This window comes from Gymnogyps californianus, unplaced genomic scaffold, assembly GCF_018139145.2.
Source record: "Gymnogyps californianus isolate 813 unplaced genomic scaffold, ASM1813914v2 HiC_scaffold_33, whole genome shotgun sequence".
Lineage (NCBI taxonomy): Eukaryota > Metazoa > Chordata > Aves > Accipitriformes > Cathartidae > Gymnogyps > Gymnogyps californianus.
The window spans coordinates 1,041,837-1,113,925 of NW_026114213.1; the positions used below are offsets into that span (position 1 = coordinate 1,041,837).

At 43.8% G+C, this 72,089-nt stretch overlaps 1 protein-coding gene across 1 annotated transcript; it reads left to right on the forward strand.

The window, feature by feature from the left end:
* Positions 1-12,999: 12,999 nt before the first annotated feature.
* Positions 13,000-49,001, forward strand: LOC127028487 (creatine kinase S-type, mitochondrial). Its single transcript, XM_050914229.1, has 9 exons — positions 13,000-13,151; positions 15,560-15,758; positions 17,131-17,226; positions 18,699-18,920; positions 32,099-32,184; positions 38,206-38,329; positions 40,899-41,033; positions 41,375-41,500; positions 48,782-49,001. Exons 1-9 carry the CDS (start codon positions 13,000-13,002, stop codon positions 48,899-48,901), a joined length of 1,260 nt encoding a protein of 419 aa, XP_050770186.1. The 3' UTR covers positions 48,902-49,001.
* The last annotated feature ends 23,088 nt before the right edge of the window (positions 49,002-72,089 follow it).

The following is a 72,089-nucleotide window of genomic DNA, read 5'->3' on the forward strand; positions in this document are numbered from 1 at the left end:
TGATGGTACAAATTTATTGTTAGTGCAGATTGACATGTTCTGTGGGAAAAAAACCTACCAACTGTTCATGATTTGTGGTCAGATTTGACAAATAGTTTTGATTAGAATTGTCGTGGTTTAACCCCAGCCGACAGCTAAGCACCACGCAGCCGCTTGCTCACTGCCCCCCCACCCCCGGGATGGGGGAGAGAATCAGGAAAAAAAACTCGTGAGTTGAGATAAAGACAGTTTAATAGGACAGAAAGGAATGAAAAACAATGATAATGATAATAATAATAATATGACAATAGCAATACTAAAAGAATTAAACTATACAAAGCAAGTGGTGCACAATGCAATTGCTCACCACTCGTTGACCGATGCCCAGTTAGTTCCCGAGCCGCGATCCCCCCTCCCAGTTAACTCCCCCCAGTTTATATACTGGGCATGATGTTATATGGTATGGAATAGCTCTTTGGCCAGTTTGGGTCAGCTGTCCTGGCTGTGTCCCCTCCCAGCTTCTTGTGCCCCTCCAGCCTTCTTGCTGGCTGGGCACGAGAAGCTGAAAAATCCTTGACTTAGTATAAACACTACTTAGCAACAACTAAAAACATCGGTGTGTTATCAACATTCTTTTCCTACTAAATCCAAAACACAGCACTATACCAGCTACTAGGAAGAAAATTAACTCTGTCCTAGCCGAAACCAGGACAGTATCCACCCCTTATTCTATACCATCTACATCATGTCCAGGTCCCACACTTCCCAATGCATTTTCAATTAATCACCACCACTTTTGCTGCCTTTTAATACATATACACACAGATATCATTCCCTTAATGTATAAGCCTTTAAAATGTCCATTTAAAATGTTCGTTGAGTTAATTCAGTCCATGACTTTGGACTCCATCTGTCATAACAGTCTGTCTGGGCAGGAGGGATGGTGTGAAGTCCGCTCAGTCGGCAGAGCAGGATCCGGCTTTGGTGCAGTGCAGCGGGCAGATGACATTGGGCGCAGCAGGAGGATGGTGTGTAATGTTGGATTGTTGCATGCTGCAGTCAGTCCTGGTTCCATCACTACTGCACTTCGCTTGGTTTTATCAAAATTCATTCTTTATTAATCTAGATAATTCATACTGTAATACTGTTGATATAGCATATAACAACTATAGTAATGATGACATACAATGGCAGGGTTATATAGCAATTAACATAATACAATTTAATTCACTGGCTATTCTCACCTAAAATCAAATCCTCTTGAGGCACACATCGGACTTCCCCGTCCTTCCGCATCACCCACCAAGTGCACCCAGGTCCTTGAGCAAAAGCAATCCCACGAATGGGTTTGCCTTTGCCTGAGGCAGGAGTAACCCAGACTGTCTTCCCTAGCATATTTTTTATGTGCACTACAGGGACCTTATCCCCTTCTACAGTACGTAAAAGTTCTGATTGGGCAGGGCCAGCCCGATTGGCAGATCCTCTAGTGTTGACTAACCAGGTGGCCTTTGCTAAATGTGTATCCCAATGTTTAAAGGTCCCACCACCCATTGCTTTCAATGTAGTCTTTAACAGTCCATTGTATCGCTCGATTTTCCCAGAGGCTGGTGCATGATAGGGGATGTGATACACCCACTCAATGCCGTGCTCTTTGGCCCAGGTGTCTATGAGATTGTTTCTGAAATGTGTCCCGTTGTCTGACTCAATTCTTTCTGGGGTACCATGTCGCCATAAGATTTGCTTCTCAAGGCCCAGGATAGTGTTCCAGGCGGTGGCGTGGGGCACGGGATATGTTTCCAGCCAACCGGTGGTTGCTTCCACCATTGTAAGCCCATGGCGCTTGCCTTGGCGGGTTTGTGGGAGTGTGATATAGTCAATCTGCCAGGCCTCTCCATATTTGTATTTCAGCCATCGTCCCCCATACCAAAGAGGCTTTAACCGCTTGGCTTGCTTAATTGCAGCGCATGTTTCACATTCATGGATGACCTGTGCGATAGTGTCCATGGTCAAATCCACCCCTCGATCACGAGCCCATCTATATGTTGCATCTCTTCCCTGATGACCTGAAGTGTCATGGGCCCACCGAGCTAAAAATAATTCACCCTTATGTTGCCAATCCAAATCCACCTGAGCTACTTCAATCCTAGCAGCCTTGTCTACCTCTGGATTGTTTTGATGTTCTTCAGTGGCCCAACTCTTAGGTACGTGGGCATCTACATGACGTACTTTCACAACCAAGTTCTCTAGCCGGGCAGCAATATCTTGCCACAATGGGGCAGCCCAGATGGGTTTACCTCTGCGTTGCCAGTTACTCTGCTTCCATTGCTGCAACCACCCCCACAGAGCATTTGCCACCATCCATGAATCGGTATAGAGATAAAGTATTGGCCATTTTTCTCGTTCAGCCATGTCTAAAGCCAGCTGGATGGCTTTCACCTCTGCAAACTGACTCGATTCACCTTCTCCTTCTACAGTTTCTGCAACTTGTCGTATAGGACTCCATACAGCCGCCTTCCACCTCCGATGCTTTCCTACAATGCGACAGGACCCATCAGTGAACAGGGCATATTGCCTCTCCTTTTCTGGCAGTTTATTCTACAGTGGGGCCTCTTCAGCACGCGTTACCTCCTCCTCTGGCGATATTCCAAAATCTTTGCCTTCTGGCCAGTCTGTGATCACTTCCAGAATTCCTGGGTGACTAAGGTTTCCTATTCGACTTCGTTGTGTGATCAGTGCAACCCACTTACTCCACGTAGCATCAGTTGCATGATGTGTAGAAGGGACCTTCCCTTTGAACATCCAGCCTAGCACTGGCAGTCGGGGTGCCAACAGGAGCTGTGTTTCAGTACCAACCACTTCTGAAGCAGCTCGAACTCCTTCATATGCTGCTAATATCTCCTTTTTCAGTTGGAGTATAGTGGGCCTCAGATCCTCGATATCCCCAACTCCAGAACCCTAGAGGTCGACCTCGGGTCTCCCCAGGTGCTTTCTGCCAGAGGCTCCAGGTAGGGCCATTCTCCCCGGCTGCGGTGTAGAGCACATTTTTAATATCTGGTCCTGCCCGGACTGGCCCAAGGGCTACTGCATGAACTATCTCCCGTTTAATCTGTTCAAAGGCTTGTTGTTGTTCAGGGCCCCATTTAAAATCATTCTTCTTCCGGGTCACTTGATAGAGAGGGCTTACAATCAGACTATAATTTGGAATGTGCATTCTCCAAAAACCTACAACACCTAAGAAAGCTTGTGTTTCCTGTTTACTAGTCGGTGGAGACATAGCTGCTATTTTGTTGATCACATCCATTGGGATGTGACGACGTCCATCTTGCCATTTTATTCCTAAAAACTGAATCTCCTGTGCGGGTCCCTTCACCTTACTCTGTTTTATGGCAAAACCGGCTTTCAGAAGGATTTGGATTATTTTCTCCCCTTTCCCAAAAACTTCTTCTGCTGTGTTGCCCCATACGATGATGTCATCAATGTACTGCAGGTGTTCTGGAGCTCCACCTTTTTCTAGTGCATTCTGGATTAGTCCATGGCAAATGGTGGGGCTGTGTTTCCACCCCTGGGGCAGTCGATTCCAGGTGTACTGGACGCCCCTCCAAGTGAAAGCAAACTGTGGCCGGCACTCTGCTGCCAAAGGGATTGAGAAAAATGCATTAGCAATATCAATTGTGGCGTACCACTTGGCTGCCTTTGACTCCAGTTCATATTGAAGTTCTAGCATGTCTGGTACAGCAGCACTCAGCGGTGGCGTGACTTCATTCAGGCCACGATAGTCTACTGTTAGTCTCCATTCTCCATTAGACTTTCGCACTGGCCATATGGGGCTGTTAAAGGGTGAGCGAGTCCTGCTGATCACTCCTTGGCTCTCCAGTCGATGAATCAGCGTATGGATGGGAATCAGGGAGTCTCGGTTGGTGCGATATTGCCGCCGGTGCACCCTTGTGGTAGCGATCGGCACCTGTTGTTCTTCAACCCTCAGCAACCCCACAACCGAAGGGTCCTCAGAGAGACCAGGTAAGGTGGACAACTGTTCAATTCCCTCTGTCTCCAAGGCAGCTATACCAAAGGCCCACCGATACCCCTTTGGATCTTTAAAATACCCTCTCCTGAGATAGTCTATGCCAAGGATGCATGGGGCCTCTGGGCCAGTCACAATGGGGTGTTTCTGCCACTCATTCCCAGTTAGGCTCACTTCAGCCTCCAATAGAGTTAGCTGTTGAGATCCCCCTGTCACACCAGATATACAGATGGGTTCTGCCCCTTTATAACTTGATGGCATTAGAGTACACTGTGCACCGGTATCCACTAGAGCCTTATACTCCTGTGGGTCTGATGTGCCAGGCCATCGAATCCACACAGTCCAATAAACCCGGTTGTCCCTTTCCTCCACCTGGCTGGAGGCAGGGCCCCTCTAATCCTGGTCAGAGTATTTGTTACTCACTTCTTGTAAAAATGACTTAGAGGTCCCTTCAAGAGGGTCAGAAGCCCTTCTACTTTGTCTGGCAACCGGAGCGGCATCTTTCCTGGAAGAATCCCCTCTTCTGGTTGTTTTTCCTTTCAATTCACGTACCCGTGCATCTAGGACTGAGGTAGGTTTTCTATCCCACTTCCTCATGTCCTCTCCGTGGTCACGCAGGTAAAACCACAGGGTACCCCGTGGTGTATACCTCCTATATTCTCTCTCTTGATCAGAGGAATGCTCACTCCTAATAGCTGAGATATTGGTCTGTACAGGTGGGGAGTAGGACTTTTCGATCAGTTCAATCAGTTTTTCGGACTTCTCGGACAATTTTTCCACAGCCGAGACACAGGCTCGTAGGGATGAAGAGAGATTTTCTTCATATTGCCGGAGTTGGCGAGCCATTTCATCCACTGTCGGTGCCTCTTCGTCTTTCCAAGTTAGTACTGACAATGGGTTGGCATACGATGATGGTGCGCTCCGTACAAACTTCCGCCACATGGGTCGTGTGCATTGAACTTCATCTGGATCTTTGGGTAATTGTAAACTGTCCGGGTCATGATAAATCATCTCTAGCACGGCTAATTCCCTCAGGTACTGAATACCTCTTTCCATGGTACTCCACTTGCCTGGTTGACATATAACATCTTCCTTGAAGGGGTACCTTTCCTTCACACTTGACAGGAGTCGCCTCCAGAGGCTGAGGGCTTGTGTCCCTTTTCCACTCGCCTTATCAATGCCACCTTCCCTAGCAAGTGATCCTAGCTGCTTGGCTTCCTTACCCTCTAATTCCAGGCTACTAGCCCCATTGTCCCAGCATCGGAGCAGCCAGGTGATAATGTGCTCACCTGGACGACGGCTGAAATCTTTTCGCATATCCCGCAGCTCACTCAGGGATAGAGATCGGGTGATTACTTCTGGTTCTGCCTCTTCCTCCTGTTCTCGTGATGACCCTGGTTCACCTTCATCCTTCGCTAAACGAGCTGATTTTTTTGTATATTTCTTCTTCTGTATAGGGGCGACTGATACTGGCACAGATTGGTTCTCTGGTTCAGCCGCAGCGCCTGTCGCAGGGCTTGGAATAGCCGCAGCGCCTGTCGCAGGGGTCGGAGTAGCCGCAGTGTCTGTCGCAGGGGTCGGAGTAGCCGCAGCGCCTGTCGCAGGGGTCGGAGTAGCCGCAGTGTCTGTTGTCGGGGCTGGAGTAGCCGCCTTGCCTGTCACTAGGGTTGCAGTAGCTGCAGTGTCTGTTGCAGGGGTTGGAGTAGCTGCAGTATCTGTCGGTCTGTTTTCCCTCCCTTCCCCCTGAGGGTGCTGCATAGTATTGAGCAGTGTTTGGTAGATACTAGCCAGGGCCCAGCACAGTGCGATAAGTTGTGCCTCTTTGGAATCGCCACAGCATTTTCCTTTCAGATAATCTATCATTTTATCAGGGTCCTGTAGTTGTTCAGGAGTGAAGTTCCAAACCATTGGAGGTGAGAAGTTCTCTAGATACCTGCCCATTTTCTCCCACATGCCATGCCACCCATGGTTATTAAGCCTCGGGGCAGATTTCCGAAAGGTATTCTTAAACAGTTGTTTAACCTTAAACAAGGCCTGGAACACATTCAGGAGACATAACAATAGGAACATGCTGGTTTGAACATCCCAAGGATATTCAAAATTCTCAAGAGCCACTGTAATTTGCCTGGAGGAGAAGGGGAAGGTGAAGAAATGTGTCTCCCCCGTGGCTTGGCTCTCCGATGAGAAAAGGTACAAGGTGTAATTATTAATAGTTTCTGATAGACGGCTCCCGAAGTACGGAGGTGATGGCAATGCTGAGTACAAATACCAGATTAATTCCACAACCAGCAATTCTATCGTATCATAAGCCAGTGTTACAAAGTACAACACCATGATAACTCTGGCCCAGTTCCCACGGGTGATAAACAGCACAACAGGGAGCATATACTGCAAGTAAGGTATTACATAACGCACCTTTAAGAACAAGTGCACCAACTTTGAGAGCAAATACATCAACATTGTGACCAGCAACTATTGAACTAATATAATGTATGTTTATAACAAATTTGTTCTAACACATTCCAGTCAGATTTGTCGTTATCTCAACCCGTGGTGCCCCACGTTGGGCGCCAAAAAGGACTGTCGTGGTTTAACCCCAGCCGACAGCTAAGCACCACGCAGCCGCTCGCTCACTGCCCCCCCACCCCTGGGATGGGGGAGAGAATCAGGAAAAAAAAACTCGTGAGTTGAGATAAAGACAGTTTAATAGGACAGAAAGGAATGAAAAACAATGATAATGATAATAATAATAATATGACAATAGCAATACTAAAAGAATTAAACTATACAAAGCAAGTGGTGCACAATGCAATTGCTCACCACTCGTTGACCGATGCCCAGTTAGTTCCCGAGCCGCGATCCCCCCTCCCAGTTAACTCCCCCCAGTTTATATACTGGGCATGATGTCATATGGTATGGAATAGCTCTTTGGCCAGTTTGGGTCAGCTGTCCTGATGGTGTCCCCTCCCAGCTTCTTGTGCCCCTCCAGCCTTCTTGCTGGCTGGGCACGAGAAGCTGAAAAATCCTTGACTTAGTATAAACACTACTTAGCAACAACTAAAAACATCGGTGTGTTATCAACATTCTTTTCCTACTAAATCCAAAACACAGCACTATACCAGCTACTAGGAAGAAAATTAACTCTGTCCTAGCCGAAACCAGGACAGATTTTAGGTGGAGAAACATTCAGTTTAGACACTTTCAGAATGAATCTTTTTGAAGTTTTGTTTTGATACAATATGTTGTTTAGAAATCAATCTATTTTTTAAAGGAGAAAAAAATGTGAAAAACAAAACAGTCTTGTTTCCTGTTAAATAATGTGTCTTGTTCATTACCTACCCTATTTATTTAAAAGTTCTTTGTTTTGGTTGCTGAGCTAAAAATGTCATGTTTTTGTGCAAATCTACTTTCTGATTGTATGTGGACTACCTGTGTAATGCATAACATGGGCTTAGTTTGTGCTGCAGTATTATATGCATTTAGATTCAGAACTATAGCCCATCCTTGTGGCAAGAGGTGTTAATTAAATTAGGAGTTTCACCATTTTGATAGAAACATAACAGACTCCATTCCACAGATGTCCAGATGATATTTTTCTTCCCATAAAAAAAATCTGCCATGTTCTCCTAGACCCTTTGCATTTGACAGTTTTAAGAATGATTGTTCCTAAAATTGTTATGCCAAGCTCCAGTCAGAAGTTCCTACCTACCTAAGGTGCAAGATCAAGCCAGCTACCATCTTCCAATTCCTGCAGGTGTCAACTGCATGATGCTATGATTGATGCTTGTCAGATCACTTTCTTAGCAGTCACCTTTTTTGCAGGAGCAATTTAGTTTAAAAAGCTGAGGCACTTACTGGTAAAGACAGAAACTGAACTTCTGCTCACAGAACTATAAAGTTTAGGGAAGTAAATGTTAGGATGAGGACTGCTGGGTTTAAGTTCTAACAAGAGACCTTTAGTTAGATATTATTTTTTTTTTTACAAAAAGGAGCCCATCTTACTCTGAATTATTTTTAAGGTAGTTAACCTACACAGGCTGTGGAATCTCCAGTGTTGGAAGCTTTAAAGAGATCTTAGACAAGGATCTGTCAGGTAAAGTAGAGCCTGCCTTTCAATAAGGAAAGCCTTTTCTGTGATTCAAGAAGGCAAAGTATCCTGGGGACAGGGCATGCAACCAGAATGGAAGAGAACATTGCCAAAAAGAAATATACTTGGGTTATGGGCCTTTTTTTTAAATTCAAAAAGGAAAATAATTTTATGTGTATAAAATCTGCCTTTGATCAGATGTCCAAAATGTTGTTCCCAAAGTTACAGATCCATTTAATGCATCAAACCCTCAACGGGCAAGAAAACTGCTAATGCTGCCTGAATAAGGGAGGAAGGGAACAAGAAAACTGTCACTACTGAGAGTATCTGCCTTAGGGGTTAAAGCTTTGCATTGAACATCTAGACAAACATAAGCATAAAGAAGAGCAAGGATGGGGTCTTCATACTCATTCTGCAGAAGAAGTAAGGTACAACCAAGTGGTATAACTTCTCTGTATTTCCTAGATCAGCTATGGCACAAAGCCTCCACTGTTTGAGTTACAGAAAAAGTCTCTTTGCTTTTTTAAACTAGCTCCTTTTCTCTCAGGTTCATCCATTTCTTTTTCCAGGTGGTTTATTTTACTTTCTTTTCACAGACTGTGATTTCCGTGACTACAATATACCTCAGGTACACAGTGTAGTTCAACATAAAAGTTGAGGATGCCAGCTATCCACAGCGGATATTGTTTGCACATCAAATTCTGTGAAAGAATTGCTCTCTGCTCTGCTGCTCTCGGGATCAGGTGCTCTCTTATCTAATAAATGTCACAAGGACAAAATGAAAGACACAAGAACAGAAGCACTGAATCATCAGCTATAGAGCCTTTAGCTTTTAACAACTTGAGTGAGCACAGTTTGTCCCCCAAAGAAATTAGAGAGCAACTTCTAGCATACTTCACACTCACAGAACTCCTGTGTAGTTGTCAGCTCCTCAAGAACAGATTAATTCCAAGTACATAGCTAAGAACACACTGTGATTAGCTTCCAGTCACAGACCATAACATCATACTGAAATGTATAGTGATTTTCTTGTTGGAATGTTGCTTCTATCTGTTGTGCATACTTAATCATTGGAAAAGGCTCCAAGGTAGAAAAATATGCAGTCAGTCAATCATTAGCTGCTGTTACAAAGCATAGGACTTTCACGTCACATCTCATTAATATAAGGAATGGAGGTTATGTAAAAACAGCTATCAGCAAAGTGTATCCTTGCCAGCAGATACATGACATAACTAAATATAATGGCCTAAGGCTGCTAACTACCTGTTATGCTGTGGTACATTCTGTGGTCAACATGTACAATGCTCTGGTTATTTCTAAAGCATTATAATTATACTATTGTGCCTCACGTGGCTTTCTAAACATATATTGCACACAATTCCTCTACTTTAATCAGATATACGGACCAGATTTGTCCCTTCAAGTGACACAGGATTCAGAAGCTACCAAGAATCCAAGCTGGTGGAGACTGATGAGTGCCTGGGGTGGTTGAAGTCATAATGTCATCATCTGCAAGAGGATTTTGACAAATCTGGTTTTCAGGACAGGATTTTGACTGTCAGCCAATTCCCTTCAGTAACAATAGAATCTGTGAAACAGAACTATAAATACATAGAGCTGTTATGAAAATACATCCACTGTTTCTGAGACACTTAGGTATGATAATGATAGTTTTCCACAGATTATTCATAAGCAAATATTTCCAAAGTGTAGGATGGGGATGCTGTATTGTGAAAAAGCAAAAAAGAACCATCTTCTAAATAAGGAGTAAAGGAAAGGAGTACAAAACCTCTATCACAAACCTGATACTTGGTTTTGGTTTACAGTCAAACATTGTCCCATTGCATTTTGGGAGGAAAAAATCCTGTTGCCAGTCCTGCAACTCTCACTTACCTAAACTAATTCATTAATGGAGTGGAACCATTCCCATAAGGTAAGATAAGGCTATATTGCTGAGCCAAGAAGAAATGATCTGCCTCCTGTCCCATTCATGTATCAATACATATTTCATTATATTCTAGTGCTGTGCAACTAATTCTCAAGGATTTGGAGTAGCTGAGGAAGTCAGAATGTATTCCTAATGAAAAAAATTGCCCTCTCCGTGTGGTCTCTCCCTATTTCTGTTTTAGGGAAATTCTTTCAATGAAAGAATATTGAAACTTCTTTCAATCAGTCAACACTTTTCTCTGAACAGAAAGTTAGACAGATGTATATTGCATATTGAGGGCATGGAGGAGACAGTTAACAATAACAAAATTCAGGTATAAAATTATTTAAACAAGATATAGGATATGAAACAAATGACTCAAATTTGAAACACATCTCCTGTGTTTCTCATCTCACATATCACGTGACTAAAGTACAAAGTAGATAGTGCTTTGCAAGTCAAATTCTGATTCTGAGGAAGAAAAAAATGCATTCTCTTTTGAGGAAGAAAAAATATGCATTCTCTTCTTCAGTCTTTCATAGAACTCAGAGATCTCCTGTACTCTAGACATAATCCCAAAACCATAGCTGCACTCTGAACATACTGCTGGGAATAATTAATAGAGCACACAAATTCCTGGGAAGTATTTTAAGCCTGGATAATCTTGCTGGTGTTACTGTCTCTCTCTGGGCCACTGTTCAGGAATCATTTCCTATGCACAAAGAGACTGCAAGCATGATATATATGACTCAAAATTACAGAGCAATTATATATTGGCCAACACACATAAAAGATAGCTAGCCTAGTAGATATGTGGAAGGGGGTTGAGGACTTCCTCACGTGCTATTGTCCTAAGACACGTTTCTTCATTATAGTGATATTTGCTAAGGATGAAATATTAAAAATAAGGTTCCTGTGTTTTGTAAAGCCCAACATATTTATTTCTTCTCTGTTGTAGAGGCTTTTTCAGTCCTACTGACTCTTCTCTTTTATTCAGGAGTCCCACAGGCCTCTTCACTTTAGAGGCCAAATCCTTTCCCAGACTTCATCCCTGTCCCTCACAGAGTAGCTGCTGTTAGAAGGGAAGGGGCAGAGTATACATTGCCTTCTGTCCCTGACCTTGGCCTGATTGGCTGGCAGAGAGCAGAGCCTCCATGCCTCTACACTGCAAATCTGGAAAGAGCCTGGATTGTCTTCCCAGAGCAATATTGCACACAATGACTTCCTCTCTCCAAACACCTAGCTCTTTTCTTCCCTAGCTCTCTGAAAATCCATACTACAGGAATTTTATAGGAACATGTCATGAGGCAGGCTCTACACATTTTCATCTTTAAAAGAGCCCCCTCTCCCCCACTCTGCTCCTCACACTAAGAACATTCTTGAATTGCAGCAAGGCCTCTAAATTTGGTATCCATTATGTTAATTCTTATTTTAAAGTTTTGTGTAGTACATGTGGTATAAATGCAAAGGAGATTCTCTCTTTGTCTTGAAGAAGGAAAGGTCTTCATTTCTTGAGAGACAAACATAATCCTAGTTTGGTACCTCAAGGCTGAGCCAGAAACTGCTACTTATAATGTGCCTCTGCTAAGTGACCCCTTGTGGCTTGAAGAAGTCATTTTACTTTGCTTTCTTTAGCCATATTTGTTGTTCTGAAAGATGCTTGTATACTTCCATAGTATCCTAAATGTCAAGAATAACAGTACTGATCCAGACCAGGGGTCTTCATAACCCAGCACTCTGTCCAACAATGGCCATAAGTTGATGCTCAGAGAAGAGAGCAGAACAAACATGTGATACTCCTTGATACTCTCACAGCTTTCAGCTATTTTCAGATCAGGGAATTTTGCTAGCCTGTTTTCATTTGTCTGCTTAAAGCCCACAATGAATCTCTTCCATGTACTTGTCCAGTCTCCTATTGAACCCATGTAAATGTCCTGCATCTACATCATCCTTTGACAAGGAGTTCCATAGGTCTATGACAGATTGTGTAAAGATTCACCTACCTTTGTTTGTTTTGAATGTTGCTCCCACTAGTTGCATTTGATGAACTATATTCTTATATTGGAAAAGGCAGTGAAGAGTTGATCTCTATCCACATTTCCCATGCCACTCAGGATTTTTAGGTCCCTACCATATCCCTCCTCCAAACTGTCTCTTTTTCAGGCTGATGAGTTCTGGCCTACTTCAACTTTATTCATATGGAAAAAAAGCACAAAGTATTTAACGGGTCAGGCTAGCATGGAAAAGGCACATGAGTTTCTGTAGGTGATAGCACTGAAAGGAATGACCTACCTAATGCCACATCCTGCCACATTTGACTTTTCTGACTGGACAGCCACTTACAGCAGAGTCACCTGGAAGCATTTTCAATAAAAATATAGAACTCACACTTCCGACTTTGCAGGATGCCTTATCCCACCCCATGCCACAAATCCCTGCAATCTACAGGCAGCATTATATAATTGATTATACCATGAAATACTCAAAACCTCCGACTCAAAACCTCCACAAGATTTCAACCTCCTTTCCTATTACCCCTTTCACCAAAATACCAAAATACTCCTTTCACTTTAAATATTTTTGTCTGCTGTTTCTTACTCTGATATTGTACCTTTTTGGTCAGTGGAAAGATGTCTCTGTGTAATGCATTGTTACTATGAAGCAAGCTAAAGCATTCAATTATGGCCCTAAATCATTAAAACAATTAAAATATTCTGGGTGTTGGGTTTAGAATTGTGCGCTCAATACAGCACTAAAAATCAATTGATTTCCAAGTCTACCAAAGGTACATATATAGAAATACAGTAAATACTAACCATTTTTCTTAACACACTGTTTCAATGCAAACCAATAATAAAAATTAATTGCTTCTTTTATTGGACTACAGTTAAAAGTGAGGGTTTATTTTTCATTTGCATTGTATGAGGTCTTATGGGTTGATTTTAGGTTGTCTTCTCTTCTAGAAATTGCATCCTTCCAAGACGAATGGCTAGCACATTCTGTCGTCTCCTGGCTGGTCGTGCAACTGCTGCACTCTTTGCAGCAGCAGGCACAGGGGTCCTAACCACTGGGTACCTCCTCAATAAGCAAAATGTCAAGGCTGCTGTTCAAGAAAAACGAAAACTCTTCCCTCCAAGGTAAGCACTTTGGGTTAAGTAGTCAGCTGAGCATAGGACCCAGTTAACTGGGCTAGGCATAGTGTTTAACTCTTTGAGGGAGGAAGATCCTCATTAAAGCTGCAGAGTACCTACTCCCTCATGCAAACACACCATCTATGTGTCTGCATATGGGCTGTTGACTGACAACCTAAAACCCAGCATCCTTTATTAATAACCCCAGTTTTAGATAGCACTGACAATAGCCTTCAAGACCAGAAAATAGGGATGTGAGATCATATCAACACACTCACAAAAACATTGCCAAACAATGACAAGCCTGAAAAATGGTTCCATTTTTAGGCAAAGCACCAAATTAGTCCTTATTTTATCTCATCAGCTCTTGAATGCTTTCAGCGCCTATTGGACTGGCTGATTGTATAGATTCTACTATTAGGAACCATGAAAATATTTTAATTATGCAAGTAGTAAAGAAATCTCTTATGTAACTACTGTACTTGAAATATTCCTAATTCTGTTTAAAAACTAGTTGGTTGATGATTAGAAACTAACTACAGATATGTAAGTTGACTTTGCTGGCCATATTTGTGAAAAAACAAAACAAAACACCAAAAAAAAAGGACCAGGCTTTGACAGACTTTTTTTTTACGTGGCAAATAATCTTAGTTCAAATAAATTCTTATAAAAATAATGGGGTTGTGCATAAAGCAAAGTTATCAAAACAAGGTAAATGTGATGACTCACTTGCAAAAATGCTTTACTAAAGCATAATGTCTTCATTTTCTCTGGTTTATTATACTGTACAGCTTTTTGTAAATAAAACCATTAAAACAACCCCAAATATTGTAAGAGAGTTAGATTCCCAGCTGATATAGATCAGACAGTTCCACTGATGTCCACAAAGCTGCAAGAACATCTCAGTTCAGAATGAGAGCTCTTATCCAGTTAAACATAATTAATTTCCTACTTGAACAAAACAATGTTAGAGCTCGTTTAATTCTGAATAAGAGTGTCTCAGCAGAGATTTAATAGGGTTTAATACACTTTCAAAGATCATTGGGATTCATTTTTCTGGTTGCTCCAAGTAACAGAAAGCTGCTATTGTCTGTTAGTGTAGTTGCCCACCAGTGCAGTGTGGAGTACTTTGCGTGACTTCAATATTCCTCCCTTCCTAAATTTCAGTGCAATGTATTGTGGTGGGTTATCCTTGGCTGGCTGCCAGATGCCCACCCAGCCACTCTCTTACTCCCCCTCCTCAGCAAGACAGGGGGAGAAAATAAGATGAAAAACCTCATGGGTTGAGATAAGGACAGGGAGATCACTCACCAATTACTGTCACGGGCAAAACAGACTCGACTTGGGGAAGATTAATTTATTGCCAATTACTTGTAACAGAGTAGGATAGTGAGAAATAAAAACAAAACTAAAATCACCTGTCCCCCACACCCCCCTTCTTCCCAGGCTCAACTTCACTCCTAACTCTTCTATCTCCTGCCCCCCAAGCGGCACAGGGGGGATGGGGAATGGGGGTTGTGGTCAGCTCATAACACTTCGTCTCTGCCACTCCTTCTTCCTCACACTGTTCCCCTGCTCCAGCATGGGGTCCCTCCCATGGGATACAGTCCTTCACAAACTTCTCCAATGTGGATCCTTCCCAAGAACCCAAGAACAAGCTGCAGTTCTTCAAGAACTGCTCCAGTGTGGGTCCTTTCCATGGGGTACAGTCCTTCAGGAAAAGACTGTTCCTGCATGGGTCCTCCACAGGCCACAGTTCCTGCCAGAAAACCTGCTCCTGTGTGGGCTCCTCTCCATGGGCTGCAGTTCCTGACAGGAACCTGCTCTAGCATGGGCTCGCCATGGGCTGCAGCTTCCTTCAGGTCACATCCACCTCCTCTGGCATGGGGTCCTCCACAGGCTGCAGGGGGACAACCTGCCTCACCATGGTCTTCACCATGGGCTGCAGGGGAATCTCTGCTCCGGCACCTGGAGCACCTCCTCCCCCTCCTTCTTCACTGACCTTGGTGTCTGTAGGATTGTTTCTCTCACATTTTTTCTCACTTCTCTCTCTCACAACTGCTATGCAGTTTTTTTTACCCTTTCTTAAATTTGTTATCACAGAGGTGCCACCAGCTTCACTGATTGGCTCAGCTTTGGCCAGCGGTGGGTCCATTTTGGAGTCGGCTGGAACTGGCTCTGTCCGACATGGGGGCAGCCCCTGATCTCTTCTCACAGAAGCCACTCCTGCAGCCCCCCCCGCTACGAAAACCTTGCCGCATAAACCTAATACATGTATAAACCAAGAACTAATTATATTTTTCAGCTGTGCTATGTACTCCATATCTCCTGATCGCTTAAGTAGTTTCTTAAACTAGCAAGGATTACTGTTTAAAGATATCACATTAAGTGCTTGTGATTTTTTTTCTCTTCAGTGCAGACTATCCTGATCTCCGCAAACATAACAACTGCATGGCTGAATGCCTCACACCAGCAATTTATGCTAGGCTAAGGGACAAGATGACTCCCAATGGCTACACCCTAGACCAGTGTATCCAAACCGGGGTTGACAATCCTGGCCATCCTTTCATTAAAACTGTGGGCATGGTTGCAGGTGATGAAGAATCCTATGAGGTAAAATATTTTCACAATGCTATCATATTTGGTTCAGTTTGTATGGTATAGTTCACAAGAACTCATTACATGAACACATTCTTAGTAGAATATGCACTCCTAAGAGAAATTGTATCCCAGAGAATATATAAGGGGCAGGTCATGTGCATAAAGACAGTATTTTCCCTACTCGTTATGAGGATTTGAATGCTATTCTGCATTAGGAAATGCAGTGAATATGAGGCATTGCTAAAGGAGCCCTCTCTACTGCAGTCAAAGTTAATAAAATATGGCTGCTTGGGAGCAATACTCTATTTGCCTCCAACAGCTGCTCTCTTTCCTACTACTAAACATAGTTTATGGAAAAACAAGAGACACATCAAAATAAAGGTAATATGGAAATTACATTGTAAAACAGTTGAGGCAGAACTGAAAAGAAAATGGCTTCTGTGAAGTGCCGGGCATCTTTAAGCCATAGCTATTGGACCATGACAAAAGCCAAAGATAGTATTAGGATAGGCAGGTATCTATTATTATACAATCTCTTAATAGTATCCCAAATGCTAGGCTGCTCAGGATGGAAGAAGACATCTGGTATTCTGGAACTACCAACTTCTGTGATTTGTTTTACTTATTTAGAGATGGTGACTGCCTTGAAAAGCTCTGCCAGAGTTATTGCTGCACAACAGAATGAAGGTGTGATTGTGATGTGTTGACATACCTGTGCCAAATGGCTCTAACTAGCACCAGTATCCAATGGCAGTGAAGACATAGGTATTCTCATATGACCTAAGGACAGGACACAAGCTGCCTGGGGACTGAATGTGTATTTTAGTTGCTAAAAAATCCTGAAATCTAATCTGGTTGCCACCACATCCAGTACCTATCATCTGTGGTAACTAGAATAAGCTTGTAACTAAAGTAAGGTACAATTGTAAGGTAAAGGTGCAATTTTTGTTGTGAAGATGAGCAACCACTACAGAGCACTGTTTAGGTCAAAATGACTGAAATCCACCACCAACAATCTCCCAATTTATTGTTAGGAGACAGAGGGTGAAATTCCATGTTCTGCTTCTAAGAGGTACAGCAGAAACTCAGAGCAACTGAGAAACTCATGGCAAACTACTGGCAGTTACCCCCTGCTACATAAAAGAGAAATCTATTGAAAATAGATCAGATTTTGAGAGATGATAATTTTTTCAGAGACCAATTTTCAAAGATACAACCCACATATGACCCTTCCCTTCATATTTACCCGTCAGCACTTGCAAAGTCCCCTTTATGGCTGCCATCCAGGAGCCTGTACCAAGGGATTTCCCTTGTGACTGAAGTTAGTGCATTAAAGTGTTTCTATGATACTGAAGACTCTTTGTAGATTCTCTTGACTCCATAGGTATTTGCTGAGATTTTTGACCCTGTCATTAAAGTGAGACATAATGGCTACGATCCATGCACAATGAAGCATCACACAGACCTGGATGCATCCAAGGTAGGATTTAAATAAAATAATGAGGAAATAAAGATTCAATGCTGCTTCTTACAATGATAATATTGTATGTAATAGTACTTTTTTTTCCCCCTTATCCAACTCCAAAGAAAGTGAGGAAACTGGCTAAGGAAACTGGGATGCCACAAATGACTGAAATGGCACATCCCACAGGGAGTATGTCTAAATGAAGTGAGGCCTGGTTCTGTCCTTTCTTTTTGCAAGGCTGTTGTTAGTTTACAGCTTAGATTTGCTGGGATTTTCAGCATCTGACAAAGGACAAACCAGGCTAGCATCTACATGGCCTTTCTTTCTCTTCCTTATTCTTCTCTTCTAATTTCCTCTCTTTACTGGACCTCTTTCACCTGACTACTCTAGTGTTCACCTGACTATTCAATTACACCCTGACATCATGCAGAAGTGTCAGAGGCATGAGACTGTGCAAGAGGAGCAAGCCAGGAGCCAAGAGTGATAGCAAGACAGGCAGAACAGTGGGCTCACCAAGGGCACAGTTCCACAGTACCCAAGCAAGAAGAGAACAGGTCTAGTTACAGTAACCAGGTTCAGCCAACAGCCCAGTGATTGACAGAGAATCCCATAGTGACAAGGCAAGTCTGAGATCAGGTCAGCAAGGCAGGGTCAGGATAAACAAGGTACAAGGCCAGGCACAGGCATACCTACAAAGTAGCTCAGGCAAGGACTGAGGGTGAGGGCCTTAGATTAAATGCAGCTCAAACCAAGATGTAAAGACCCCAGATGAAACTTCTCACAGACCTTTTTCAGACAGCTCTTTTCAAAGTTGTTGGATCCATGGTTACACAGCTGTGCAATATCAGAGCTGGCTAAAACCCAGTGGAGAGAGGGTGAAAGAGGTTTGCAGAGCTCCTTGGTGCACTCATGGCCCTAATAGCAAGCTAGTTGCATCCCTACCTTGTTCTTAACAGAGGAATTAATCCCAGCTGGTACTAAGCATTTGGGCCTCTGCCTAATGGCACTGTGAGTCTGTTCATGAGATAAAGATAACCATGTATTTAAGGATTAGAGTGAAAGCATTTCCCCCCCCCGCACACACACAATCAAATCTTACCCATTGCTTAGTATTTCCTTCATAGTTCAATAATGGTGTAGATTAGCATCATCTTGGGCTTTCCTCTTTCAAAAGATTTTCCATACCTGGCCTTCTTTCTATGTTCATATCCATATTTCCAAAAGCCACTCAGATCCTTTCATATTCCATGCTGGAGCTAAGAAGGATCAGCTGGTTACTTTGCCACATTCAGTTAGCAAAAGAACTTTGGAGTTCCTAAAAAAACCTTAGTATCTGAAACACTGAGGGGTTCCTAATGTTCTGTGATATCTAGGAGAGGTCATGTTCCCTGAGCAGAAAGATGCCCCATTTTTGTATGATGGGTTTTTTAAATGGTAGTGTACAAAATGGGGGACTGTGTGTAAATTAAAAAACATTCTTCCTTCAGATCACCCATGGTCAATTTGATGAGCGCTATGTCCTCTCATCACGTGTACGTACTGGTCGTAGCATCCGGGGCCTCAGCCTTCCTCCAGCTTGTACCAGGGCAGAGAGGAGAGAAGTGGAAAATGTTGTGGTCACTGCTCTAGCTGGGCTGAAAGGAGACCTTTCTGGAAAGTACTATAGTTTGACCAATATGTCTGAGAAGGATCAGCAGCAGCTTATTGATGTAAGTATAACTCCATGCTACATGTAGGGCTTTTGCATGTGAATAAGAGCCACATGTACACTCAGAGAAAATGCAAAAATGAAACTGATTTGGGGAAATTAGTTCAAATGGTGCCTACACATTTGGGATCTCTAAGGTTGAGGGTAGCAAGCATGCAGGCTAAGATCCAAATTCTCAATACGACACACACACACAGAGATCATGATATTCATAAATTCAGAGTCTAATTTGACAGAAAATAAAATACAGGAACATGGGAACATGAATGTACAAGCATAAGTATTTTGTTTTAGGGTTCCTTAAAAACAGTTGCTGGTAAAACAGGATTTCTACTACAAGCAAGGAATCGTATCTTTAGTCAGTCCTTTGTTAATTTAGCAACTCTCAATTTCATCAAATAGGGGCTATATCCCCAGAAATTCCTCTGACAAAAGGGCCCTCCAGAATCTGGAAGACTATCCAATTACAATTTAAAGAAACTTACAGCAAGGATGACTAACTAAAGATAGAAGTTTCTGAAAGTATTAGGAAAAGAGAAAGAAAGAGTGAGAGAGCGTGTGTGTGTGTGTGTGAAAGAGAGAAAGCTTCATCTTCTTGTATGAGCAAAGTGGGGAGAATTATACCTCTCCTTAAGTTTTGTGGTGAGTGGAGATAAGGTCCCTGGTGTTAAGTTTGGACTCGCTTGCTTCCCTTCCTTTCTTTTCTTCTACTCTCTGTTTTGCTATGTGTAGATCCCATATTTATATGAAAATGATTCTTATGGAGTCTTTTTAGATTTACATGTGTTAACAAAAAGGGGCTCTTAACTTAGAAGCTCTACTTGGGGGGTGGTACTGGCAGAAAATAAAAGAAAGATAGCTGTTAATCCTGGGCTGAGTCAGGGTAGTAGTAGATGGTTGCTTCTCCTGGGAACAAAAGGGAGGTTCCAGAGAGCCATTACCTTGGAAATCCCACCCAAAGCAGGACCATCAAGAGCTAACAGCTCTTCCTAGCTCTCTCTAGGTACCAGGAGTTGTCCACAGAAGGAGACTATTATCATGCCTGGAAGAAGAATTGCATGATTGTGCATTCCCATCCCATGCCCATTATTGGTATCGCGATGCCTGAGTTATCACGGGAGAGTATGCAATTGATTCAGAAGCATTTGAGATGGACTGCCGATCAAGCCCATGTACAGAATCAAAGAATCACAGAATGGTGTGGGTTGGAAGGCACCTCTGGAGGTCATCTGGTCCAATGTCCCTGCTCAAGCAGGGCCACCTAGAGCAGGCTGCCCAGGACCACGTCCAGATACCTTTTGAATATCTCCAAGGAGGGAGACTCCACAACTTGTCTGGGCAACCTGTTCCAGTGCTTGGTCACGCTCACAGTAAAATAGGGTTTCCTGATGTTCAGGCGGAACCTCCTGTGAAACTGAAAAAAACCCACAAATATTGCTTTATGAGATTTAATGTTTTAATTTAGATCTTATCCTCTGACCTTGTAGAGTGATATAGCAAACCAAGAGCAATGTAAACTGTTTTTTAGGCATCTAAAAATGGTATATCAGGCGTTTAGTCACTTATGACATTTCTTGCAGATGTTTCTAAGGTGCCCACAACTGCTGTAGAAGGGCAGAGAAAAATTTCCACTGGCTTCTGTGGGTTCTAGATCAAGCTAAGGATGACTCAAAGGAATTATTTCTCAAATATAAAAGACCAGCATCTTTTGTAACCCGTTTCTCCACCACATGGAAAGTTCTGCTCAGTACAGTATCACCATTAGACAACTTAACAGTTTAAAATGTGCATATATGTTATCGGTGTTTATGTGTCTGTGTGAACTTTAGCTATGACTCTGCCATTCCTCTAAAATGTCACTCAGGATCACATGGTGTGGCACTTAATATCACCCATGACATAATTCAAATATTTAATCTAGTTCTATTTCTAGAAATGTCACTGTTCAGTCTGTAACCCTTGTACCTTCTTTCCATCCTTGGCTAAAAGCACATGTGCTGCCTAGTATAAAATAAAGGATAATCAATATTTATGTTCAACTACATGAATATCCACCTAAGAAAACAGAGCTGACAATTTTCTCTTTAAAAGAAGTTCAAGAAAGTAAAGGGTTAATTGAAAAAAGAGTTTGTTTATATTAAAAGTAGTAGTAAAGATTGCAAGTTCCTTAAAGGGTAAAGAAGTGGTTTGTGCATTTATGATGATTCAGTCTCCGAAATGGATGGAATGGTTTCACCTGCATGCAGATCACAGGATCACTGTGTGCAATATGACACTGCTGAAATAGTCTGAACAAGGCTGTAGCTGTGAATCAAATGTCCTGAAGAATTCTATGCAACCTCTGGTCAGAGTGGCAAGGGGAGTTTTGATATGTCTTGGTTCAATAGAATTTTCATAAGTTATTAATTAAAACAAGGTGTCTTTTTAGTGTTGGTGAGGGACCTGATCTATAAAAATTGTATTTCTTTTGGAGCCTACATTGGCCTTTAACAGAGGCTGTAATCTAGATGTATTGTGAAGAGGGAAAACTGGTTTAATGTCCTAAGAGAGGCATTATCTTTTTTTTTTTTTTTTCATCCTGGGATTCAGACTGTGGCTACTAACAGCAGCTCCACCTTAAATGATATTTGGAATCCTTTAGGCTGTTTCTCAGCCAGCGCCACAATTGCTGCAGTGACTTCTACTGAATCTTGCAGCTGGCCTTTGTCTCTGCATTCTGTGCATGGTAGGTTTGAGAGAGAGAGAGAGTATTAAAATGGAATTTTAAAAACACAATACACTCCTTTCAGAACACTAATGTTCTAAAGGCTGGTTACAGGTAGCTGAGCAAATCTTGGGGAGAGAAAAGAGATAGGCTATGACCTCCAAGGTCATGACCTTTCAGATTGTTTTTGCTGATTCACTGGAAGCCATAGCTTATTGAATATTGCTCTAGAAAAGGCAATTCCAATTTGGCTCTGAATTTGCTTACCCTTTATAGTGCTGATGTGGTGGGAGATCAGGAATAATTGTGTTCAGCTATGAAGAAAACTTGTTTTTGCAGACACTTAATGCTATATGTTGCATGGCTTAGTGACTTACTTTAAGTCAACGTAGCATTTATTCCCCTCAGAATTAATCACTTCACACATGAAGTGACCACTCCCTATTAACTTGATCCACAAGATGGCTTGTAAGGAATTAATCAAAATTGTTCACTCTAGGAGTAAACCTGTTGCATGGAAAATACATAGCAGCTGTTGCTGAGCCAATTGTTCTGTATTTCTTCACTTCTGTAGAATGATATTTTTGCTTTCTTCAAGTTATAGTACAAGTACAAATGGCCTTGGAAATAAAACTTTAAAGGACTTATTGCCAATGACAAATTCCACTCTCAGAACTATTGAGCTGTACTCCAGGCTCTGCCCTTGAGCCAAAGGCATGTGTAGTCCTGGAGGGATACAAAAGATATCTTAACTAGTTATCATGAGGCAAATCCAGCATCCAAATTGTGAGCAGAATGACATAATAAAGGCAAAATGTGTAAGGCTAGTTGTCCAAGCATTTTCTAAAGCTGTAAGTTAGATTCAAATCCCAGGAGTCATCAAAATGTCTTGCAGCACACTTAGCTAACGAGAAAAATCCCTCCACCTTACCCACAGGAAAACCACCTGATGCTGGATACCAGCTGATACATGTATATCTTACACTCCACCTTCAGCAATTAATGGATACGCAATTGTGGGTACTGCTGAAGCTTGTATCCAAGGCCATGCCATCTGCAATGGGAAGACAGACAGAAGTATTATAGGTGCTGGCTGACAACAGAGCACAACTGTGTGGGGTATGGGCCAATCACCCCTGGCAGTGGTAAGGAAAAGCAGGAGATTAATGACTTGAATAAGACCATCACATTATGACCAGTAACCGTTGCAAGCCACTTGCATTGGAGAGTTGGCGAGCCAAACCCAACAGTGATGCCATGTGCAGTAAATGCAGGTGCACCCTCCCAGTTGCAGCATAGACTGGTATAGCAGTGCACGAGGTGCATTTTTGTATCTCTGTGACCTGCTATGGTATTTGAGAAGCTCCTGCTTTTCTCTAGCCGGTATTCTCTGTCTGCTATTCTTTTCATCAGCCCACAATAACATCAATGCTGTCTTAATCTGTGGATCTGAGTTAGTGTTCCGATTTATATTTCTACACTGTGAAATACCAGTTCTCATTTATTCACTTTGGACTGTTGTGTTTCCTGATGTGTTAACTTTTGCTGATCTGCATATAGAATATATACAGTGCTCTAGATTCAAGTCTTACACTGAAAAGGTTCATTTTAGATCACTTCCCTGAATATTTCTAATACAGTGTGCAAAATGGGTTAGTAGCTGAAATCCCTGACGTCATCCAATTAATAAAGGAAGAAGCTGTCTATAATGTTTTGGAAAAACAGTCTTATTACTATGGGAGTATCATCTGAGTGACATATGGTTGTGGTCTCTTGCTACGAATCCTAAAAGTGTCCTTCAAATATATAAAAAAAAATTACTAAGCTTTATACTTCAAAAAAGTGTTGTGTACAATATCACAGAAATTAGACCTCATTTAGACAACTAAAGAAGAAATGTTTAAAGAACTAAAAATCAGGGCTAGTTAAGATGCGACTAATTCAGTCCTATATGTTTCCAAAATAGTCCAAACGTGTATGTAGCTTGTGGTGCATTGAAAGAACTAATTTCTACAAAGATTGATGCAGTTATAAACCAATTAGCAGAGAAACATTTTTTAAGTAGTGTGGTGGGTTGACCCTGGCCAGCAGCTAAGCACCACACAGCGGCTCACTCTCCCAGCCCACTGGGACGGGGGAAAGAATAGGAAGAGCAAAAGCGAGAAAACTCGTGAATTGAGATAAAGATAGGTTAATAAGTGAAGGAAAGAGGAAGAAAACAAAAGAAGTGATGCAAAGGCAATCACTCACCACCTCCCACAAGTAGACTGATGCCCAGCCAGTCTCCAAGCAATGGCTACCTTCCAAACCCCTCCTCCCCTCAGTTTTTATTGCTGAGCATGATGTTGTATGGCATGGAATATCCCTTTGGTCAGTCTGGGTCAGCTGTCCAGGTTGCGTCCCCTCCCACCCCTGGCCTACTCGCTGCAGGGAGCAGAGTGGGAAAAAAGAAAAAGCCTTGATACTGTGCAAGCACTGCTCAGCAATAGGCAAAACACTAGTGTGTTATCAACACTGTTTTAGCCACAAATCTAAGACACAGCACCATACCAGCTGCTATGAAGAAAGTTAACTCCATCCCAGCCAAACCCAGTACAACCTCTACACCTTATTCCATACCATTTACATCATGCTCAGGTCCTACACTATCCAATACATCCTCATTAATCACCACTCCCCCTTCCTGTCCTTTGATATATACACAGATATCGTTCCCTTAGTCTATGGGCCTCCTCTGTAAAATGTCCGTAAAATGTCCGTAAAATGTCCGTTGAGTTCACTTAGTCTATGACTTGGGCTCCATTCATTATGGTGGTCACTCAGGACAGGAGAGGTTGCATGTTGTGTTGAGTTATTGGATGCCAAAGCCAGCTCAGGTTGCGTTGCTGCTGCACTTGCTTGGCTTCTTGCAAGGCTCATTCTCTGTTGGTTCAGGTGATTCCTGCTGTTGTACTTCCTATAATATACAACTCAAATCATGGGTTATTTTCCCCTAGGGTTAAATCTCCTTGAGGTGCACAACAGATTTCCCCATCCTCCTGCGTTACCCACCAATTATACCTGGGTCCTTGACCGAAAGCAATCCCACGAATGTATTTGCCCATGATGTCTTTCCCAGCCAGTTCCCTACACGCACTACAGGGACATAGGAGTTTTGTTTGGGCAGGGCCAGGTCAGTTATCTGATCCTCTGGTATTAACCAGCCAAGTGGCTTCTGCTAAATTTGCATCCCAGTCCTTCTATGTCCCAGCGCCCATCAGTTTCAGTACAGTCTTTAACAGTCCATTGTATCCTTCAGTCTTTCCAGAGACTGGTGCATGATAGGGAATGTGGTACACCCAATCCTGTTTGGTGAAACACTGAAACAGGTTGCCCAGAGAGGTTGTAGAAGCCCCATCCCTGGAAACATTCAAGGTCAGGTTGGACGGGGCTCTGAGCAACCTGATCTAGTTGAAGATGTCCCTGCTCATTGCAGGGGGGTTGGACTAGATGGCCTTTAAAGGTCCCTTCCAACCCAAACTATTCTATGATTCTATGATCAATGCCGTGTTCCTTGGCCCAGATGCTCATGAAGTTGCTTTGGAAATGAGTCCTGTTGTCTGACCTGATTCTTTCTGGGGTGCTGTGCCGCCACAGAACTTGCTTTACAAGGATCAGGATGGTGTTTTGAGCAGTGATATTGCTAACAGGGTGTTTCCAACCCTCTGATGATCAGGATGGTGTTTTGAGCGGTGATATTGCTAACAGGGTGTTTCCAACCCTCTGGTGGTCACCTCCACCATGGTAAGCATGCAGTGCTTGCCTTGGTGGGTTCATGGCAGTGTGATATAATTGATCTGCCAGGCCTCCCCATATTGATATTGCAGCCACCGTTGTCTATACCAGAGAGGCTTTACTCGCTTGGCTCGCTTGATTATGGTGCATGTTTTGCTTTCACGGAAAACCTGTGTGATGGCTTCAGTGTTCAGGCCCATCCCTGGATCACCCCTGGCTCTGTACATTGCACCTCTTCCTAGATGTCCAGATGTTGCATGGGCCCACTGAGCTACGAATAGCTCACCCTTATGGTCCCAGTCCAGGTCCATCTGAGCCACTTCAATTCTGACAACGTTGTCTACCTGCTCGTTGTTTCGATGTTCTTCAGTAGCACGGTTCTTAGGCACGTGAGCATCTACATGATGTACCTTTACAGCAAGGTTCTCTACCTGGGCAGCAATGTCCTGCCACAATGCGGCAGCCCAGATGGGTTTGCCTCTGTGCTGCCAATTGGTCTTCTTCCACTGCTGTAGCCACCCTCATAGGGCATTTGCCAGCATCCATGAGTCAGTAGAGAGATATAGTACTGGCCACTTTTCTCATTCAGTAATCTCTAGGGCCAGTTGGATGGCTTTCACTTCTGCCAACTGACTCGACTCACCTTCTCCTTCGACGGCTTCTATGACTTGTTCTGTGGGACTCCACACAGCAGCTTTCCACCTCTGGAAGCCACCGTGCTGCTGGAAAGCTATGACCTAGTTGCCATTACTCAAACTTGGTGGGACGAATCCCATGACTGGAGTGCGGTATCGATGGCTACAAGCTTTTCAGAAGGGACAGGCGAGGAAGGAGGGGCGGAGGGGTTGCCCTCTATGTCAGGAAATGGATAGATTGTGAAGAGCTGTCTCTGAAGAATAGCCACGAGCAGGTTGAAAGCTTATGGGTAAGAATTAGAGACCGAGGCAACAAAGGGAACCTTGTGGTTGGTGTTTACTACAGGCTGCCCGATCAAGGGGAGCCTATTGACGAAGTCTTCTTACTCCAGCTCCAGGAGGCATCGTGCTCGCAGGCTCTCATCCGGCTGGGGGACTTCAACCACCCCGACATCTGCTGGAGAAGTAGCATGGGGAGCTGCAGGCAATCCAGGAGACTCCTAGAGAGCATTGAGGACAACTTCTGAGGCCAGGTAATAGACAGCCCTACCAGAGGGGATGCGATACTGGACCTGATGGTCACCAACGCAAGTGAGCTAATCGGTGACGTCAAGATTGGAGGCAGCCTGGGCTGCAGTGAACCTGCACTGGTGGAGTTCGCAGTCCTGAGGGATATGGGACAGGCGAAGAGTAAAGTCAGGGCCCTGAATTTTAGGAAAGCAAACTTCCAGCTGTTCAAGGAGTTAGTCAATGGGACCCCCTGGGAAACTGCCCTCAGGGACAAGGGAGCGGAACAGAGCTGGCAGATCTTTAAGGATGCTTTCCATAGAGTGCAAGAGCTCTCGATCCCTAAGTGTAAGAAATCAGGAAAGGAAGGCAAGAGACTGGCATGGATGAGTCAAGACCTGCTGGTCAAACTAAAGGGCAAGAAGGAAATGCACAGGCAGTGGAAGCAGGGACAGGTATCCTGGGAAGAGTACAGGGACGTTGCCCGGTTGTGTAGGGATGGGGTCAGGAAGGCCAAGGCATGGCTTGAGCTGAACGTGGCAAGGGATGCAAAGAATAATAAGAAGGGCTTCTATAGGTATGTCAGCCAGAAAAGGAAGGTCAAAGAAAGCGTACCCCCCCGATGAACATGACTCACAAACTGGTAACAACGGACGAGGAGAAGGCTGAGGTACTCAACAACTTTTTTGCCTCAGTCTTCACTGGCAACCTCTCTTCCCACACCTCTCGAGTGGATGGACCGCAAGGCAGGAACTGGGGGAGCAAAGTCCCTCCCACTGTAAGAGAAGATCAGGTTCGAGACCACCTGAGGAACCTGAACATACACAAGTCCATGGGACCTGACGAGATGCATCCCAGAGTCCTGAGGGAACTGGCAGATGTAGTTGCCAAGCCACTCTCCATGATATTTGAAAAGTCATGGCAGCCAGGCAAAGTCCCCAGTGACTGGAAAAGGGGAAACATTGCACCCATTTATAAAAAGGGTAGAAAGGAGGACCCTGGGAACTACCGACCTGTCAGCCTCACCTCTGTGCCTGGGCAGATCATGGAACAGATCCTCCTAGAAGCTATGCTAAGGCACATGGACGACAGGGAGGGGATTTGAGACAGCCAGCATGGCTTCACCAAGGACAAGTCTTGCCTGACCGACCTAGTGGCCTTCTACGATGGAGTGACTACATCAGTGGACAAGAGAAGAGCTACGGATGTCATCTATCTGGATGACTTCTGTAAGGCCTTTGACACGGTCCCCCACAACATCCTTCTCTCTAAATTGGAGAGATATGGATTTGATGGATGGACTGTTCGGAGGATGGTCGCATCCAGAGGGTAGTGGTCAACAGCTCAATGTCCAGATGGAGATCAGTGACAAGTGGTGTCCTTCAGGGGTCTGTGTTAGGACCAGTCCTGTTTAATATCTTCATCAACGACATAGACAGTGGGATCGAGTGCACCCTCAGGAAGTTTGCAGATGACACCAAGCTGAGTGGTGCGGTTGACACGCCTGAGGGATGGGATGTCATCCAGAGGGACCTGGACAGGCTTAAGAAGTGGGCCCGTGTGAACCTCATGAGGTTCAACAAGGCCAAGTGCAAGGTCCTGCACCTGGGTCAGGGCAAACCCGGTATCTATACAGGCTGGGGGATGAAGGGATTGAGAGCAGCCCTGCGGAGAAGGACTTGGGGGTACTGGTGGATGAAAAACTGGACATGAGCCAGCAATGTGCACTCGCAGCCCAGAAAGCCAACCGTATCCTGGGCTGCATCAAAAGAAGCGTGGCCAGCAGGTCGAGGGAGGTGATTCTGCCCCTCTGCTCTGCTCTGGTGAGACCCCACCTGGAGTACTGCATCCAGCTCTGGAGTCCTCAGTACAGGAAAGACATGGACCTGTTGGAGCGGGTCCAGAGGAGGGCCACAAAAATGATCAGAGGGATGGAACACCTCTCCTCTGAAGAAAGGCTGAGAGAGTTGGGGTTGTTCAGCCTGGAGAAGAGAAGGCTCCGGGGAGACCTTATTGCGGCCTTTCAATACTTAAAGGGGGCTTATAAGAAAGATGGGGACAAACTTTTTAGCAGGGCCTGTTGCGATAGGACAAGGGGTAATGGTTTTAAAACTAAAAGAGGGTACATTCAGACTAGATATAAGGAAGAAATTTTTTACGATGAGGGTGGTGAAACGCTGGAACAGGTTGCCCAGAGAGGTTGTAGAAGCCCCATCCCTGGAAACATTCAAGGTCAGGTTGGACGGGGCTCTGAGCAACCTGATCTAGTTGAAGATGTCCCTGCTCATTGCAGGGGGGTTGGACTAGATGGCCTTTAAAGGTCCTTTCCAACCCAAACTATTCTATGGTTCTATGATGCTATGATTCTACAATGTCTCCCATACCTGTATGCTCTTTAATTGTTACCCATAAGCTCTCAGAGGTTCATCATCCATCCCCAGACAGAGCTCCATACATTCCAGTTGTTCTCTATCATAAAGGGCAACTCCCCCTCCTTGTCTTCCCATACTGTCTTTCCGAAAGAGCCTGTATTCCTCCATTGCAACACTCCAGTCTTGGTAGCCATTCCACCACGTCTCCGTGATCCCAACAGGATCATAGCCCTGCAACTGTGCACAGATCTCTAATTCCTCATGTTTATTCCCCATGCTGCATGCATTAGTGTACAGGCACTTTAGAGAGGCACCCCAGCATACTTATTTTATCAGAAAGGATTTTGGGGATTTCTCCATAACAGTGCCTTGTAGACACTTCCTTGCTTATGTGCAAATGCTGGAGGTGACCCTGCTCAAGTCCCATTCTTTTTGTTTTGTGATCCTTTTCTGTCACATCACCCCAGGCCCCCCTCCTTGTCTTCCTTGCCTCTTCGTTATTGCTAACAGCAATTTACTCTTCTTTATTGATAATAGCTCCTGCCTGACTCCCCCTTAGGCATGGCTGGGGAAACTTTACTGGTTTACTCTTGCAGCTTCAGATATGACCTTCTGCTTCAGCCAGCTTGGCTCTGAGTTGGTGGATTGCCTGGATGCAAGCTGGTAGCTCTGCAATACATCCAGTACTGACACCATGTCCATTTACTGTCATTTATTTTTATCTTTGGCTTTCTTTGGTATACATGTTTTTCTGCATAGCTAAGGAAGATAATCACAGCATAAACCCAGTAGTTAATAGCCTGTCAATATTTTTAGCATGATGGCAAATTGTCCAGATTCTATATTTTGGCTAAATATATACTGTGCAGATCCAAAAAAATTAATTTATGTTCCACATAGGAAAGTCTCTGTCAAATCAAATATATATGGCTATTGCCACCTCTTTGGCCAAATTATAAAGTCAGTTCAGGACTCTTTTTTGGTTATTTCCTTGAGAAAAGATTCATATTTTCTATATTAATAACAATTTAAACTAGTAGTATTACATATTACATTGAGATAAATATTACATATTTTCTGTATTCTAGACTGTCAGGGTGGAGGTTTTTTACTATAATTTTTTTATGTCAAAACTACACTAATTTTAATTTCTCCAAAATGGTTGTAGCAAACTGCATCCAGGTCAACTTTTCCCAGTCCCATAACTGTGTTTAAGGACTTGAAGGATCGGGTCCATAACAATAGTTTTCATTGTCACACAGATAGGAACACAAGGATTTTCATCATGGATTTTGTTGCATCATCTCATTTTTCAGTTCCTGCAGAGGCATGTTTGAGAGGATCAAAGTTTCCAAGTGTTTTCATGGCAAAACTGGACAACAGTCAACTATTTTGAAAATCCATAACAGGGATTCATATTGAGACTTTTAAAAATGCAAAAATCTAGAAGATTGTTTCAAAAAAAAGCTTGAATGTGCATGTTAAATATCCAAAGGAATGGCTGTACCTTGTTAGCTATATTCATAGCGCATTAATCCATAACATCAACCAAAAGGGAGCTGATGAAATAACATAACTATTTATAACCTTGCAACTAGGCGTCACACTCTGGATTAACCAGGAGTTAAGAATTTATGTAAGATCAGTAACTTTTTTCATTGAATGTACTTGGCAATATGATTATTGACAAGATACTGATTACCTATCTTAGGTTTTATTTCATTGCCTTCTTCAGCAGTAGAGAGCTCTTCAAAAAGCACAGGTCAAAATAAGAGCACTGAGAACATAATTCCTTCATGGTTTACTGGTTAAGTTCTTTGGGAAGTGGAATAGGCTTCGCTGATTCAGCATTTTGCCTTGTTTTGTTTGTTTTCACAGTAATGCAAATTTATGAAAATCAGGACATTGAATGTTGCAACCTCAGATTCCATCTTTAACTCATATCATTGCTTACTTCCTTCAGTATTTTAGGATCTCAAACCTCTAAGATGTCAGGCTTTCTGCCAACCATTAATAAGCACCATTTGATTTCTGTAAACTCAAATCAGTGAGAGTTGAATAGCATTCACAGGAGGCATTCAGTAGTTTGCATATTTGGGCCATAGGCATGTAAGGGAAACTAATAGTACTCAGCTGATTTCTTGCAAAAGGAAGATTTTTTCTCTGAAACAAAAATGTAGAGTGGAGCAAATAGAGGAAATAAATGTTGTGTCCCTATGATGAGCAGAGAGAACTCTCTCATTTTTTTCTGTATGGTTGGTGTTCGGACTGCATCATGCCCATCACAGGGCATTCAAAGATGAAGGCCTAAATTTCTCAATTGAGGGGGAAAAAAGGTAAAGCTTATCAACTTGTCTACCTTGTCATATTTATTCTGGATAGCTTGCCTCCCTATTCTCAATTAAATCCTAAGAAAAAACCCACAACATTTGATATGACAGCATTTGAGGAATTAAGAACTAATAATTTTTCGGCACACACATGAAAATCAATACTTATTTGCTTGGGAAAAAAACAGCCAAGTGAAAACAAAATTATTTGGAATGTGGCAAGTCTGTGGCACACCAAGTGATACATTTATTAAATCAGAAATTGAATCTCTGATTCCTCACTGAATTGAGGAACAGAACAAGTCTGTGATTCCAAAAGATCAAGCTTAGCACCGATTTAATTCCTACCTTGATTCATGCTCAAAATAAACTGCTACATCTCTATGCTGGAGAAATCTCTTTTCAGATCTAGCATTGGATATTTTGCTGTCTTTAAGGACTCATTGCCTTCTCCTACCCTGAAATTTGTCTGTATGCAGATGTGCATTTCTGGTTATAGTGGTTAAGTCCCTCCACAATCCCCTCTGTTGTGTGTATGTGGTATTAGGTCCCCACCTCCACTTCCTCTCTACAAGTCAAAAATGTTTTTTGGCAAAACTTAAGTCATATTACCAGTGTCAGTGAGAATCTGCAGGAACCTGCCCTCTAAGAAAGTCACCTGAGTAAAGTGCTTTTAGTTTTCAGTCAGGAAGGAACCAGGTTCACAAGCCATGCTATGTGATTTACTTGTGTTGATTACCTTCATATTAAATGCATAAGACAGTGTTATACTGCTTCCCTGAATAAATTTCAATTTTGTTTTGTTTTTTCTCTTTCTCTGTTTGTTTCTCTCTCTCTGGTCCCATTTTGGTGTCCAGGATCATTTTCTCTTTGATAAGCCAGTGTCCCCTTTGCTAACATGTGCTGGGATGGCACGTGACTGGCCAGATGCCAGAGGAATCTGGTATGTTGTGTGACACGTAGAAGCTTGTGTCATGTTTAAAAGACCGTATTACAAGTCTCCTTGTTTGTCCTAACCCCACAGTCACTCTGCACTGATACTCACAGCATGTTCAGTTTGTTTTTTAATTTTTTTTGCAATGTTTTAAATGATTAATTTAAAAAAAAATTAAAAATTTAAGACCTTTATATTCACATAGGCAAAGACGCAGCAAAAATGGAAGAGTTATTGAAACCACGGAAGTGCCTGAGAACAGTCACATAGGAATTAAGGCTTCGCCCCCAATAAAGGTGGCAGGATCAATAGCTCAACTGAAGTGCATCTACACCAATGCACGCAGCATGGGCAACAAAAAGGAGGAGCTGGAAGCCATTGTGCAGCTGGAAAACTATGACATAGTTGCCATCACGGAAACGTGGTGGGATGACTCGCACAACTGGACTGCTGCAATGGATGGCTATAAACTCTTCAGAAGGGATAGGCAAGGAAAGGGAGGCGGTGGGGTAGCCTTGTATGTTAGGGAGTGTTTTGACTGTCTAGAGCTTGATGATGGTGATGAAAGGGTTGAGTGTTTATGGGTAAGAATCAGGGGAAAGGCCAACAATGCAGATATCATGGTGGTCTTCATCCAACCAGGATGAAGAGGCAGATGAAATATTCTATAAGCAGCTGGGAGAAGTCTCACAATCACTAGCCCTTGTTCTCATGGGGGACTTCAACTTACCAGATGTCTGCTGGAAATACAATACAGCGGAGAGGAAACAGTCTAGGAGGTTCCTGGAGTGTGTGGAAGGTAACTTCCTGACACAGCTGGTGAGTGAGCCAACTAGGGAAGGCGCCCTGCTGGACCTGTTGTTTGTGAACAGAGAAGGACTTGTGGGTGATGTGATGGTTGGAGGCCGTCTTGGGCACAGTGATCATGAAATGACAGAGCTTTGGATTCTTGGAGAAGGAGGGGGGTTAGCAGAACTGCTACCTTGGACTTCTGGAGGGCAGACTTTGGCCTGTTTAGGGGCCTGATTGACAGAGTCCCTTGGGAGGCAGTCCTGAAGGGCAAAGGAGTCCAGGAAGGCTGGACATTCTTCCAGAAGGAAATCTTAAAGGCGCAGGAGCAGGCCATCCCCATGTGCTGAAAGACGAGCCGGCGGGGAAGAAGACTGGCCTGGCTGAACAGAGAGCTTTGGCTGGAACTCAGGAAAAAAAGAGAGTTTATGACCTTTGGAAGAAGGGGCAGGCAACTCAGGAGGACTACAAGGATGTCGTGAGGCTATGCAGGGAGAAAATTAGAAGGGCCAAAGCCCAACCAGAACTTAATCTGGCTACTGCCGTAAAAGACAATAAAAAATGTTTCTATAAATACATTAGCAACAAAAGGAGGGCGAAGGAGAATCTCCATCCTTTATTGGATGCGGGGGGAAACAGAGTGACAAAGGATGAGGAAAAGGCTGAGGTACTTAATGCTGCCTTTGCCTCAGTCTTTAATAGCAAGACCAGTTGTTCTCGGGGTACCCAGACCCCTGAGCTGGAAGACAGGGACGGGCAGCAGAATGAAGCCCCCATAATCCAAGGGGAAATGGTTAGCGACCTGCTACACCACTTAGACACACACAAGTCTATGGGGCCGGATGGGATCCACCCAAGGGTACTGAGGGAGCTGGCGGAAGTGCTCACCAAGCTGCTTTCCATCATTGATCAGCAGTCCTGGCTAACCGGGGAGGTCCCAGTTGACTGGAGGTTAGCAAATGTGATGCCCATCTACAAGAAGAGCCGGAAGGGGGATCTGGGGAACTACAGGCCTGTCAGCCTGACCTTGGTGCTGGGGAAGGTTATGGAGCAGCTCATCTTGAGTGCCATCACACGGCATGTACAGGACACCCAGGTGATCAGGCCCAGTCAGCATGGGTTTATGAAAGGCAGGTTCTCCTTGACTAACCTGACCTCCTTCTATGACAAGATGACCCACTTAGTGGATGAGGGAAAGGCTGTGGATGTTGTTTACCTGGACTTTAGTAAAGCCTTTGACACTTTCCCACAGCATTCTCCTGGAGAAGCTGGCTGCTCATGGCTTGGATGGGTGTACTGTTCGCTGTTTAAAAACTGGCTGGATGGCCGGGCCCAAAGAGTTCTGGTGAATGGAGTTAAAAGTTAAATCCAGTTGGCAGCTGGTCACAAGTGGTGTTCCCCAGGGCTCAGTATTGGGGCCAGTTCTATTTAATATCTTTATCAATGATCTGGATGAGGGGATCGAGTGCACCCTCAGTAAGTTTGCAGACGACACCAAGTTGGGTGGGAGTGTTGATCTGCTTGAGGGCAGAAAGTCTCTTCAGAGGGATCTGGACAGGCTGGATCGATGGACCAAGGCCAATTGTATGAGGTTCAACAAGGTTAAGTGCTGGGTCCTGCACTTGGGTCACAACAACCCCATGCAACGCTACAGGCTTGGGGAAGAGTGGCTGGAAAGCTGCCTGGCAGAAAAGGACCTGGGGGTGTTGGTCCACAGCTGGCTGAATATGAGCCAGCAGTGTGCCCAGGTGGCCAAGAAGGCCAATGGCATCCTGGCTTGTATCAGAAATAGTGTGGCCAGCAGGACTAGGGCAGTGATTGTCCCCCTGTACTCGGCACTGGTGAGGCCGCACCTTGAATACTGTGTTCAGTTTTGGGCCCCTCACTACAAGAAAGACATTGAGGTGCTGGAGTGCATCCAAAGAAGGGCAACAAAGCTGGTGAAGGGTCTAGAGAACAAGTCCCATGAGGAGCGGCTGAGGGAAGTGGGGTTGTTTAGCCTGGAGAAAAGGAGGCTCAGGGGAGACCTTATCGCTCATATACAACTACCTGAAAGGAGGTTGTAGCGAGGTGGGTGTTGGTCTCTTTTCCCAAGTAACAAGTGATAGGACGAGAGGAAACGGCCTCAAGTTGCACCAGGGGAGGTTTAGATTGGATCTTAGGAAGAATTTCTTCACCGAAAGGGTTGTCAAGCATTGGAACAGGCTGCCCAGGGAAGTGGTGGAGTCACCATCCCTGGAGGTATTTAAAAGATGTGTAGATGTGGCACTTAGGGGCATGGTTTAGTGGTGGACTTGGCAGTGTTAGGTTAACGGTTGGACTCAATCATCTTAAGGGTCTTTTCCAACCTAAACGATTCTATAATTCTATGATTCTCTATAAACAATCATTAATATCAGCAACACAATGTAGCATCATAAGCATGGCTCCTTCTATGGGTTTTTTATATCTTTTTTTCCTATTTCAAGATAAATATTTGATTTGAGAAAGAGCCAGTGAATTACCATGAAATCAGAAGAGTGAGGTTACAAATACAGCCTAAAACTGGACTGTAGCAACGCTGTCAGCTAGGAACCATTGACAATACAGTTGCAGGATATTGCACTGTAAATTCCTTCCTCTCCTCCCCACTTTTGAGAGACAGAATGTTATTTTAAATTCCCCAAGCTGAAAGTAATCCTTTCTTTCCAAATACACTGGACAAAGAGTGGAAACAGAAACAGTTAGAATAATAGAATCGTAGAATGATAGAATCATAGAACCATAGAATAGTTTGGGTTGGAAAGGACTTTTAAAGGTCATCTAGTCCAACCCCCCTGCAATGAGCAGGGACATCTTCAACTAGATCAGGTTGCTCAGAGCCCTGTCCAACCTGACCTTGAATGTTTCCAGGGATGGGGCTTCTACAACCTCTCTGGGCAACCTGTTCCAGTGTTTCACCACCCTCATCGTAAAAAATTTCTTCCTTATATCTAGTCTGAATCTACCCTCTTTTAGTTTAAAACCATTACCCCTTGTCCTATCGCAACAGGCCCTGCTAAAAAGTTTGTCCCCATCTTTCTTATAAGCCCCCTTTAAGTATTGAAAGGCCGCAATCAGGTCTCCCTGGAGCCTTCTCTTCTCCAGGCTGAACAACCCCAACTCTCTCAGCCTTTCTTCAGAGGAGAGGTGTTCCATCCCTCTGATCATTTTTGTGGCCCTCCTCTGGACCCGCTCCAACAGGTCCATGTCCTTCTTATGTTGGGGGCCCCAGAGCTGAACACACTACTCCAGGTGGGGTCTCACCAGAGCAGAGCAGAGGGGCAGAATCACCTCCCTTGACCTGCTGGCCACACTTCTTTTAATGCAGCCCAGGATACAGTTGGCTTTCTGGGCTGCGAGCACACATTGCTGGCTCATGTCCAGCTTTTCATCCACCAGTTGAATTTCCTTTTTGGTTTATGTCTGTTTGTTCTTTTATAACCTTGATATTTTTTGTGCTCGAATAGAATACTTTTAGAGAAAGGGATAATAGCCCCCAGTACAGTGCACACACACCCCCTATCACATGATGGAGGCAGCTGTGCAATGCCTAGCATCTGAATCCATCCTGGTATATTTCTAGGGATTACCAGATGTTATAATTCTGGAAAATTAGGCTAAAAGGGATTCTGAGAAGCCTTCTATCCTATCTCCTTGCCCTAGGCAGATTGAAGACTTTCAGAGAGGATGTCATAATGTGTACTCTTTTAGACAACAATTTCTTGTTAAAGAAGAGTAGGTTTTCAAATCTGGCTCACTGAAGTATTTTCCAATCACACTAACTCATTTTTTCTTTCATTCTGCCTGATATTTCACATGTAAGACAAGCCAAAATCAGTTCTGTTTTATTCAGGAGATCCCTGGATAGTATTTACATTGTTGGTGCTTTTTCTGTTTGGTTGTAAAGACAATGAACAGAATGCCTCAGATTTATCATTTTCCTAGAACAAATCTCTTCCTCAGATTTAAATAGGCACTGGGGAACTAATCAGAAGATCACTGAAATAAAAAATCCTCACAGATTTCCAACAGTCTTTTGATCAGGTTTCACAGTGCCTGCTCCCTGACAAAGCAGGTTTAACTTATCAGAATAATACTGGATATGCTTCTGAATGCGATCCAGTATTGCCATAGAACAGATTTTTTTCCTCAGTGTTGTCTCACTCTGCATTCCTTAAAGCAATGGGAAGACTCATTTAAAGGGGGAGCTGAGTTAGGCCAACATCAATCTCTTTGGAAAATCCTACCCTGAATATTTGTACGTGACTGAAAATGACATAACTGAACCTCTCTGTAACTCTAATGTCAGGCCACAGGATGTTTGCACCTGTTCGGTTTTGCATTGGCAAACTCCAAGTGTGAAAAGTGAGTTGCAGTAAAAGACAAGCTGCAAGTTAGGCTCTCAGTGAAGTTTCAAATTTCATGTGTTTCAAACTTGGTAATATTCCACTATTTGTATGAACAAGTCTTAATCTTATCAATCACCTTCTACATTCTGTAGAAAGAATGTTGTAAAAGACAGAAAAAATGGAGGAAAGCCAGGAAAAGTGACCTCAGGTTTGACCTAGCACTTTATAAACCTAGTCATGGCTGATCTGTCTGAAGCAAGAATAGATAACTTCTCTTTAGGCATTTTTATCTTGATTGACAAGCCAGCATCTTTAATGCAATGTCCAGAAGCAACATGTAGCTGTTTTCCTCAGACATATAATTTGACTGATGTGGCAATCCATTGTTACTAAGTGATATGAAGGACACTGGGATTTGATTTAGAAGACAATACAATTAAGTAAGGTCATATGGCTGGGCCCCCAGTTAGTTTTTTTCTAACTGCACAATTTTCTAAGAACAGTAAAAAACATCCCCAGTGACTGAAGATGCAGAATTTGGCTTCTCCCTTTGCCTGTTCCCTTAGCAGCTGTACCTCCCAACTGTGTTCATGTTTGAAGACATGTTCTTCATAGCTCAGCTTTGGGGCAGCATGATGTGATCAGAGAAAACTGCTCTTCTCACTGTGACCTGAGAAACCTGCATAATTCCACTGGCATGGGAGATCAAGCTGTGAAAGTAGCTCATGTCCTTAACTGTGCAGAGCAATGTTATTTTGCAGTGCTTAACCTCTTCGCAGTCCTGAAAGATTGTGATAAAACTAAGGATACTGAGAGTTATTTTTCAGGGCTTATCTTGTGCTTTAAAGCTACTCATTTTTCTCTCAACCAGGCATAACAATGACAAGACATTTCTTATCTGGATTAATGAAGAGGACCACACCAGGGTGATCTCCATGGAAAAGGGTGGCAACATGAAACGGGTGTTTGAAAGATTTTGCCGTGGTTTGAAAGAGGTAGTAACTCAATGAATTTATTATGCCTGTTTGTTTATTGTTGGGCTGTTGTCAGCACTACTTAGCATGGTTAACACTGAACTGACATCTCCAGAAGCAACAAAATAAAGTAACACCAGTTCAAATATCAATCCACATTATTGGCAGTTAAAGAAGGAAACAGACAAATTGTTAGCTGAGTTGTAGGGAAAAACAGATAAAATGTCATTTTAGCTTTTATATTATATATATAAAATAAAATATTATATAAAATATATATAAAATATTTTATATTTAGCTTCAGCACTGGCTGGCTAAAGAAATATTTCTTCTTTGCTACCTCGTGTCTGCAAGCTGTAGGAGTTCATAAATAAAGCATTTTATTTTGGAAGACTAGCTTACTGGTTCTCATCCCTGATTCTGGGAGTGGACTGGATATTGCTGAGGTTGTACACAGGACTTAGGACATAGGACTCCTGAGCTCACTGCCAACTTTGGGGACATACTGAGTTTTGTGACTAGAATACTAAGGACTGATAGCCAGGGCTCCTGGATTTTATTCTGGTCTAGCTATTCATAAAGAAAAAAAAGCTCTAATAGAATGATGTGTGGGTTAAAACAGTTTTGTCTAGACAATCCAGGTATGACAGCAAGTTGGCTCTGGGCCCAATGCAGGCCTGTGTACTGCTCTGGCAAAGTTGCTTTAACAGAGAAAAAGGATTGCCACGAGCAATACTAGCAAAAAAGGCAGAGCGGGATAGGTGATGTGTCAGAACTCTGTTCTCCACTATTCTTGTCCACATCATTCCTGGATGGATTGCCATAGAATCATAGAATCATAGAATCATTTAGGTTGGAAAAGACCTTTAAGATCATCGAGTCCAAGCGTAAACCTAACACTGCCAAGTCCACCACTAAATCATGTCCCTAAGCACCACATCTACACATCTTTTAAATCCCAGAGGTTAAGTTATGTAAGGTTGAAACTGGGTTCAAATTGTCTCCAAGACTGTAAGAATACTCAGGCTGCATAAAACAATTATTTCTCCCCATTGGGGTCCTTAACATGCTCAATTCATCTGCACTGTAGAGGAACAGTGTTTATATCCATCATACTGCTTTTGTTCCTTGGAACACTTGCTTCATTCCTCTCACTCTGGTAAAACAACTTTCACTCCAGCTTCTCTGGCTTTCTAGAGACTCCCCTGTCTCAGGGAATCCCCAACTGCTGTAGAGCTTATACAACTGTGCACTCCCATATCACTTCAAAGCCACCAGCACAGGCCCTGGCCTGAAAAAAAACAAGGCAAAGTAGGGAGAGCAGGGAACTATAATCTCTGATTGTGGAAGTGGTCCCTGAAAACCAGAAGAAGGTAAGTTCAGAGCATCTCTAAGAAATTTTGAGTATGTAGTGAGTTTGGGAACATGGAAAACCAAAAGTGCCTAATGGATGCTTCTTTGGCATCTGGGTGGTTCACTGGGATCTGGTATGCTTCTCAGGCATACCCATGAGACTGAATAATGTACAGGATTGTGGCCTAAGTGACATAGCTTGTGGATGTTGTTTCCAGGTTTGCCTCTGCTACTGTGCTTAGCTCTTGTTCAACAGAAGTGGACCTGTGGATCTTGCCATGAGAAGTGGTCAGATAGCTTTGGGAACTGTGACCAGAGCAGGTGTCTGAGGCAGGAAATCAGGTCTAGTTTCTTACCAGCAATTTCTGTGTCCTCACACAATATAGAAATGATGTCAGGAGAGTCCATTATTTTGTATCCTTCTGCAGAATGGAATTACTTGCCTATATTGCAGAGATCTTGTGAACCTGAGCTGGCATATGTATCTGATTCTCTTCTGACAGTGAATTTACTGAACTGAAATTGTATTGGGATCACAGAAATAAGTCTCGGAAGTGTAGTTGAGTGGACAGATTAGTGGCTTATTCAAAGGTCAATAGACCTTTGTGATATTTCTGAGGATAATGATTTCAGTCTCCTTTGTAATTGGGTTTTAGAACTACTAATGAAAAGCATTATATAGAATCTATGTAGTCTTTTTATAGTGGAAGCGGGGCTGTGAAATTTAAGCATTTAGAAATCAAGTGTCCTTCACCTAGCATCATGGAATCACCTTGAAAATGATATAAAACTAGGCTTTGGCTCCTTTTGTTTGCTCCACAGTGTTTGAGATGTTTGGGCTTGTGCTTTGCAACCTTGCTCTAAAAGCACCAAGGCTAGAAAATCATTTATATTCTAGGTAAAAGCCATAATTATTATGTAAACATATGGCTTCATGGGCTAAGGCCATGTGATAAAGTGCCAAAGAGCCTTCAATTTAGCGGTAGTGAGAAAGTGATGAAGGAACCCTTGTAATATTCACTGGGGAACTTGGTGCCTGAGGAATGCAAAGGTTCACACCAGAGCCAAACCAGACTCTACTTGGATATATATTTATGTACCTCCATTGGTGAATAGCGAAGTTCATCATCAACATAGATACAAGGTGAAAAGAATTTCAGCTATAAACAAGTGTCAGAAGATGAGACATTTGTATGCAGCTCTTTCTTTTTCCTTTCTCTTTTTTTTGCCTTCATAGGTTGAAAGATTAATTAAAGAACGAGGCTGGGAGTTCATGTGGAATGAACGTCTTGGATACGTTCTGACTTGTCCTTCTAACCTGGGAACTGGTTTACGTGCTGGAGTCCACGTTAAGCTGCCAAAGCTTAGCAAGGTACATAAGTTGTTTAAAAGGCAAGTGACATAAATCAGGTCTTCATCTGATTTATAAAGGACCAAATAAAAAATTACAGTTTACAGCAATTGGATGTTTGCATGATGTGCAACAACTAGGTCCCAGGCATAATGTATGACTAATTGAGCATACTTTTATTCTGCAAATTATTGTATTTGTTATGGAAATTAATCTACTCAGCAGACAGCCACCAAGACAGACTATAATCCAAAGACAGAGGAAACTGTCTCTGCCTGTCTTTCTGGAGATGCTATTAGATCATGGATAATAACAATAAGCAAGGCAAAAGGCAATATGCACAAACCTATTTCTTCTGTTAGGATCCCAGGTTTCCAAAAATCCTGGAGAACCTGAGGCTACAGAAGCGTGGCACTGGTGGAGTGGACACAGCAGCTGTAGCAGATGTGTATGATATCTCCAACCTGGACCGCATGGGTCGATCAGAGGTAACCTGTTGTTGTGGTTTAACCCCAGTCAGCAGCCAAGCACCATGCAGCTGCTCCCTCACTCCCCGCCCCACCCCCCTGCTCCTGGTGGTATGGGGAGGAGAATCGGGAAAGAAGGCAGAACTCGTGGGTTGAGATAAGGACAGTTTAACAGAACTAACAATAATAATAATGAAATATAATAATAATAATAATACTAAAGAAAAGGAATATAACAAAAAAAAGGAGAGGGAAAAAAAAAACCAAACAAAACCCAGTGATGCACAATGCAATTGCTCACCACCCGCTGATCGATGCCAGAGCCGCGATCCGCTCCTCCCGGCCAACTCCCCCCTGTTTATATACTGGGCATGGTGTTCCATGGTATGGAATACCCCTTTGGCTAGTTCAGGTCAGCTGCCCCGGCTATGCTCCCTCCCAGCTTCTTGCACACCTGCTTGCTGGCAGAGCATGGGAGACTGAAAAGTCCTTGGCTTAAGATAAGCACTACTTAGCAACAACTAAAACATCAGAGTGTTATCAACATTATTCTCACACTAAATCCAAAACACAGCACTGTACCAGCTACTAAGAAGAGAGTTAACTCTGTCCCAGCCGAAATCAGGACACCTGTTTGGTTTTTTCCTTGCTTTTAAACTCAGATCTGCACTGATATAAGTCAGTTTCCCTCCATTTGGGTTTACTCTGATTTTAGAGTCACTTTTTAGAGCTATGGCAGTTTTTTCTCCTGATGAATTTGATCCAACGGAAAGGCTTACACAACGAAAAATTACTACTGCGTTTGCAGTGTTTAACAAATATGACAATGAAAAAAAAACCCTGAGCAAGTTCCATAAATGTGACTTGTTTACACCATGTGCTGAGGCTTTTTGTTGCAACTGTGCAAGTACTGGAAACATTTGGCTGTGGTAACAGAATTCCCTTGGGATGATGTTTCTCAGCATCACAGCAGGAACTCTTATACCTGAATATCTGCTGGAGTACACAGCTATGAGCTAGGTGTCCAGGTTCTCTCTACAGTTCTGGACATGAGTTAGGTATCTAAGAATGGGGTTCACTGAAGTTGTACACTGGGAACAGAGCTAAGTACTGTACATTAGGCAGGTACATATTGTACCCAGTGCAAAAAGCTGAGGAAAGAAGCAGGATTTGAGGACTAACCCACCCAGGGAATCAGGCACTGAAATCAAGACTGGATTAACATGCAGTTTTCCTTTTAGGATTCACAGTCATGCTCTTTCTCTACTGTATTGGGTCTGGCTGGGATGGAGTTAACTTTCCCCATAGCAGCCCTCATAGTGCTGTGCTTTGTATTTGTAGCTAGAAAGGTGTTGATAACACACCAGTGTTTTGGCTACTGCTGAGCAGTGCTCCCACAGCATCAAGGCTGTCTCTCCAACCCCCCTGCCCCAAAGGCCAGTAGGCTGGGGGTGGGCAAGAGATTGGGAGGGGACATAGCCAGGACAGCTGACCCAAACTGACCGAAGGGGTATTCCATACTATATGATGTTGTGCTCAGCAATAAAAGCTAAGAGAAAGGAGGAGGAGGGGGGGCATTTGTTATTAAGGCGTTTGTCTTCCGGAGCAACCACTATGCGTACTGAGGCCCTACTTCCCAGGAAGTGGCTGGACATCGCCTGCTGATGGGAAGTAGAGAATAATTTTTTTTTGTTTCCTTTGCTTCCATGCGTGGCCTTTGCTTTTCTTTATTAAACTTCCTATATCTCAATCCACGAGTTTTTCATCTTATTGTCTCCCCCTTGTCCTGCTGAGGAGAGGGAGTGATAGAGCAGCTTGGTGGGCACCTGGCAGCCAGCCAAGGTCAACCCACCACATCTACAGTTAGACAGAAGGACTAGGCCAGTCCTTTCACACCAAAATAATGGAGGAGGATGAGTTGGTGCCATCTTACCATGTCCAATGTCACACTAAGCACAGGATGCAAGAGAGCTGGGTTTAAATCAGTCCTCTGCCTTCTGTAGAGCAGAGATTTGAATTGTCATGTCTGAGCCCTCCCTGTTGGGCTGTAGGCTAAGATGAAATGGGTTAGTCTCAGACTCTTCTTTTGAAGCTGTTTCAGTTTGAATGGATATTCACTGAGCCAGAAAGAGAGTGGAAATGACCCTACAGTCTGGTGGTGTCCCCTTAGTGTCGGGTGACTGAAGGTGAAGTTGCTCTCCCCTGAAGACTCAGGTCCCAGACCTCTTTCCAGTTTAATATTTCAGTATTTTATAAAGCAGAACAGCTCCAAAGAGCAAATCTACAGGTGAATGGGGGAAAAACCAGCAGTGTGAAATAGTTGTAGCCCACTTCCATTAGCTCTACCTGAGCCAAGTCCTCACTCCAAGTCATATACTAAATCCTGTAGCACATCTATACAGCTTCCCTTTCCTCACTGAGATCAGGGCTGTGTTCATCCTTGGACATGTCAAGAACAACTGAGATAAAAATTAACCTTGCAAGACGCTGTAAGCCCAGTGATTCAAGCACTTTTCTAGTAGATAGGAAATATAGGTTCAAATCTTCTGTCAAACGTGTCTTTCACTTCCCACGTGAGTGCTCTAACCTCTCAGTTATGGTCAATTGGGCAGGCCCTAGTGGGATAGATGTCTCTTGAGGACTCTTACTCCACTGGACTCTACTAACAATACAAAACAGGGTTTGGTCTCAGATGCCAACCTGCTTGTATGGGTCAGGATTTGAAAGGCTGCCTGCCTGCATAGCAGCAAAATTTTAATTACCTTGAGGACTGCTGCAAGTTAAAACTCCATTGCAAAATAGAGTGTACTGTCAAGGTATATTTATACAGACCAGCATAGCACTGAGAGGCTTTAGCAGCTTAGGTATGTATGCAGTTTGGTCCTATTACTGCAGCACAGCACCTGAGTTCAGACTGATTCTTGCCAGGATTTCATAACACAAATAGAACCCTGGGCTAATGCACTTAGACTGCAACTAGATTAAAACTGGTTCACATCCATCCTTTCTTGCTCACCCTGCATTTTCTGCCTATGGGACAGAGCAAATTCAGGTCTTTTGTCCTTTCTTATTTGGACATCCTCTTAAATGTCTTCACAGCCAAGGTGTATTTGGACAGGGGTTTGGAGAATTTAAATTTTGGATTTTGATGCCTATGCTGGCAAGTAGGTAACTAACTTCCTTTGGATCTAGCCCTAAATATATAGGCATTTCTTAATATCTGAAACATCACCATGTGTGCTTTATACTAAAACTAATAATATAAAAAGGATTACATGGCATGATTAATTAATGAGTTCTACTGACAGATGACTTGAACCTATAAATTTTGCTTATATGAAGACCTCCACTGAAGTCAGTGGTGCCTCATATAGTGAGGATTCAAAGAATTAAGCCAATAGATAAGATACAATCCCTACCTTGTAGATTTTTAAATCTAAATAGGACAAGACAAACTCAAAGGGATAGAATTGTTTATTATTGGACATATTTTTTCAGTATATAATAAAATAAATTCCATTATGTGGTAAATGTGTTTACAGAACTGAATTGTATTCCTAAAGGCACAAGATAAAATTGTTTGCATTTTTCCTTTGTTTCAGTTACTGGTCAATGCAAACTTAATATGAAATTATTTTTCTCCTGGAGGCTGCAAATTCAGACCTCTGATTTCCCAACACAGCTGGTCTGTAAAAGACAGTAAAATAAACTGCTAAGCCACTGAATGCTTTATAGTAAAAACAAATCCCTTGAAAAGAAGTCACTGTCACAATAGAAAGACAATAGGATTTAGTCTTTGCGTTAAGTTTTAACAAACCAGTCATTAAAGATTGCTAATGAATCATTTCATGAAGATTAAGAAAAATCAGTAATATAGCTTGCTGGCTACTGTGAAGCTAACAATGCCATGGGGTCTGGAGTCCTAGCATGTCACTGCCTGTGGAGGAATTATGCTGGGGACAAGATATCTTGTATTCTTCAGTAATTTTGAAAAAGATTACAAAGATACCACTATGCTATGCAACATAGAATTGCAAATTTTGATGCTGCTCTGCGTCTGAATCCAATCCTACCAGTGCCAGTGTACATCAAGAGTGCATCAGCTGAAAATGAAGGAATTATAGATGATATAAAGCCAGCACGAGTTTAGGATGAGTCCCTCTACCTGAGAAACGTGGTTCCTGGGCTTAATAAAACAGTATCAGCAATGCCAACACTCCTGTCAGAATGAGTAGGACATCTTTCCCTGCATAAAGGCACCTGATGAATTATCATGGTAGGGAATGAGCAACTCATGATCATCTTTAGGGGAATGTATGGTGCTGCAGGTGGAGCGAGCCATGCCTTTGAAGAAGTATAAGACTGGTTTGATGAACTCTTTCAGCCAGTCAGTCAAAATGGCTGTGGCCAAAAGTTTAGTCCTGCCATCCTACCAACTCCCAGTCATGTGAAAGAACCCCTGCTTCCCTCCTACCCCACGTATCCAGCAGCATTCAGGGCTCATGGTACCACTGGATTGGGGAAATGAGTGTGTCTCTTCCCCTCCTTGCACCCCCATTCCAATTAGTTTTCAGCTGACTGTGCTCACATAAATTCTCATGCAAGCACAAGGGAGGTACAGGCTTGGGAACTGGAAACACACAGCAAGGAAGGTGAGACTGCCTCTCTTGGCAGCTGCAAGTGACCATTAAAGAGCAACTGAGCTGGCCTTCTGCTGAGAGTCCAGAAAACAGGAGGGTTAAGCACTTTTTCCTCTTCGGAATTTGTATGGACCCGAGAGGGTGTTACAATAATGACTATTCCTGAAGCTGCAGCTGGAAACACAGCTCTTGGGGGATTCCTTCCAGTGTTTGCCAGGAGAGGAGCATATGCCTTCCTGATGACAGTGGAATGTCAGCAAGCAGAGCAAGGGCCAGTTTGTGCTCTAGGGCCATTGAGAGCTGTGCTGGCAATCTGGAAAGACTGGTACAGAAAATGAGAGGGGTTAAATGCCAAACAGGGCCTATGATTTAGGTTCAGTGAGCACAGGGCAGCAGAGTAAAAAATGCAGAAGGGCAAAAAAGATGCAGTAGTAAGAAATTGTGAAGGAATGCTGAGGGAGAAACTTCTGTATCAGAACCCTGGGATTCACAGCTATGCTGCAACTCCTTTACAAGAGGTAGATTAGGTAGGTGCATATGTGGAGCCCAAACAAAGACTGTAGTAAATTGGAAAATGAATATAAAAACATTCCATGTGGTCTGGTATTTGATACAGGCAAGACTGTGCAGCTGAATGTGTCACTGTCAAGTTCTTTAGAAAGTTCGAAAAGTCACTTTGTTTTTGTTCTGGCTAATAATATTTATAATCCTCAAACCCCCAAAAGAGAAGTATTGTCTGCTGAAGAAGTGTCAGAGTCTTTAGTTGTACTTACGCATGATTGATGGTATCTTTGTTCACTCTTTTTTTGCCTATGATATTCGGATAGTTAATATTAATTGCCAGAGAGTCAGGATGACATTTTTCTGGTTGTTATAATTTTGATTTAAGCCTGGGGAGAGAAAGGAACAAGGAAGGCCTGCTTTTGCTTAAATTCTTTTGTATATGTAGCATTCTGAGGGCTCCTGTACAGGGGGCTATTTTGGTTTTTTAACCATAAACTGAACAGATTACTGATCCTTTTCTTTTTGGCTTCCTTGTCTTTTTGTAGTAAATGTTTACATATTCTATATCTAATCTCAAATATTCATGGGTTTTAATTGTTATGCCCAAGGATGCACAGTCTTCAGTAAGCCTGCTCAGCTGACCATATCCCTGTATTACTTTCATGAGGCTATGTTGCCTGTGGCTCTGATTCTTCAAGATATTTAAACAAATGCTTAAATGTGTTGCTAGATCAACTCACATATTTAAAGGTTTATATTTCAGCAAGTGTTTAAATGCCTGGATGAACTGAGGCCTTTAAAGGTTAGCCTGTGGTTGCCTATTTTATTAGTTAGTTTACACAGTGAGCAAACAATGCTCTTTAATATTTCTGTATCAAAATGAAAATCTGAAAAACATTGTTCAGGTGAAGTAGGATTATTAGACACACAGTATCATGATAGCAAAAGAATTTTCCCTCTTGTTAATTTTGATGGGTCCCTGTTAAAAAACCATTGTTTTCTCATAGAAGAACATAATTTTTGCTTTTTCAGAAACACACAAAGAACTATATGGCTTTAAACTTAAATAGCACAAAACTACAGTAGTATCTTAATATCATAGAATAAGTTTTAGTTTCTACAGTTGATGATGTACAGAACACGTAAGAATAGATTATCCTCTGCAATTCACTGGTGTCCATTTGGATGCAGTGCATTCTTTCTTCTACAGTACTGACTGTATGTATATTGAATAAAGCTGTTGTGTTTCACAGAATATAGGAAAACAACAGACTAAAACATCAAGAAGTAAGCACATATGTACAGATTCTTTAGGCATGCTAAACAGTAAGGGAGGGCTTTGCATGATTCTTCGAATCATTTCAGTACTACTCATATCTCTCATTCCTATCCATCAAGAAAATACAACTCCCCCCTTTCTACAGAAGAAAGACAAAGTGCCAGTAGTCTCTGCAGTCATTTGCCAAATGTCAGACCAATGTTCAATAGCTTTTAAGCCCAAAGACATTTGGATAAAGGCATTAATCCAAACCTCACAAGATGCTGTTGGCAAAATACCAGAGCCTCTTTACTTACACTGGCATTTGTTGCTTCAGAGAGAACTGCCTGGTGACTCCGAACATCCATGGCACTGCCTTTTCAGTTTCTTTGTCCTAATATGTGAATGCTGAGAACACAGCAGATGGGAACCCATGGCTGTGCCAGGCTGTAGTTCTCAGCAAATGTCTGGGGAGGATCTTGTACCCTCAGAGTGGTCACATTTGAAATAGGTGTCTAAACTCATGTCTAAACATTTTATTTAAGCACTTCTGTTTGTTTGTTTGTTTGTTTGTTTGTTTATATAGGGATATGTGTAGGAGCAGAATTTGGTGGAAATACCTTTAGGGGCCTATTTGAAAATTTCTATTGTCAGAAGGCCAAACTCAGCACGAACAGGAGAAGGGGTAGGGAGAAGGGAATTACTATGGGCTTCCACTGGACCAGTGCATGACCCATACTCCCTGTGCCACAGCATGTGTGTTCTCTATGCCAAGGTCTCTATGGCCCTCCTTGGGTCCGGCTTTACTTGCTGTCTTTGCCATACAAGCCAATTTTTTCCTTCCTCTATTAACAGCGTTACCTAAATCTTTTATTATTATTGTTTTTCTTGTTGTTGTAGGTAGAACTAGTTCAGATTGTCATTGATGGGGTCAACTATCTAGTTGACTGTGAGAAGAAACTGGAAAGAGGTCAAGACATTAAAGTACCACCACCGTTACCTCAGTTTGGCAGGAAGTGATCTTGTGGCTGATGACTGTTAATGATGGTAAATATGGCTACCATTTTGACAGAAAGGCACCTCTGTATATCTCTGTATAAATACCTTGTGTAATAAAACACTGCCTGATACCTAACGTCTATCTAGATGCCTGGTTGCACTGACAGAAACTAGTCTTAGTGAAGCTTTAGTAGGACAACCACTTTGTAGGGACTGCTTCCCTTCTCCCTTTGTCATCTCAGCAAGCTTTACCTAGGCTTTGAACCTTTCTTTCTTGGCTGGTGATAAGGAAAGTATTACTTGAATAATGCAAAAAGCACAAATCCTTAATTCTAGCCTGTATGTGCACTTATGGCCATATTTACGCTGTCTTCTATGAGCACCTGATTTTTATTCACAGAAGCACTTCTCTCAAGTGACTGTCCAGACAGCCAAAATCTGTCAGTCTGAAGGTCAGGTGCTGCAAAGTGCTCATTACTTTTTCAGCATTCAACACCATGGTAAGTTCAATAGTAGGCAGCTCAAGAGTAGGCAGCTGCAAATGGCTTCAGTCTCTGAAGTCCGCCACTAGACCTGTCATCTGGAACCCATTGGTGTATCTGTATGGGAGCTGTCTCTTCTCTGTCCAGGACTGGTTTGCAGACAAACTTCTTTACTATGTCATCCCAAACCCTCAGACTTTCTTAGTCCTGGAGAGTTCACCAGGTCACTTCTCAGGTGTTTTCCTCAGGCACCACCTCTGGCCTGTGGCCTTAGGCTGCAGCAAGCTGGACCAAAAATCAGCAGTAACAAATATCAGTTTGCTGATATTCTGTATCCAACAGAAACCTGCCCAGCATGGCCTATTCCAGTCTTTTACTGCAGCTTTCAGGTCCCAGGTAATGGGGACCAGGCTCCAGCACTAGTCATCCAAGCGCCTAGGATGTATTGCCACCCTGAGTAAAATCTTCTCAGTGCTCACCGCTATTCCATGTGGTGAGCAGCTTGGAAAAATAGCAGACAGTTACAGTCCCTTTGCTTCTCTTTTGCATATTGAAACATATTCAGTGTTTCACAGTAACCTTTCAAAACACCAGTTTTTCTGCGAAGAAAAAAATCAAAACATGCTCTGGTGAATATGCTGTCTGTGTTGCTGTTGAGCTGGGAGTAGTATCTGTAAGGGTATGTAGAAGAAGAGGGTATCTGTTCATGTATTGGGTTTGTGTGGCAAGGTTTTGGTAGTGGGGGGAGCTACAGAGGTGGCTTCTGTGAGAAGATGCCAGAAGCTTCCCCTATGTCCGATAGAGCCAATGCCAGCCGGCTGCAAGACAGACCCGCCGCTGGCCAAAGCTGAGCCAATCAGCGACAGTGGTAGTGCTTCTGTGATAACATATTTAAGAAGGGGGAAAAAGTTGCTGTGCAACAGCAGCCGGATCGAGGAGTGAGAATATGTGAGAGAAAGAACTCTGCAGACACCAAGGTCAGGGAAGAAGAAGGGGGAGGAGGTGCTCCAGGTGCCGGAGCAGAGATTCCCCTGCAGCCCGTGGTGAAGACCATGGTGAGGCAGGCTGTCCCCCTGCAGCCCATGGAGGTCCATGGTGGAGCAGATATCCACCTGCAGCCCATGGAGGACCCCACACCGGAGCAGGTGGATGCCTGAAGGAGGCTGTGGGCTGTGACCCCGTGGAGAGCCCGTGCTGGAGCAGGCTCCTGGCAGGACCTGTGGACCCCATGGGGGACCCACGCTGGAGCAGTCTGTTCCTGAAGGACTGCACCCTGTGGAAAGGACCCATGCTGGAGCAGTTCATGAAGAACTGCAGCCCAGGGGAAGGACCCACGTTGGAGAAGTTCATGGAGGACTGTCTCCTGTGGGAGGGACCCCATGCTGGAGCAGGGGAAGAGTGTGAGGAGGAAGGAGCAGCAGAGACAATGTGATGAACAGACCGCAACCCCCATTCCCTGTCCCCCTGTGCCACTCGGGGGGAGGAGGTAGAGAAATCAGGAGTGAAGTTGAGCCCGGGAAGAAGGGAGGGGTGGGGAGAAGGTGTTTTAAGATTTGTTTTTATTTGTCATTATCCTACTCTGACCTTTGGCAATAAATTTAAATTAATTTCCCCAAGTCGAGTCTGTTTTGCCCCTGATGGTAATTGGTGAGTGATCTCCCTGTCCTTATCTCGACCCACGAGCCTTTTGTAGTATTTTTTTTTCTCCCCCTGTCCAGCTGAGGAGGGGAGTGATAGAGCGGCTTGGTGGGCACCTGGCGTCCAGCCAAGGTCAACCCACCACAGCTCCCTTAAGGGTATCTGGTCAAGGACCTTTTCAATGCAAAAGGGGATAAAAAGAAAGGGGGAAGCAAGGAACAACACATAGAGATACAAACCTGACCAACAGATGATAAGGGAGGCAGTAGCAAGAACCAAACCTGGTCAGTCACACTAATTGATAAGGGTATGTGGAAGGTGAGAACATTTATTTCAGTAAGATTATCTGATCAAGGACCTTGTCAAAATGGAATAAGGAAAAGGGGGAGGCAATAAACAAAACATCCAGAGGCACAGACCTGACAAACAAACAATAACAGAGACAATGACCAGAAGTCACACTAATTGAGGGGCTATCAAGAAACTGCAGGGAAATGGGGACTTTGCAACTGATAAGGATGCAAACCTGAGGGTCCAGAATATTGCAGGGCATGGGGGAAGGGATGAGAGGGTGGAACTATACAAAATGATGAAGGAATGTGCAGGGGAAGGGGATCAGGGAGGAACAAAGAGGGGAACAGACAGAAAGGGGTATAAAAGGGGCCAGTTGTGTGCAAAACGTCTGCTTGCCTGACCCAGCCCTGCACCTTATCACTGCAGTCTGTCCTATCTTCTCATTAAATCTTCTCTTAACTGTCTCTCTGTGTAATCTCACTCTGTCCTGTGTGAGTGCTGCGAGAACTAAGTGCCAGCTACTGGCGAGACCTGTGTGAGTGGATATGGGGCCAGCAACTGGAGTCAGATTGGGGGTGTAGGTGCCCCGGGCCTGTGGTGCCATTAACTGGAATGAGTGGGGGTCTCGGTTCCAGTCACTGAGGCAGGACCGGTGTGTGTCCTGGGCACAGCTACTGGGGGGACCAGTGTGAGTGAGGAGAGTGAGGGGCTCAGCACGTGCGGCTGGAGTGGGACCACAGGTGTGCCTGGTCCTGGCTGCTGGGGTGGGGGCAAGTGCTTTTATCTTCCCCAAACCGGGTGTGCATGGGTGTGTGCATTTCTAATTCACTAGCAAGCTTCAAGCTGGACTAGCTGGCGAGTAGGAGGCACCAGGTCCAGGCTGAGGTATCAGGCGGGCAGAGGGTCTGTGCTGGTATTCGGGGGGATCTGTGAGTGTGGAGTGCCTGTGAGACAAGTGTGCGAGTGCATGCATCTGCTAGCGAGCACCAAACTGGACTAGCCAGTGAGTAGGAGACCCATGGAGCAGGTAAGAGGCCTCAGGATCTGGGCAGGGGTATCGGATGGACGGAGGGGCCATGCTGGTACTTGAGGGTTGTGCATGTGTTTGTAAATATAGAGAGTAGGGGTGTATGTGCTTTCACTAGTGAACTTCAATCCTTACCAGCCCAAGAGGAGGAAGGGGACTTGGCTGTCTATGCTTATGTTTTATGTGAGTCTTATATGTAGGTGCTGTTGAAGGCAGTGCCTTGTCTGTGGCAGTGTGTGTAGCCGGCCGTGTCAGTGTCCTGTGTGTGTTTGTGTGTCTGTGTGTCTGTGTGTGTCTCTGGGATATGTGCTCAGCTTCACTACTGGTTGAACCTATTACTGAAAATCGTAACCAGGAAAACTCTCCAAACCAAATGATAGTTTAGAAAGCCGACATTGATTTATTACAGCGCTGGGTGCATGGGGGATTCTTCCTCCTAACATGCACACCGAGGGGCGAAAGCATACTCATTATATACATAAAAAAATGAATATTCATATAATCTCCGAGAAGTGTCTGCCTACTTCCAGGAAATCTAATGCATATGCTAATATATTGCGAAACTGCCTTTACACAAGCATGGGAAAGAGTCTCTGGTGGTCTCTGGTGGTCGTTTTGAGATATAGACCTTAACTCAGTTTGCCCATATATGGTCACAACTCCTGGTCTGGCAACCTCTGCCCTTGTAACTCAGTCAGCAGAACCAGGGTGTACAATACTGATATTGAGGAACATCTTGCCCTTTTGGCACGTATTGTTCTTTGGTATGCAGACTTGCTTGTCCTTGGTACACAAACTTGCTTGTTCTGTCTGTACAAAGTTTACACAAAGGGGGCCTGTTCTTCGTCAAATTGTCTAAGTCTTTTGGTAACAAACCTGCAAACGGGAAAGCAGCAGCCACATCCATCAGCCCGGGATGGAGGCCCCTGGGTGCACCGTGCTGGGCTCCAGCATCTGGGCAGGAGGAATTTCTGGGCCCGGAGCTGCTGGAGGTGGCAGACACTTATAACATCCCTTAACAGTATCAGCAGAACACATTTCAGATCTACAAGGGCAGGCAAAGGACACTGCCAAGGTGCCCATTGCTACTGTAGGTACGGATACGTCTAGGGCATGCAGTCCAGTAATCCCCAAACTAGTACTTGGAGCTCATTCCCACACCTTGTGCAATGTAACTTCATCACTGTAGCCATGCACCAGGACTGAGTAGCTTGGCTAAGCAGACCACGTGCAGCCTTGAGCTAATGTGTTCATACTGCTTTCAGAACCCCAGCTAGTTCCTCTGCAGGGCTATGCACATATTTATTCAGAGATCTCTAACATGGCAGGGTTTTACTGTGTATATGTACCTGAAGTGCCAGATACAGCATTCAGACATGCTTTTGTCCATTAAAAATCCTACTCTCCCCTATCCCTGGGTTCTTCCACCATTAATTAGAACTAAAACATACCAAGTTGTCCACAGTTCTCTAGCAGTCATGGTGACATTTTGCCCTTAGGGGTGAATGTCAGATCATGCCAGAGAAATGGTCTTATTGCTAAGTCTCTTGAAAAACATCTCCCATTTCTAGTCATCTCCTGAGAAAGCTAGGGTCAAATGGCATTAGTTATGCTAACCATATTACCAGGGGTCGGGAGCAGGAGGTTCCAGTCACTCTTGAGGTTCAGGTGCTTGAGAGATGTGGGAAGAGAGATTACCATAGAAAACTGAGGCAAAAAATGTGTTGAATACCTCAGCCTTCTCCATGTTGCTTGTCACTAGATCTCCTGCCTTATTTATTGGGGGGGGTGGGGTGTACATTTTCTTTAATATTCCTTTTCTGACCAACATACTTGTAGAAGTCCTTCTTATGATTCTTTCCATTTCTTGCCAAATTCAGCTCCAGCTGTGCCTTAGCTTTCCTGAGCCTATCCCTACACATCCAGGCAGTGTCCCTATATTCTTCCCAGGATACACATCCCTGTTTCCACTGCCTGTGCATTTCCTTCTTACACTTTAGTTTGACCAGGAGGTCCTTACTCAGCCATGCTGGTCTCCTGCTTTCCTTGCCTGATTTCTTACACGTGGGAATCGAGAGCTCTTGCGCTCTGAGAAAGATGTCCTTAAAGAGCTGCCAGCTCTGTTCTGCTCCTTTATTCCTGAGGGCAGTTTCCCAGGGGTTTCCACCCACTAATTCCTTAAAGAACTGAAAGTTTGCTCTCCTAAAATTCAGGGTCCTGACTCTACTCTTCACCTGGCCCATATCCCTCAAGATTGTGAATTCCACCAGGGCATAATCACTGCAGCCCAGGCTGCCACCAATCTTGACCTCTCTAATTAGTTCATCTGTTTTGGTAAGCAACAGGTTCAGTAGCACTTCTCTGGTTGGGCTGTCTATCTCCTGGATTAAAAAGTTATCCTCAATGCACTCCAGGAGTCTCCTGGACCGCTTACAGCTTGCTGTGCTGCCTTTCCAGCAGATGTCAGGGTGATTGAAGTCCCCCCAGCAGGATCAGAGCCTGCGAGCATGATGCTTCCTGTAGTTGAAGAACGCTTTGTCAACAGGCTCCCCTTGATCAGGCGGCCTGTAGTAAACACCAACTACAAGGTTTCCTTTGTTGGCTTGGCCCCTAATTTTCACCCATAAGCTCTCAACCTGTTCATTGCTGGTTTTCAAAGACAGCTCTATGCAGTCAACCCATTCTTTTACATAGAAGGCAACCCCTCCGCCCCTCCTTCCTTGCCTGTCCCTCCTGAACAGTTTATAGCCATCAATTGCAGCACTCCAGTAATGTGATTTGTCATTACACATTACAAAATCACATTTCAGTGATTTTGATTACATCGTAGCTTTCCAGCTGCACAGTGGCTTCCAGCTCCTCCTGCTTGTTACCCATGCTGCATGCACTGATATAGAGACACTTCAGCTGGGCTATTGACCATGTCACCTTTTTAGAGGAACAAGCCCTAATTCCTTTGAGACATTTCACAGGTGTTTCCCTGTTGGTTCCTAATGCATCAGCAGCCCCTGGCTCTTCTCTGTTGCTCAAAACTCCATCCCCTCCCCCTGCTGAGTCTAGTTTAAAGCTCTCCTTGTAAGTCTGGCCAGCTTGTTGGCCAAGACCCTCTTGCCCCGCTTGGTCAGGTGAATCCCATCAGCTCCCAGCAGACCCAGCTTCTCAAAGGTAGATCCATGATCATAGAAGCCAAAACCTTGAGTATGGCACCAGCTACACAGCCAGGCATTCACCTGTTCAATTTGTCTCCTCCTTCCTGGACCCCTTCCTCTGACTGGGAGGATAGAGGAGAACACCGCCTGTGCTCCTGATCCTTTTCGCATTGCTCCGAGGGACATATAGTCTCTTTTGAGGGTTCTAAGTTGCCTCATCGCAGTATCATTAGAACCTACGTGGAATAGTAGGAGCAGATGATAGTCTGTAGGGTTCACCAGGCTTGGCAGCCTCTCAGTGACGTCATGAATGCAAGCTCCTGGTAGGCAGCAGACTTCTCTAGAGAAATTGTCTGGCTAGAAAATGGGTGCTTCAGTGCCTCTCAGTAAGGAATCTCCAATTACTAATACGTTACGTGCTTTTCTGGTGGCACTGGTTCTAATGCAGGTGGTTGATTGGATCGACTTTGCATGGTCAGCTTCTCCTGGATTCTGTCTGTTACTCACGTGCTCTTCATTCTCCAACCCCAGAGCATCATATCTGTTATGTAGGGGCACTTTAGGGGAAGGGTGAAGGTTCTTCCTTCTGCCCCGAGCAGAGACAAGGGTCCAATCTCCATCTCGTGGGTTACTTTTGTCAGTCAGCTTGAGGTTGTATTCAGGCTTACCTTCCCCTTGCGCAGCCTTAAGGCAGGCTGTCGCTCAGCCTGGGACAGCATACAATACCATGTATTGATCTCCCACTCACATTCCCGGATACTGTGCTGCCTGTTGAGCTCCTCTTGTAACATAGCTACTTGTTTGAAGAGTTCTTCTAGCTGGACACACTTGTAGCTATGACATCCACTGCTGCCTTCAGGTGCTAGGGGGACTTCCAGGTGCTGGAGCTCCATGCAACCTAAGGTCTGGACAGCTATTTCAGTCCTTAGGAGGTCTGTTTGGGTGGAGATGTCAGCATAGGTAGGCTGTAGTGCTTCTGTTTGGGTTTCAACCTCAGTCTTGCAGTTGTGTCGGGCTGACATCATTTTCTTTCAGCAGGTCACAGTCTCCTTATAGTTATCAGAAAAAAAATGGCCCACTTATAAAATGGACATTCTTTTGAAAGAGATCATCCTTCTAATTCTAATTCCCTGGAGACCTCAAGCTTCTGGGTAGGCTTGCACAGCCACCAGCTAGCTGGGCTGACCATTGGGGCTGCAGCCTAAGCCTGCTGGTGAGCAGAGCAGGCAGCATCCTGACAACTGGCAGAATGCACTGCTCTTCTCCTGCGAACTGCCGACACCTCTCCCAGTTGACACCACTCCCTGTTTGCACATCCTGGTCGCTGGCACTCCCTAGGGGCTGGTTATATGCAGCTTCCTGCGATTTGAACTGGCCATGGGGACCGCCGGCACTGCCCAACTCTCGCCCGTCTCTCTCATGAGATGTCGCCTGCTGGCCGGTCCCTCCACGCACAAAGGCCAAGGGTGCCGGGGGCCCAGAAACCCCCTCAGACACCCCCAGGAGCCTCATAAGTCTTGCACTCCTCTCGGCACACAGTAACAACTGCTGCCACTGCTAGTGTGGGCTTCCTGCAGTTTGAACTATGTCCTATAATAAACATTTCTATCCCTTTGAGTTTGTCTTGTCCTATTTAGATTTAAAAATCTACAAGGTAGGGATTGTATCTTATCTATTGGCTTAATTCTTTGAATCCTCACTATATGAGGCACCACTGACTTCAGTGGAGGTTTTCGTATAAGCAAAATTTATAGGTTCAAGCCATCTGTCAGTAGAACTCCTTAATTAATCATGCCATGTAATCCTTTTTATATCATAGAATCATACAATCATACAATCATATAATCATTTAGGTTGGAAAAGACCCTTAAGATCATTGAGTCCAACCGTTAACCTAACACTGCCAAGTCCACCACTAAACCATGTCCCTAAGTGCCACATCTACACATCTTTTAAATACCTCCAGGGATGGTGACTCCACCACTTCCCTGGGCAGCCTGTTCCAATGCTTGACAACCCTTTCGGTGAAGAAATTCTTCCTAATATCCAATCTAAACCTCCCCTGGTGCAACTTGAGGCCATTTACTCTTGTCCTATCACTTGTTACTTGGGAGAAGAGACTGACACCCACCTCGCTACAACCTCCTTTCAGGTAGTTGTAGAGAGCGATAAGGTCTCCCCTGAGCCTCCTTTTCTCCAGGCTAAACAACCCCAGTTCCCTCAGCTGCTCCTCATGGGACTTGTTCTCTAGACCCTTCACCAGCTTCATTGCCCTTCTTTGGATGCGCTCTAGCACCTCATTAATGTTATTTTAGTATAAAGCACATATGGTGATGTTCAGAGGGATGGAACACCTCTCCTATGAAGAAAGGCTGAGAGAGTTGGGGTTGTTCAGCCTGGAGAAGAGAAGGCTCCAGGGAGACCTGATTGCGGCCTTTCAATACTTAAAGGGGGCTTATAAGAAAGATGGGGACAAACTTTTTAGCAGGGCCTGTTGCGATAGGACAAGGGGTAATGGTTTTAAACTAAAAGAGGGTAGATTCAGACTAGATGTAAGGAAGAAATTTTTTACGATGAGGGTGGTGAAACGCTGGAACAGGTTGCCCAGAGAGGTTGTAGAAGCCCCATCCCTGGAAACATTCAAGGTCAGGTTGGACGGGGCTCTGAGCAACCTGATCTAGTTGAAGATGTCCCTGCTCATTGCAGGGGGGTTGGACTAGATGACCTTTAAAGGTCCCTTCCAACCCAAACTATTCTATGATTCTATTATTCTATGTTTCAGATATTAATAAATGCCTATATATTTAGGGCTAGATCCAAAGGAAGTTAGCTACCTACCTTAACTACCTACTAATATCAAATGATTCAAACCATAATATTCCAGGAGTTTTCATCCTGAGCTACCAAAGAAGCCACAGGATCCACTGGTCTGGGTTTTCACCTCAAATCCCCAAAGCATTTATATTCTTGATGGGTCTATGAAAAAAATCTGGTAAGAGAGGCTCTAGACTATGGTGCTCCAAACACTGTGCTGTGGACAGGCAATTTGATATTTCTTAACACTGTGAATATTTTAAAACATTAAAAAAAAAAACCAACAAAATTTTACAATGATTTGTGTGATTGTTTTCTTACTAATTTTTTACCTGCTATCTGTGGACAGCAGACCTCCCAGTTGACTAAAGTCAAATTAAAACAAATCTAAACAGGTGCAAACTGTGGTCACTATCAAAGAAGTGATAACATGTGGGGGAAATACTATTTTATTGATTTTGTAGAAAGGTATTAAATGGCCTTTTCTACTGCCTGTAATCCTGATTGGGGATCCTACGGGACACCCATACTGCTCAGAAGCCTAGACTTACATACACACACACATACATATACACAGAAAAATTTGCAGACTGAGGAAAAGAAAGGCAACACATTTAATATTTTTGTAGAACAGAAAGAAAGAAAGAAAGCCCCTTTTTGTTGGTCTTGCTTATGCTGTTCTTCAGCTTTTCTTTACATCCATTTGTGTGTTCAGTAAGGTGACTGAAGAGTTTTCTGTTGTGAACTCAGTAAGAAGGAAACAGGAAGCTGCAGCCAAGTGAAAAGCTGTACTGAAGCAAAACCAGCAAGCAATCTGTATGCACCAGGAAAAAGTATGCTGTTGTCTCGACATAATGAAAATAGATAGACAGACATATATAGATGGATATAACTAAGTATGTGTGTGTTTCTTTTCATTTTGCAAATGAATCGACTTTTACCCACTGTAATACATAAAATTATTCTGGTCATGTATGCTACATACACATTAGCAGGCACTTCACCCCAGCTCTTTAAAAAAAAGCCTAATAAGCATTTATAACATTCTAACATGTCTGCACATGGCTATTCATAAAACACTGCCTAATCAATACATAGCATACGTATATCTGAAATTGCTGTGTGACGTGTATGATACCTGTGTGATCCCTAATTGCCTTTATCTTCCTTATCCTTGGGCCGATGTTGTCTGTTTCTAGTAGCACTTTCTGGCTGTATGAATCAGCTTTGGCCATGATTTTTATTTTACTGGCTCACTGGCAGCATGTTGCTGTAACAATTGGGTCCTAGTGTTGTGGCTGAACTGTAACTTCATCAGCAATCTTGTTATTTTTAGTTTTAAAATGAAATCCTGAGTCTCTCTGATTTTATTTCCCATCTTATTAAAAGTGGCTCTTAAATGGTGTTCATTGATTATTTTTACCTGCCATAAATGCACTCTATTTTTAAATCTGTGTTGGCTCTCACTGGCAGTGATGGAGTTTAATAACAAAATCAATGCACCCTTTGTGCACACCTCCCTGTAGTGGACGCAAAGCCCTGGAAAATGACCAAAATGCAGACAGGCAATTTCTCTAGAGAGACACAAATATTAAAGATAACTAATAAAGAAGGAATGGTGTCTAGCGTAGATTTATTGAAGGAGTTTGAAAAGGCTGTGGCCCCAAGATAAGGACTTCCTGATGCACGCTTGGCTGCTTGATGCACCAGCAACTGTGCCCAAGCTACAGATGCATGCTCCCTCTAGTGGCACATTAGTTTAAATTAGACAATACAAAGAGAAAACTACACACCTTACTCTTTAATTAGCAAGTGAAAACAGCATGGAAACAGTGAATTTTGGTAGCGCAATTAAGAAGGCCAAGAGTCCCAAGACTCCATAGATGTGCTGTGGCCACTGAGTGAGGCCGATAGCTGCTCACGGTCCAGCCCAGCCCATGGACCTTCATGTTGGGGAAGCACTTGTAGCCTCTCTCGTGTATTTGTAAGGACCATTTTTATGCTGCTAGAATGTCTTCATTTAGCTTTTCCTGCTCTTGTAAATTATTTCACTGTTGATTCTGCCCCATAGAAAACTGTGTCTCTATAGAAAAAGGGTCTGTGTTGTGCTTTTCTTCTTCACTGGAGTGTCTCTAGGTTCCTATGTTAAACTTAATGTATTTGTTTTAAAGCTTTCTAGGCTGCTCCCAGTGATGGGCTCTCAAAAATGCTGCTCACAGTGAAAAAGTGCTGGATGCTAGACCTTGGGCTAAGATAGGGTATGTATATTCAGTTTATAATAATCAGATAACTCATTTAAATAGGGGAGGGGATTGGATATAGATGAAATCAAGGATTAATCACTGAGTTTTAATTGAACTATTGAGTTAAAGCTCAAAGTTATATCACTTTAATATGGACAAATCTTTTGCAACAGACCTGTATCCTAGCTTAAAAGAAGATGTTTCCATTTATATTATATAAATGCCTATATAGTAAAAAAAAGCACCTCATCTTGGAGGAGAAAAACCTTCTTTTTAGATTATTTCTGTGTTTAAAATCTCCTTGATGTTGTAGCGTGTTCTTTTACCTATAGAAACTTGAAACCATGCACTTTGACTTTCTTAGTGGTATAAAACACTTCCCCGATGAGAGGTTGGTATAGACATTATGGTGTGCAAATCATGGTTTCAGAGAGCAGAGGGCAGAACCTGTAGGCCTGAGTTAGGCAGAATACCAAGACCACTTGGAAACCTTAGCTGCCTAAGCACTTGTCTTGGCCTGGATGGGATTCAGCTTGCATAATTCTTGACACTGAGTTTATGGACATTTGGATTTCTGGCCAGTCATGGATGGAGACATAACATAATATATTTTCTCATCTTCATTCACAGCCTGTAGGACCTCACAAGTTCTGCAAATATATTTAACACACACATGCAGTACCTGACATGTGATAGCTTCTCTTATGAAAAACACAATCCCAACATACATTCCATCCTAACATTAAGCCTACAGTTTTCATATTGAGGCAGCAAGCAAGAGAGTGAAAGACTGAGTCTTTCTGCAATGCCTCATCTGAGACCACCTCTCCATCCCACAAAATTGTTAGAAAGGGCTGCAAGGTGCTGGAGCAAAGTCCTAAAAGCATATCTTTTGCATACTGTCCATTCCTGTTTGGAATGACCTTAGCCTGCATTCCATATTTGCTGAATGACCAGACGTTGCCCATCTGACATATCACAGGAAAGACAATCAGGAAACATTTGTTTTAACATTTGAAACATTGTTTTCCTTAAGTAACTTCTCTAATTTTTATTCAAAGTTGTATTCTGCTCTGTTCAGAAAGGGCCACCTGGGAAGGACATGCTCTTTCACTCTCTTGGAGGCAGTGATCACTATCTCTGACTTTTTACTACAAAAAATTTAACTCAAAATTTCCCTTTACACTGGCAACAATTGATTTATTTCATTTCAGCTTCTAGTGCCTCAGCAATAAGCACTTCTAAGTTGGGATTCCATTTTGACCAGTCAATCAGGCTTCATGTTAGTCATAAGAAATATAAAATTTTGGCTCTAGATATGGAAAAGCAACATAACATTTCTTCAGATTTAATTTTTTATAAGCCATAAATTCAGCAGAAAATGTAAATTTTCAAATATCCTTAAGCTTCCATTTACTTTCACCCTCTGATAAAAATCAGGATACAATGAATAACTGACAAAGCTTCTCCTTCAAGAGAGTATTCACCTAGTCAAACTGGTATCACATCAACTGAATTTATATCAACTCTCACTAATCATTATTCTACACCATAAAAGTCAAATTTAAAAACATCTTTAACAGCAATTCTGAAATCCATTCCAATTCAAATATACTTTATAAGATGTTATTTTTCTTAAAATCTGAATTTTGAAGATCCCAATTTCTTGATTTCTCACTTTGACTGCTGTGACATCAGCATCCCAAAGGGCACAAACATGAAGTTCACAGCTTTGCCTTACTTCTTATATAGAGCATTCACAGTATATCCACCTAAAGTTACATATAACCTACTCAAGTTAACCCTTGTAATGTACATATGTTTAGGCATAGAATTTTGTTCCAGCTCTCTCTTTTGACAGTCCAGGGCAACCCTATTTTTAAAACAGGTTTAAGACAAATTAGATTTTATTGTTAAGGGGAAAACCCCATCCATACTTTGACTAATGAATCTTTAATGTCAGCTTCTTACAGCAATTTATTCTTAATTAGGTAGAAAAGTGTTAGCATCCCAAAAAATATTTGTATCAGAAAAGGTTAGTTGGTGGATTTGAACAGTCTTAAAGAAAAGGTAAGTTCTTCTTACAAGTAATGTTTCTCCCATTGTCGATGGTGTGTGAAGTCAGACAAAAGGGAGAAAGCTAGATCTGATGGTATCTTCACTTGCATTTCTGCTTTGAGTGGTAAGACATCATCCTCTTCATACTTTTATCTGAAAAAAATGAACCACACATTAAAAACAAAGGTGATTATAAATATTTAACACTTATAAACATCATACATTTATGGCTTAGGCAGATTTTCTCAAGAGTAGATATGAAAATACATGACAGATGAAAGCCAGATAAATATTCAAGATTAATTTTACGTTCAAATATAGCACAATGTAAAATCAAATACACTGATTGCATAGTAAGATCACACAGTTTGAATTACATGTGGTTAGGGATAATTGAATTAGCTTGTGAGTGGAGACAAAGGAGTCTGAAAGGCCAGTACAACCTCTTTCTCATACTATGTGCATATAGTTTCTCAATACCTTTCATACTACAGGTGCCTTGGAAAGATTTGAGAGTTGTTTCAGTGTATTTTTTCTTCTGTCTGGAAAGTCAGGACCATGTAGATGGCATCACTTCCATAAACAATAGCAGATCCACTTAGGAATTAAAGTAAAAGCATCTTCTCAGAAAGTCGCCTCATAAAAGCCTCAGTGCATTAACTCCAAAAGCTGAGGGGGCAATCTGAGTACTTCATTTTGTGAATCTGGCATCTGTCCTGGTTTTGGCTGGGATAGAGTTAATTTTCTTCAGAGTAGCTAGTATGGGGCTATGTTTTGGATTTGTGATGAAAACAGTGTTGATAACACAGGGATGTTTTAGTTATTGCTGAGCAGTGCTTACACAGAGTCAAGGCCTTTTCTGCTTCTCACCCCACCCCACCAGCGAGTAGGCTGGGGGTGCACAAGAAGTTGGGAGGGGGACACAGCTGGGACAGCTGACCCCAACTGACCAAAGGGATATTCCATACCATACGATGTCACGCTCAGCAATAAAACCTGGGGGAAGAAGAAGGAAGGGGGGGACATTTGGAGTGATGGCATTTGTCTTCCCAAGTAACCGTTACACATGATGGAGCCCTGCTTTCCTGGAGATGGCTGAACACCTGCCTGCCGATGGGCAGTAGTGAATGAACTTGTTTTGCTTTGCTTGCGTGCATGGCTTTTGCTTTCCCTATTAAACTGTCTTTATCTCAACCCACGAGTTTTCTCACTTTTACCCTTCCGATTCTCTTCCCCATCCTACTGTGGGGGGAGTGAGTGAGTGGCTGTGTGGTGCTTAGCTGCCTACTGGGGTTAACCCACAACAGAGGTGTAGCTCTCTGCTAAGTTAACACAGGCAAAGTTAGGTTATTACATAGGCCTACAAGTCTTGTGGCTCTATGTCAAAGTGCTCATAGTATAACTTTCTACCTTGAAGATATTTCAATCAACTTGGGGTCATTCTAATTCCAGGGAAAAGGGCACAAATCCGCTGCTTATGGAGACGCACATGTTGCTTTGTAAACTCTACCTACTAGAATATTTCATCCCAAAATAATGTTCAGTCTAATGTCTTTGACAATCTCCTTTCCCTTAGTATGACTGCCTTCAGGCAGCACACTGATCAGCACTACTAATTCCTACTGTTTGTTCTTTTATCCTCTTCCCAAGAAACCATTTCATGGACACTGAAGAGTTTTGTTTCAGTGGAGATGCTGCTATGCATTTATATCAGAGAAGGCTAAGTAGTACATTTGCCAAGATGATAAGTTTCATTAACTGCAGATGGCAGAAAGCACTGGTACCTGGGTGCACGTGGTAGGTGATGCAGAAGGATGGGGAAGTCCGATGTGTGCCTCAAGGGGATTTGATTTTAGGTGAGAACAGCCAATAGATTAAATTGTATGCTATATAATCCTGCCACTGTATGTCATCATTATTATAACTATGTGCTATATTAATGGTATTACAGTAAGAATTACTTAGATTAATGAAGAATGAACTTTGATAAAACTGAGTGAAGTGCAGTAGTGATGGAACCAGGACTGACTTCAGCATGCAACAATCCAACACCACACACCATCCTCCTGCTGCACCCAATGTCACCCGCCCGCTGCACCACACCGAAGCCCAATTCTGTTCTACCGACTGAGCGGACTTTGCACCATCCCTCCTGCCCAGACAGACTGTTACGATAGATGGAGCCCAAAGTCATGGACTGAATGAACTCAACAGACATTTGATAGAGATGGCCCATAGACCGCGGGAATGATATCTATATGTATATATTAAAAGACAGGAAAGGTGATGGTGATTAATTGGAAATGTATCAGAAAGTGTGGGATCTGGGCATGACGTAAATGGTATAGAATAAGGGGTGGATATTGTCCTGGTTTCGGCTGGGACAGAGTTAATTTTCTTCTTAGTAGCTGGTACAGTGCTGTGTTTTGGATTTAGCGTGAGAATGATGTTGATGATAACACTCTGATGTTTTAGTTGTTGCTAAGTAGCGCTTATCTTAAGCCAAGGACTTTTCAGTTTCCCATGCTCTGCCAGCAAGCAGGTGTGCAAGAAGCTGGGAGGGAGCATAGCCGGGGCAGCTGACCTGAACTAGCCAAAGGGGTATTCCATACCATGGAACGTCATGCCCAGTATATAAACAGGGGGGAGTTGGCTGGGAGGGGCGGATCGCGGCTCTGGCACTGGTCAGTAGGTGGTGAGCAATTGCATTGTGCATCACTGGGTTTTTTTCCTTCCCCCCCCCTCCTTTTTTTTTGTTATATTCCTTTTCATTATTGTTATTATTATTATTATTATATTTCATTATTATTATTGTTAGTATTATATTTTACTTTAGTTTTTAAACTGTCCTTATCTCAGCCCACGAGTTCTGCCTTCTTTCCCGATTCTCCTCCCCATCCCACCGGGAGCGGGGGGGCGGGCAGGGAGTGAGGGAGCAGCTGCGTGGTACTTGGCTGCTGACTGGGGTTAAACCGCGACAGATGCTTATTCCTAATAGCTGAGGTATTGGTCTGTACAGGTGGGAGGCGGAACTTATCCTCAAATCACTGGAACTCTTGGGACGGTTTCTCGGCTAGTATGTCTGGCAGTTTCTCCACAGCCGCAACGAGGGAGGAAGTGAGACTTTCTTCGTATTGCCAGAGTCGGCCAGCCAATTCATCCACCGTTGGTCCCTCTTCATCTTTCCAGTCCATTACTGCCAATGCATTGGCATATGATGATGGTGCGCTCTGTGTAAACTTCCGCCACATGGGTTGTACGCATTGGACCTCATGTGGATCTGTGGGTAACCGCCCATCGTCCGGGTCATAATAAACCATCTCCCACATGGCTAATTCCCTCAGGTACCGGATACCTCTCTCCATGGTGGCCCACTTCCCTGGGTAACATACAACATCTTCCTTGAAGGGGTACCTTTCCCTCACGCCCAATAGAAGTCTCCTCCAGAGGCTGAGGGCTTGTGTCTTTTTCCCAATCGTCTTGTCAAGGCCCCCTTCCCTAGAAAGGGATCCCAACTGCTTGGCTTCCTTACCCTCTAATTCCAAGCTACTTGCCCCGTTATCCCATGTCGTGGTTTAACCCCAGTCAGCAACTAAGCACCACGCAGCCGCTTCCCCCTTCCCCCTCCCAGTGGGGTGAGGAGGAGGAAAGAGGGGAAAAAAAAAAAAAGTAAAACTCGTGGGTTGAGATAAGAACAGTTTAATAACTAAAGTAAAATATAATACTAACAATAGTAATAATGAAATATAATAATAATAATAGTAATAAAAAGGAATATAACAAAAAAGGAGGGGGAGGAAGGGAAAAAACAAACAAACAAACAAACACAAAAAAAACCCACCAGTGATGCACAATGCAATTGCTCACCACCCGCTGACCGATGCTCAGTTAGTTCCCGAGCCACGATCCGCGCCGCCCGGCCAGCTCCCCCCTGTTTATATACTGGGCATGACGTTCCATGGTATGGAATACCCCTTTGGCTAGTTCAGGTCAGCTGCCCTGGCTATGCTCCCTCCCAGCTTCTTGCACACCTGCTTGCTGGCAGAGCATGGGAAACTGAAAAGTCCTTGGCTTAAGATAAGCGCTACTTAGCAACAACTAAAACATCAGAGTGTTATCAACATCATTCTCACACTAAATCCAAAACACAGCACTGTACCAGCTACTAAGAAGAAAATTAACTCTGTCCCAGCCGAAACCAGGACAGTATCCACCCCTTATTCTATAGCATTTACATTATGCCCAGATCCCACACTTTCTGATACATTTCCAATTAATCACCATCACTTTTCCTGTCTTTTAATATATACATATAGATATCATTCCCGCGGTCTACGGGCCATCTCTGTCAAATGTCTGTTGAGTTCATTCAGTCCATGACTTTGGGCTCCATCTATCGTAACAGTTTGTCTGGGCAGGAGGGATGATGCAAAGTCCGCTCAGTCGGCAGAACAGGATTGGGCTTCGGTGTGATGTGGCAGGCAGGTGACATTGGGCGCAGCAGGAGGATGGTGTGTGGTGTTGGATTGTTGCATGCTGAAGTCAGTCCTGGTTCCATCACTATTGCACTTCACTCAGTTTTATCAAAGTTCATTCTTCATTAATCTAAGTAATTCTTACTGTAATACCATTAATATAGCACATAACAGTTATAATAATGATGACATACAGTGGCAGGATTATATAGCATACAATTTAATCTATTGGCTGTTCTCACCTAAAATCAAATCCCCTTGAGGCACACATCGGACTTCCCCATCCTTCCGCATCACCCACCAAGTGCACCCAGGCCCTTGAGCAAAAGCAATCCCACAAATGGGTTTGCCTTTGCCTGAGGCAGGAGTAACCCAGACTGTTTTTCCTAGCATATTTTTTATGTGCACTACAGGGACTTTATCCCCTTCTACATTATGTAAAAGTTCTGATTGGGCAGGGCCAGCCCGATTGGCAGATCCCCTAGTGTTGACTAACCAGGTGGCCTTTGCTAGATGTGTATCCCAATGTTTGAAAGTCCCACCACCCATTGCTTTCAATGTAGTCTTTAACAGTCCATTGTATCGCTCGATTCTCCCAGAGGCTGGTGCATGATAGGGGATGTGATACACCCACTCAATGCCATGCTCTTTGGCCCAGGTGTCTATGAGATTGTTCCGGAAATGAGTCCCATTGTCTGACTCAATTCTTTCTGGGGTACCGTGTCGCCATAAGATTTGCTTCTCAAGGCCCAGGATAGTGTTCCGGGCAGTGGCATGGGGCACGGGATATGTTTCCAGCCATCCGGTGGTTGCTTCCACCATTGTAAGCACATGGCACTTACCTTGACGGGTTTGTGGGAGTGTGATATAGTCAATCTGGCAGGCCTCTCCATATTTGTATTTCAGCCATCGTCCTCCATAGCAAAGAGGCTTTAACCGCTTGGCTTGCTTGATTGCAGCACATGTTTCACATTCATGGATGACCTGTGCGATAGTGTCCATGGTCAGGTCCACCCCTCGATCACGAGCCCATCTATATGTTGCATCTCTTCCCTGATGGCCTGAGGTGTCGTGGGCCCACCGAGCCAGAAATAATTCACCCTTATGCTGCCAATCCAGATCCACCTGAGCTACTTCAATCCTAGCAGCCTTGTCTACCTGTTGATTGTTTTGATGTTCTTCAGTGGCCCGACTCTTAGGTACGTGGGCATCTACATGACGTACTTTCACAACCAGGTTCTCTATCCGGGCAGCAATATCTTGCCACAGTGCAGCAGCCCAAATGGGTTTACCTCTGCGTTGCCAGTTACTCTGCTTCCATTGCTGCAACCACCCCCACAGAGCATTTGCCACCATCCATGAGTCAGTATAGAGATAGAGCACTGGCCACTTTTCTCATTCAGCAATGTCTAAAGCCAGCTGGATGTCTTTCACCTCTGCAAACTGACTCGATTCACCTTCTCCTTCAGCAGTTTCTGCAACTTGTCGTACAGGACTCCATACAGCCGCCTTCCACCTCCGATGCTTTCCTACAATGCAACAGGACCCATCAGTGAACAGGGCATATTGCCTCTCATTTTCTGGCAGTTTATTCTACAGTGGGGCCTCTTCAGCATGCATTACCTCCTCCTCTGGTGATATTCCAAAATCTTTGCCTTCTGGCCAGTCTGTGATCACTTCCAAAATTCCTGGGCAACTGGGATTTCCTATTCGACTTCGTTGTGTGATCAGTGCAATCCAGTTACTCCATGTAGCATCAGTTGCATGATGTGTACAAGGCACCTTCCCTTTTAACATCCAGCCTAGCACTGGCAGTCGGGGTGCTAATAGGAGCTGTGTTTCAGTACCAACCACTTCTGAAGCAGCTCAAACTCCTTCATATGCTGCTAATATCTCTTTTTCAGTTGGAGTATAGCGGGCCTCAGATCCTCGATATCCCCGACTCCAAAACCCTAGAGGTCGACCTCGGGTCTCCCCTGGTGCTTTCTGCCAGAGACTCCAGGTAGGGCCATTCTCCCCGGCTGCGGTGTAGAGCACATTTTTAACATCTGGTCCTGCCCGGACCGGCCCAAGGGCTACTGCATGAACTATCTCCCGTTTAATCTGTTCAAAGGCTTGTTGTTGTTCAGGGCCCCATTTAAAATCGTTCCTCTTCCGGGTCACTTGATATAGAGAGGGCTTACAATCAGACTGTAATTTGGAATATGCATTCTCCAAAAACCTACAACACCTAAGAAAGCTTGTGTTTCCTGTTTACTAGTTGGTGGAGACATAGCTGCTATTTTGTTGATCACATCCATTGGGATGTGACGACATCCATCTTGCCATTTTATTCCTAAAAATTGAATCTCCTGTGCAGGTCCCTTCACCTTACTCTGTTTTATGGCAAAACCGGCTTTCAGAAGGATTTGGATTATTTTCTCCCCTTTCTCAAAGACTTCTTCTGCTGTGCTGCCCCATACAATGATGTCATCAATGTACTGCAGGTGTTCTGGAGCTCCACCTTTTTCCAGTGCATTCTGGATTAGTCCATGGCAAATGGTGGGGCTGTGTTTCCACCCCTGGGGCAGTCGATTCCAGGTGTACTGGACGCCCCTCCAAGTGAAAGCAAACTGTGGCCGGCACTCTGCTGCCAAAGGGATTGAGAAAAATGCATTAGCAATATCAATTGTGGCGTACCACTTGGCTGCTTTTGACTCCAGTTCATATTGAAGTTCTAGCATGTCTGGCACAGCAGCACTCAGCAGTGGTGTGACTTCATTCAGGCCACGATAGTCTACTGTTAGTCTCCATTCTCCATTAGACTTTCACACTGGCCAAATGGGGCTGTTAAAGGGTGAGCGAGTCCTGCTGATCACTCCTTGGCTCTCCAGTTGACGAATCAGCATATGGATGGGAATCAGGGAGTCTCGGTTGGTGCGATATTGCTGCCAGTGCACCCTTGTGGTAGCGATTGGCACCTGTTGTTCTTCGACCCTCAGCAACCCCACAACCGAAGGGTCCTCAGAGAGTCCAGGCAAGGTGGACAACTGTTCAATTTCCTCTGTCTCCAAGGCAGCTATACCAAAAGCCCACCGATACCCCTTTGGATCTTTAAAATACCCTCTCCTGAGATAATCTATGCCAAGGATGCATGGGGCCTCTGGGCCAGTCACAATGGGGTGTTTCTGCCACTCATTCCCAGTTAGGCTTATTTCAGCCTCCAATACAGTTAGCTGTTGAGATCCCCCCGTCACACCAGAGATACAGATGGGTTCTACCCCTTTATAGCTTGATGGCATTAGAGTACACTGTGCACCGGTATCCACTAGAGCCTTATACTCCTGTGGGTGTGATGTGCCAGGCCATCGAATCCACACAGTCCAATAAACCCGGTTGTCCCTTTCCGCTGCCTGGCTGGAGGCAGGGCCCCTCTAATCCTGGTCAGAGTATTTGTTACTCACTTCTTGTAAAAATGACTTAGAGGTCCCTTCAAGAGGGTCAGAAGCCCTTCTACTCTGTCTGGAAACCGGAGCGGCATCTTTCCTGGAAGAATCCCCTTTTCTGGTTGTTTTTCCTTGCAATTCACGTACCTGTGCATCTAGGACCGAGGTAGGTTTTCTATCCCACTTCCTCATGTCCTCTCCGTGGTCAAGCAGGTAAAACCACAGGGTACCCCGTGGTGTATACCTTCTATATTCTCTCTCTTGAGCAGAGGAATGCTCACTCCTAATAGCTGAGATATTGGTCTGTACAGGTGAGGAGTAGGACTTTTCGATCAGTTCAATCAGTTCTTCGGACTTTTCGGACAGTTTTTCCACAGCCGAGACACAGGCTCGTAGGGATGAAGAGAGATTTTCTTCATATTGCCGGAGTTGGCGAGCCATTTCATCCACTGTCGGTGCCTCTTTGTCTTTCCAAGTTAGTACTGCCAATGGGTTGGCATACGATGATGGTGCGCTCTGTACAAACTTCCGCCACATGGGTCGTGTGCATTGAACTTCATCTGGATCTCTGGGTAATTGTGAACTGTCTGGGTCATGATAAATCATCTCTAGCACGGCTAATTCCCTCAGGTACTGAATACCTCTTTCCATGGTACTCCACTTGCCTGGTTGACATATAACATCTTCCTTGAAGGGGTACCTTTCCTTCACACTTGACAGGAGTCGCCTCCAGAGGCTGAGGGCTTGTGTCCCTTTTCCACTCGCCTTATCAATGCCACCTTCCCTAGAAAGGGATCCCAGCTGCTTGGCTTCCCTACCCTCTAATTCCAGGCTACTAGCCCCATTGTCCCAGCATCGGAGCAGCCAGGTGATAATGTGCTCACCTGGACGACGGCTGAAATCTTTTCGCATATCCCGCAGCTCACTCAGGGATAGAGATCGGGTGATTACTTCTGGTTCTGCCTCTTCCTCCTGTTCTCGTGATGGCCCTGGTTCATCTTCATGCTTTGTTAAACGAACTGATTTTTTTGTATATTTCTTCTTCTGTATAGGGGCGACTGATACTGGCACAGGTTGGTTCTCCGGTTCAGCTGCAGTGCCCGTCACAGGCGTTGCAGTAACCGTAATACCTGTTGCCGGGGCCGGAGAGGCTGCAGTGTCTGTCACGGGGGTCGAAGTGGCTGCAGTGTCTGTCACGGGGGTCGGAGTGGCTGCAGCGTCTGTTGCTGGGGTCGGAGTGGCTGCAGTGCCTGTCGCCGGGGCTGGAGGGGCTGCAGTGGCTGTCATCTTGTTGTCAGATCCAGAGACCTTCGCTTCCCCTTGAATAATGTTAAACAGAGCTCGGTAGGCATGAGCCAGGCCCCAGCACATTGCAGTGATTTGTGTCTCCCTGGAATTGTCGGGGTGACAGCATACCTTTTCCAAATGTTCTACTAGTTTTTCAGGATTCTGCACTTGTTCAAGGGTGAAGTTCCAAAACACTGGAGGTGCCCACCGTCCTAGGCATTTGCCCATGCTACCCCACACACCCTGCCACTCATAACTCTCCAGCCTTGGGGCAGATCTCTGGGTGATCCTCTTAAATAGTTGTTTAACCCTGAACA

What these genes read in the sequence shown, in the direction of transcription:
- LOC127028487 (XM_050914229.1), top strand. Translation starts at nt 13,000, where the DNA reads ATGGCTAGCACATTCTGTCGTCTCCTGGCTGGTCGTGCAACTGCTGCA. An exon ending in GTGATGAAGAATCCTATGAG is followed by an intron (nt 15,759 to 17,130) that starts GTAAAATATTTT and finishes TTGACTCCATAG; the next exon opens with GTATTTGCTGAGATTTTTGA. An exon ending in AGCTGCCAAAGCTTAGCAAG is followed by an intron (nt 41,034 to 41,374) that starts GTACATAAGTTG and finishes TTCTTCTGTTAG; the next exon opens with GATCCCAGGTTTCCAAAAAT.